Source organism: Haliotis rubra, unplaced genomic scaffold (assembly GCF_003918875.1).
Source record: "Haliotis rubra isolate DU_JTF1 unplaced genomic scaffold, ASM391887v1 Scf1034, whole genome shotgun sequence".
Lineage (NCBI taxonomy): Eukaryota > Metazoa > Mollusca > Gastropoda > Lepetellida > Haliotidae > Haliotis > Haliotis rubra.
In genome coordinates, this window is record NW_025764931.1 from 216619 (window position 1) to 288707 (window position 72089).

The following is a 72089-nucleotide window of genomic DNA, read 5'->3' on the forward strand; positions in this document are numbered from 1 at the left end:
AAATACAATCGGCCAAATCCACTAAATACATACTTTTATTGTGAGTTGTCAATCAAAGTTAAAACAACACGTAAAAAACACATATTGTTATTGGGATTTGTTCTGTGTATAGGTTTCAAACTGCTCCCTTCCAATGGGTCACATGTTCACACGATGCGATGGTCCCAAAGTGCACAACAATTTTCTGAAATAATTTTTAAAAACCCCGGCAGAACTGAAAAGTAGATTTTCTTGACATGGCAAGACAAAGACGTTCAGAAAATACCTGATGGCAAGTATTTGACATGCAAGACGCAAGGATGTCCTGTCACAGCATTGCTGGTGTCACACCTACATAACACATGAAATCACACCTACATAACACATGATATCACACCTACATAACACATGATATCACACCTACATCACACATGATATCACACCTATAACACAAGATATCACACCTATTTAACACAAGATATCACACCTACATAACACATGATATCACACCTACATATAACACATGATATCACACCTACATAACACATGATATCACACCTACATAACACATGATATCACACCTACATAACACATGATATCACACCTACATAACACAAGATATCACACCTATAACACAAGATATCACACCTATTTAACACAAGATATCACACCTACATAACACGTGGTATCACACCTACATAACACATGATATCACACCTATATAACACAAGATATCACACTTATTTAACACAAGATATCACACCTACATAACTCAAGATATCACACCTACATCACACATGATATCACGCCTATATAACACAAGATATAACACTTATATAACAATGATATCACACCTATATAACACATGATATCACCTCTACATAACACATAATATCCCACATATATAACACATACTATCACACCTATATTACACATGATGTCGCTCCTACTTAACACATGATATCACACCTACATAACACATAATATCCCACCTATATAACACATATTATTATATAGGTAGCATTGTTCCTGTACCACGATTGGTCAAAAGACCGGCACATGATTGACTACAAAACACGATATTGACTTGAGTTTTCTGATAAATTACGATATTGACTTGGGTTACTAAAAAATAGACAAGGAATCCCGTACGAAGGGGCTTCCCCCGCTTTTCAACCAATCAGATCACTCGGATAGATGGCACAGTGTGTGCATTAAAAGTTTATGTTAAAACCCGTTTCTCTTTCATTATATAATAAAACAATTATAGACTCTTGTAGAGGTCGATATCGGTTTTTATTGACCTGAGAAAAACAATATCGACCTCGCAAGCTCGGTCGATATTGTTTTACTCAGGTAAATAAAAAACGATATCGACCTCTGCAAGAGTCTATAATTGTATATTGTATAATATCACACCTATATAACACATGATATAACACCTACATAACAAGCGATATCACACCCACATATATAGCGATAACACACCTACATAACACATAGTATCACGCCTACGTGGTAAGTATGTAGGTATCACTCCTACATACAACATATCACACCTATAAAACATATAACATCTCACCTATATAACACTTGATATAACACCTATATAACTTACCTAAATATCACCTGTGATATCACACGTAATACGTGATATCACGTCACACAAGACGAACATGTTTGTTTTTATTAGGACGTGTTCAGCAGTGTCCAGACAATGTTGTGGTGGTCAGTGATTCCTGTGAGCGTTTGATCTATTTTTGTACTTTGTCTTTCCACACTTCATCTGAACCCCTCCATAGCATCGCCTCAAAGTGAAAACGCGATAACCATTTGGTTTTCTACTTTCCCACCGGAGGCTCGTAGAATACGAAGCAATGACGACAGTCCATCTACTTGTGCCACTAACACGTGAATATAACCACTATAATTAAAATGGAAAATGTGACGATCTTGTTACACATATGACATAGTAAACCGAAATTTACTTGTTTATTCGTTACTCGGCAAAGATATACTCGGTGATGTACACTACGGAGAATGAGCATATAGAAATGCGAAGACAGCTAAATGATTCACAAAGAAGACGAAGTCCATGTGATACTAAGATGCCCATGTATAAGAATCAAACAAGTTGCTGCTGAGTATCATACGAAACCAACACAAAGAAAATTAACCTTTGAAAAAAGGATATATATAAACATTTGTTTTAACAAATGTATTTATAACGTATTTTCGAATCAAATTTACGCAAATGTTGCACCTCGACAAAAGTTTTCTGTAATAAAACTTCATAATGTTTTTGGCCTCAAAGCCAGGATATATGTATATATATCTATATGTTTGTGTGTGTGTGTGTGTGTGTGTGTGTCGATGAGCATTTAAATTCCACAAAGAGTCGTCAGATAGTATCTATGCTAATTAACTTAGGTGTCAAACGTGCGTGCTGATTGCGAGATTCAGTGTACCCGTCAGTACTATCCTTAAAGATCGCTCCATGACCTGACAAGATGATGACATGATAACACTATTCTGTCATTTACTCGTGGTCAGATAGAACGGCTGTTGCACGACGTTCTTCTCTGAACCCTATAAATACCCGTGGCCATGCCTTCAATCATTGTCTCGCCGTGCTGCAGATATATACAAAGTACGTAAGTATAGATACATGAACATCCTTTTGGTTCACTGACAGGAATGTAATGTCCTTTAGTTTAATGCGCAAACTAAACGTTGTCTTACATATCGACATGATTCAAATATAGTTTAAAGTTTGTATAAATTCTAGCGTCGTAGGGTGGGTGCAATGTAGCTAGAAATGCCATAGAATATTATTTTGATAAAGACAAAACTACAAACATAGTACTCTACACTTTAATCATGAGGTCCCAGATGTTGAATAGAATCCTGGAGGGGATGATCACCTGTCCTTAATACATATGGTAAAAATACCCACATGTGAAAAACGTAAAACCCCGTTAATACTCACTCCATCATTTCAAGGGAAACGTTCAAATATTGGGATAAACGAATCTTAGCTCTGGGACCCTTTGCTGCCGACAGTGTTCTGAAAACAGTGTTCTGAAAACTACCGAAAGGTTTCCCCGAAACTCCGATCTGTTGACGGTTCACTGCATCTTCAGAAAGACGTCGTCGCTAATGTACACCAGCTAGTTTTCATATCATACATCGAAATTTTAGTATCAATATTCGTTCATACAATATTTTGAGTCACGAATGGCTCTGCTTTCGATGTGCAGAGTTGCGTCCCTTGTCTTCACCAGAAGCCTAAGAGGTTTCGAATTCCAGTTCCTCCCAGTTATGTTTCCAGGTTTGTTCATCTGTGTTTAAACATTTCAGATCATCGCTTTTATCTCACATTACCTGACACGTTCTGTAACCCAAATACTGTTGAAAGCGGCCGTAAATTCGCTCACTCAAAATACAACATTTGTCATAATGATGTGGATGGGTATAAGGTTTCAGAATGTCGCCTGTCATCCTTCTTGCTCTCGGTGCCCTGGTGGTCTCGACAAGTGCATTCGGTGTCAATAACGGCAACGGCATCAACGTTGGAGGTGGTTTACCTGGGATGAATAACGGTGGAGTTGGAAACGCCCTTGGAGGTGGCCTACCTGGAATGAATAACGGCATCAACGGCGTTGGAGGTGGCCTACCTGGAATGAATAACGGCATCAACGGCGTTGGAGGTGGTTTACCTGGAATGAATAACGGAATCGGTGGACCTGGAAATGGAATGAACAACGGAAACAGAAATGTAAGTGCATCAATATTTGAAACTAATATTTAAAATCTTGGTCTGTGTGATGGATTCTTATTTACTAGTTATTACTCCACCCAAACATCGCAGACCATCGAACAGATTACAAATGTTAAGCCGTATAAATATATATGAGACGTGCAGCACGTTTAGATGATACAGAAGGTAGTTTCTTAACAGTACACGTCAGACAATTGGGGAGACAAGAAGTTGGGAAGTAAAATATTGATAACAACAATAACTTTACAGATAACAACTTCTTTTCCTGTACAGAATCATTATCGAAACGTCCACTCACGAAATTGTTATCCATAAATTTTGTCAGGCATTGTTTTCACTTGCTTGGTTAACAGATCGTTTTACCGAAATCACAGGATCAGTGGCAGAAATACCAAAACACAGAGTAAAGATTTCACACAACCTCAAAGTGAAAGTAGTGCCTAGAAACGCTCAGCCTTGGCAGAGTGACTAACAGTCTGGGCTAGGAACCCAGAGGTCGATTGCATGACCCACAATTGCAGTCGGTGTGCGTTGACACACTAACTCACAGTGCGTTGACACACTAACTCACCAACCTACCAGTTTAGTCGACTGTGACCGACCGCTATGGGACGTTTACACTGAGAATACTTTGTAGTTTGTCAACGTGTACTGGGACAGGACAATATCTTCCTTTTCCACGAAGCCCATTTCTGGTGTCCCCCGCCGTGATATTGCTGGAATATTGCTAAAAGCGGCGTAAAACTAAATTCAGTCAGTCAGTCCTGTTCCACGTCTTGTTGTCTCTTGTTTGCAGTGTTTGTCCGCCAACCAAGCATGTGGTCAGAGCGGACGTTGCTGCACGGGCCTCGAGTGTATGGGCTACAACATCAGAACGTGCCAGCCGTTCAGGTTAGGATAAACAACATCCCCGCAGTTCAACGTGATGTCTTCACGAACAGCATTGCTCTGGGCAATTGTCATCGTGATGTACTAAATTGTGTAAAACAATGATGAAACACAAATATACGTATAATTTAATGACTTTAAAATAATACAACCATCTTAGCATCTGGTACATATTTTGACGTATTTGAAGCTTGTGACTGCCAGTTTCTCCTTGAATAAAATATGTCATTACCAACCCGCATGAAGGTTCTTCTCTATCAATATTTTCTTGCCGTCATATTTAAATGTTAGAGAGGAAAATATATCATATTGTGTTATAGGCGATATTTTACAGATTCATTCTGTCTCTAACATGATGTTAGTCTTAGACACTTTTCACGACAAAAAACACTTAAGATGTCTGGTTTCGCAAAATTGAAATCCTAGAAATCTGTTTGTCGTTAACCTGAAGTGGACTCTGGACTTGTATTACAGCCTGGCACGATGACACTCGGTGGCGTCCACACACACACACACACACATGTGTGTTGTTTTGAGCTGGCTACGTTCCTTATTGTTCTAAGCGGGAACTACATCAAAGCTCGTGTCGTGTATCGCAGTGTGGGAGCGCTTTTTGGACACGTTGTTGCCTTATGCCAGTGCATATACATACATACATACACATTAGAGTTACAAATTAATTTATGTTCCAAGAGATTAAACATCCTGTTTACAAATGCACCATGTGTCGTCTCTGCCATGTGCAACAGAAACAACATCGCAGATATCTGACGTAGCAGGCATTATACATGTGTGACACAAAACGCACACTACTCTGTTATTTGCTTTGTGGAATAAGGATCTGAGAAAAGATACAGACGCATGGGCGTCTTTATTAGTTCAATAAGATATAGAAAATGTGTGTCATTTATGTTTTATATTTTCTTGGTTAGTATTTATATATATTATACTTACTTGTTATTTCGTAAATACTTTATGCCAAGTGACGGTGGTGTGTCTTGACACAGAACAGGGCATACTCCGGTGTCATCAGTGATCTGTTCATATCATTGCCACCGTCTTTTCGCTTTTTCAAGTGGAAATTGTTCAATTTATAATCGAGACAAAATATTCGCAGTTTGTTTGTTTTGTATTTGATATTGATATCATTTTTTAAGATGCAGGACAAAGACATATCCGTCGTCCTCCTGTCTGTTTCTAAATACAGCTATCTTGTACAGCTGTACATCCTCTCTGGAGCCTACGGGTGATGATGTGTTTCTCAACATCATATCATTTGGGTTTACGCTCCACCAGACTGGTAAACGCTATGACGGGTGTTGCTACGATTAGGCTGCCTCCAATCAACTCATCTCTTGAACTTACTCATAATACAAATATCCAAGTGTTTGCACATCAGTTTTGTCCAAATTTTATCCCAGTTCAGTCAGCACCAAACTGTCAAATTTAAGTTTCTGGTGGTCATGAAAACTACAAATATTCGTCACTTCAGCGCGGTAGTGTCATATCTATATTATATTTTATATATATAAAGAAAATATATTTCCTGGCGCCAGTAAGGCCCGTTGATTCCGAAATCCACGATGATAGTTTTCAATAGCGGCGTTTGTTTTCGATTGTTGTTCATGCTCAGCCTTAACATGGCCCCGAATATATCCACTTTCAAACCGACTTTCGTTTCAACATGATACCTTTCTACGAACACCTGGTGTCATCACTGATTTTCGGTGATTCATTCCTGTTTTGCCTTTTGTCAGCTTGAATCGGCTGATAATTGACACATTATTCTCCAGTATTGGCTTTTTGTACGTATGTGCGTAGTTCGAACATATGTTATATTCTCATCATATTTCCTGGAGTTTCGATATGCAATTTGAAAATCTTATTAACCTTTAAGAACGGACGGTCGAAAAATGTCGATTGTTTTTTGCACTTTCCTGTTTTGGTAATAAAAGAGCAATTCTAAAAGGTTTAAATAATGTCCATTTAGTTTCCAATGTTCCGCTGTAAGAAAATGTCAACTTCGGCACCATACGGAAGAAGTTTTGTAATGTTATATTTTCATTTCATTATGAACCAGGTCTGAAACATTAACAGCGGAAGACGCATGGGACCGTTTACACTGTCGGTTCATGCATCTGCATTGTCTGAAGCGGGCTGGCACACGTGTGCATTTCTCACGTTTACTTTATTTTCCAAAATCTTGAAGCAATATCGTAACAGCGACCCCACTTAACGTCGTTTGGCCAATCACAGCTTGACTCTGTTCGTCCGAGGAAGGAAATAGTGCCTTGCGCGTAGGGATCAGGAGAGACGTGTGCTGCACGCGGAACGAGATTAGAAGACTTTATTACAGACATACATATGTCATAGCGGATAACAACTGACATGACTAGTTTAGCTGCATTCTTTCTGCTCATCTTCTTACATGGAGGGTGTGTGGGAAACAAGGCCCCTAACGTAAGTACGTCAATCTATTCTAGGGCAATAACGCATGTTAAACGTCAGTGGTTTTATTTAAGATGTTATTGCTTTTTAAGATTTTGTCATTGTTGCATCTTTTTGCTTCAACACAAAATGTGTTCAAAATCATTTACAGCATCTATATTTACCATTCTGACAGACAGGTACAGTTGGTACTGAAACCAGTTTTTACGTTTTACACCTTGTCGACTGTATATACGCGGTTTGTGTGACGCGGTTTCTGTTGGGACGTGGCACACTTAAGAAAGTGGCTGGCAGCATGTGATATGCATCATTGAAAGTTTTGCAGCCTATTGGCTGGGTAGAAACATTTCACTGCCTTACAAATTCACGAAATATGTTTAAATTAATTTTTTTAAATGTACGAATTTGACTCGATCACAATTGAAAAGTTTACGGAAGACAAAAGATGCATAATCTATCGATAATAACTTTTTAATTACACTCCAATGGCGATGTTTTGATAAAGATCCTCAATACGGACTGACTCAATTGATGGTTAAACGATTTTCTTCAAGTCGGGGAAAATGCATTTAGAAAGCTTTGTTTTCAAATACAGTTATTTTACAACATGACACCATTACAACAGGAGTATTGATGGAAATGCCGTGTTATGGTTGTAAATGGGAAACTGAACCACTTGCATTTGTCGGAAGTATGGTACCCATCTACAAGGCAGTAAACCGCAAATAAATTAATTCAACTTTCCATTCGTCATTAGAAATACTTCTCCAGAAATATATGCACTTCAACGTAAACACACCGCTGCTGAAGTACTTGCAAAAGTAAATGCTCGGTTCTTAATTTGTATAAGCGATTCCACAAATTTGGTGTTTCACAATCAATTGGCACGAAGTCTTTACTACTTGGAGGGGAAATAAATGCATCATTGAATACATGCAATGAGCTGCAGGGAGTATCGGAATGAATACATGTGACATAAGGCATCAGCAGAGTGTCGGGATGAAGACATGTGACATGGGATCAGAAGAGCATCGGGATGAAGACATGTGGCATATGGCATGGGCAGAGCATCGGGATGAAGACATGTGACATATGGCATCAGCAGAGTGTCGGGATGAAGACATGTGGCACATGGCATCAGCAGAGCATCGGGATGAATACATGTGACATGGGATCAGAAGAGTATCGGGATGAAGACATGTGGCATATGGCATCAGCACAGTGTCGGGATGAAGACATGTGACATATGGCATCAGCAGAGCATCGGGATGAAGACATGTGGCACATGGCATCAGCAGAGTGTCGGGATGAAGACATGTGACATGGGATCAGAAGAGTATCGGGATGAATACATGTGACATATGGCACCAGCAGAGTGTCGGGATGAATACATGTGACATGGGATCAGAAGAGTATCGGGATGAAAACATGTGACATATGGCATCAGCAGAGCATCGGGATGAAGACATGTGGCATATGACATCAGCAGAGCATCGGGATGAAGACATGTGACATATGGCATCAGCAGAGTATCGGGATGAAGACATGTGGCATATGCATCAGGCATCAGCAGAGTATCGGGATGAAGACATGTGACATATGGCATCAGCAGAGTATCGGGATGAAGACATGTGACATATGGCATCAGCAGAGTATCGGGATGAAGACATGTGACATATGGCATCAGCAGAGTATCGGGATGAAGACATGTGACATATGGCATCAGCAGAGTATCGGGATGAAGACATGTGACATATGGCATCAGCAGAGTATCGGGATGAAGACATGTGACATATGGCATCAGCAGAGTATCGGGATGAAGACATGTGACATATGGCATCAGCAGAGTATCAGGATGAAGACATGTGACATATGGCATCAGCAGAGTATCGGGATGAAGACATGTGACATATGGCATCAGCAGAGTATCGGGATGAAGACATGTGACATATGGCATCAGCAGAGCATCGGGATGAAGACATGTGGCATATGGCATCAGCAGAGCATCGGGATGAAGACATGTGACATATGGCATCAGCAGAGTATCAGGATGAAGACATGTGACATATGGCATCAGCAGAGTATCGGGATGAAGACATGTGACATATGGCATCAGCAGAGTATCGGGATGAAGACATGTGACATATGGCATCAGCAGAGTATCGGGATGAAGACATGTGACATATGGCATCAGCAGAGTATCGGGATGAAGACATGTGACATATGGCATCAGCAGAGCATCGGGATGAAGACATGTGACATATGGCATCAGCAGAGTATCGGGATGAAGACATGTGACATATGGCATCAGCAGAGTATCGGGATGAAGACATGTGACATATGGCATCAGCAGAGTATCGGGATGAAGACATGTGACATATGGCATCAGCAGAGTATCGGGATGAAGACATGTGACATATGGCATCAGCAGAGTATCAGGATGAAGACATGTGACATATGGCATCAGCAGAGTATCAGGATGAAGACATGTGACATATGGCATCAGCAGAGTATCAGGATGAAGACATGTGACATATGGCATCAGCAGAGTATCAGGATGAAGACATGTGACATATGGCATCAGCAGAGTATCGGGATGAAGACATGTGACATATGGCATCAGCAGAGTATCGGGATGAATACATGTGACATATGGCATCAGCAGAGTATCGGGATGAAGACATGTGACATATGGCATCAGCAGAGTATCGGGATGAAGACATGTGACATATGGCATCAGCAGAGCATCGGGATGAAGACATGTGGCATATGGCATCAGCAGAGTATCGGGATGAAGACATGTGACATATGGCATCAGCAGAGTATCGGGATGAATACATGTGACATATGGCATCAGCAGAGTATCGGGATGAAGACATGTGACATGGGATCAGCAGAGTATCAGGATGAAGACATGTGACATATGGCACCAGCAGAGACATCGGGATGAAGACATGGCATCAGCAGAGTATCAGGATGAATACATGTGACATATGGCATCAGCAGAGTATCAGGATGAATACATGTGACATATGGCATCAGCAGAGTATCGGGATGAATACATGTGACATATGGCATCAGCAGAGCATCGGGATGAAGACATGTGACATATGGCATCAGCAGAGTATCGGGATGAAGACATGTGACATATGGCATCAGCAGAGTATCGGGATGAAGACATGTGACATATGGCATCAGCAGAGTATCGGGATGAAGACATGTGACATATGGCATCAGCAGAGTATCGGGATGAATACATGTGACATTGGATCAGCAGAGTATCGGGATGAAGACATGTGACATATGGCATCAGCAGAGCATCGGGATGAAGACATGTGACATATGGCATCAGCAGAGTATCAGGATGAAGACATGTGACTTATGGCATCAGCAGAGTATCAGGATGAAGACATGTGACATGTGGCATCAGCGGAGTATCGGGATGAAGACATATGATTTATGGTACCAGCAGAGCATCGGGATGAAGACATGTGACATATGGCATCAGCAGAGTATCGGGATGAAGACATGTGACATATGGCATCAGCAGAGTATCGGGATGAAGACATGTGACATTGGATCAGCAGAGTATCGGGATGAAGACATGTGACATATGGCATCAGCAGAGCATCGGGATGAAGACATGTGACATATGGCATCAGCAGAGTATCGGGATGAAGACATGTGACATATGGCATCAGCAGAGTATCGGGATGAAGACATGTGACATATGGCATCAGCAGAGTATCGGGATGAAGACATGTGACATATGGCATCAGCAGATATCAGGATGATGGCATATGGCATCAGATCAGGATATCGGGATGAAGACATGTGACATATGGCATCAGCAGAGTATCGGGATGAATACATGTGACATTGGATCAGCAGAGTATCGGGATGAAGACATGTGACATATGGCATCAGCAGAGCATCGGGATGAAGACATGTGGCATATTGGATCAGCAGAGCATCGGGATGAAGACATGTGCCATATGGCATCAGCAAAGTATCAGCATGAAGACATGTGACTTATGGCATCAGCAGAGTATTAGGATGAAGACATGTGACATGTGGCATCAGCGGAGTATCGGGATGAAGACATATGATTTATGGTACCAGCAGAGCATCGGGATGAAGACATGTGACATATGGCATCAGCAGAGTATCGGGATGAAAACATGTGACATATCGCACCAGCAGAGTATCGGGATGAAGACATGTGACATTGGATCAGCAGAGTATCGGGATGAAGACATGTGACATATGGCACCAGCAGAGCATCGGGATGAAGACATGTGGCATATGGGATCAGCAGAGCATCGGGATGAAGACATGTGACTTATGGCATCAGCAGAGTATCAGGATGAAGACATGTGACATATGGCATCAGCAGAGTATCGGGATGAAGACATATGACTTATGGCACCAGCAGAGCATCGGGATGAAGACATATAACTTATGGCATCAGCAGAGCATCGGGATGAAGACATGTGACTTATGGCATCAGCAGAGTATCGGGATGAAGACATATGACTTATGGCTCCAGCAGAGCATCGGGATGAAGACATGTGACATATGGCATCAGCAGAGTATCGGGATGAAGACATATGACTTATGGCACCAGCAGAGTATCGGGATGAAGACATATGACTTATGGCACCAGCAGAGTATCGGGATGAAAACATGTGACATATGGCATCAGCAGAGTAACGCTGGAGCACCGGCACACCGGTACTGTGACATTTCAACCCCGGACGGAATCTAGAGGGTGGCAATGTGTGAATCATTATGTGGTATGAGGGAGCAATTAGGATATGGCCTGCTCTCACGCGTGTAGTACCACCACCGATCCTAATACACACTCGCAGTAACACTGGTAGACATACACATAACCTGTATGAACAGTTACACTAAGTGAACTTGCAATTGTGAAAGAGCATTTGCCAGCTACATTAGAGGTAATTCATTTACCAGCAATGGATTTACTTGCTACTTAAAACTGCTAACATATATGGAAAAATATTCATGTAATGTCTTACCGCCAGGCCGTAACATGAAACTGGATTCATGTTACATGTACGCATGTATAACGTTCTCTATTCACTGCATATAATTGTGTTTCTTCTAAATTTAAATATCCTATTACAAACAAAAGACGTTCTATGTTAGCTGACTGACATAAATATCCTAATGTTCATATAAATCATATTCACCAGGCGTGAGGCCCACCTCACTCACTCACTCACTCACTCACTCACTCACTCACTCATGTTGGGAGTGTCGCGTCAGATGCTCACACCCAAATACACGATTAAAATAATGCATATCACTTCTGACTGGACACGTTATTCTACTTGAACCCGATGTCTGGATGGTCGTCTGTGTTTCAATAGGTACCAACAATTTGCTTTTCGCAAAATACACATTGTCTGTGGACATTATATATATAGTTTCACGACAAAATCTATTACCGGTTGTTTGGTGTTAAATTCCTATATTTTCCTTTGATCACATGTCTTCATCCCGATACTTTGCTGGTGCCATAGGAAATCCGAGCGAATCAGAATTACCTCTGCATGTTCTGAGACGGAGGTCTAGCATTGCCTCTCACATGTACATACATACACACATGTCAATTATGTATTTGGCGGAAGTTGAGGGTGGTCAGTCTTGACCACCCGTACTTTTTATATATATCCCACATGGAGTCCAATGATTTGAACATAGAAATAACCACAGAACATCCGTGCCACAAGCTGGCATAAACAGACGGTTTGTGTGGTGCTTGTGTGAATGTAGGCATCATGGACGCGTCATCCGCATCATTCGCGTCACCCGGAAGACAGAACTAGTCGTGAAGTCCATTGAATCAATCTTTATTTCATGCTGTAAGCCCACAGGCCTATAGTACATTCATTGTGTGTCATGTGTGGGCAGTAGAACATTCCTGTGGGAATAAAAGATTGGTGAATATATGGACAATCTTTCTAAATATGTTTTACTGGAATTATTCATTAATGATATAAACGTATGACTTTCAGGATGTACATGAGTCATGTGTTGGTAGTTTGACATCGTTCTGTACATCACGGATAACAGTGATATAGGGAAGAGAGCATTGTCTTTACTATTTGTGTTCCAGGGTATATATATTTGGATGTACAGGAAGCCAGATATGTAAATTAAGTATGTACAAGTGCAAGAGAAGAAGGAGATATAATTAAGTGTGTCGCTGTTGTTTTGTAATGCTCGCAAACGCACCCCAAAAGGTGTATGAAAACATGCATACAACAAAATGTTTTCCACCTATTGCACGTGCAATGTGTCGGGCACATGAGTAGAGCCAAACCGAATTCATCATTCCATAACGAAATTTACGACGTAAATAGAAGATTAAAAAATGCCATTTTGAATGCTATTGACCGAAATATCGCCATTGGACGTTTGGAAGCAGGGGGAGTCCCAGTCTGCGGTTGCAAGACACTTCAACGTCCACCATAGCATCATATCTCGATTATGCCATCGATATACCCGCTTCAATTTGACCCAAGATCGTCCCAAAAGTGGAAGACAAATAAAAGACAACTCTTGCTCAGACCGATTGATCTGGGTGTTTCACCTACGTCACCGAGTATTACAGCAACAGACGCCTTGTTTTCGAAGGATTTCTGACCAAACCATCAGAAATCGTCTGAGAGAAGTGGGAATTCGAGCATATCGACCAAAAGTTGGGCCTGTCCTGACACGACTACACCGACAACGACGTATCCAGTGGTTAAACAGGGTACAGGCATGGAACCTGGGGAACTGGCGACGCGTTTGGTTCAACAAAGAATCGCGTTTCCTCCTGCAACGACGGGATGGGAGACAACGTGTCTATCGACGTCAGCACGAACGTTTTGCGCCGAACTGCGTTCGACAGGTGGACAGATTTGGTGGAGAAAGCTTCATGGTGTGGGAAACCATGTCTTACACGGGTAGATCAAAGCTAGTGGTGGTTCAAGGCAATCTTACAGCAAATCGCTACATCGACCAAATCCTGCGACCTCACCTCCTCCCACTTTTTAACCGCCAGAGGGAGCTCTTTCAACACGATGTCCAACGCTCGACCCCACACACCTCATGTAACAGGTGCCTATCTCGCCAATGCAAACGTCAATGTCATTCACTGTCCAAATCGCCTGATCGTAACCCGATCAAGCATCTATGGGACGAACTTGATCGGCGCGTTGAAACATCACCATTGTCCTCAAACACTTGCAGAACTTGGCAACGCGTTGCAGAAGGATTGGCGAAGAATTCCCCAAGCAAACATCCGACGGCTTGTGTAATCCCTTCCAAAGCGGTGTCGCGCAGTGACGGCTGCATGGGGTGGTGTCACCTGGTTTAAGAGCTAGCAGTTTGGATGTTTTTTTTACTCAAGAAATGTTTGTTTGATTGAAGATGTTTTTTATAGTTAGCAATTAATATGTACATTCAGTTGTTTCATCTTCTCAAGGCAGGATTAACTATTTAGTAGAGTTAACTCAATTATATGGAGAAAATACATCATTTACTATAAATGGCTGGGGATGACCATTGCACATTTTATATGTTTATCATTATTCACCTAATAAATATGTTTTTAAACATGGGTTGGTTCACAAAACAAAAAACACAATAACAATAACCATTTATTACACTACATCTATATTAAATTCCAAATCTCTATTACTCTTTACCTATTTCATATTTCCTTTTGCTTTTTGGGTAGTAACACCACTCTTTCAAAATTTCTATTTTTGTCCCCTCATTTCTTATTAAGTGTACTACTCCATCGCCGAAATACCTTAGTTGTGCTTGCGACGTTAAATAAAGCAAATAACAACAACAACAACCGTGTACATTAACCATGGCTGGTATACAAAGAGTAGAGTATGTCACATCGCAGCGAGGCAGATCACAAGTTCTTTTGGATGGATTCCTCTACAACAAGTATACAACACGACAGACATGTCAGCCCTGGCGATGCATTGTTAAGACCTGCAAGGGCGAATGCACAACATTGATCTGTGACCTTATGTGTATTGGGGTGTGTAACAACTGTCATGTGCAACAAATGGGAGGATACCGACCTGAACGCCCCCTTGTGTCCACACATGTGCAGTGAGTGAACTGAATTAATACTGACAATGACAACAATAATATGTTCATCCGTGTGTCGAATTTCCTTCATCTATGTTCAAGCTTAACCAACTTACGTTATTAAATACGTTTATAATACCTTTCCTTATTTTGGGCCTACGCTTTTCTTTTCTTTTTTGAAGAGTGTACTTATGAAAAGTAGCGAGTAGCGGGTGCCAACGGTGGGGCAGGTCATGCTTACTCTTTTTTGCAAACCCTGGTGTCATCTCGGATTTTCACTGATCAGTTCCAATAATCACCACAATATTGACTTTTACGGTTCAATGGAATCTAGATATGGATGAGACTGGATAATCTGTGGCAATGACGTTCTGTTATCTATGGAAATATATAGTTAACATGGCTAAATTATTTTAAATTGTTTTAAATTCACCTTCTGTAGAATCTGTTTTCACATCGCCTGTTGGACTGCTGCCGGAAGTTCTGAAAACTAATACGTCATTTTGTAAGTGCCTCGTGGTATTGATTCCTGTTAACCGAGTTTATGAAAACATTGTGTTCCAGTGAAATTATGATCCATGTGATTCGGTTTATGTTCCCATATAACTACTTGTGACCCGATCAGACATAATGGGGAGGCATTTGTCACAAATTGACATACGCCAATTCAAAGCAAGGGATACAAGGTGTGGAATATCCAGCACCCCGCGTTCATTTGATAACGTTCAGTCCCAGAACTCGGCTTCAGCGTCAACACTATCCATGCACATGTCATGTGTTGCAGACAATGCATTCATTGTTAGCTGTACGTGTATTGCAATGAAGTTCAGAGGTGAGACACTTAAGTATGTTGAACACGTCAACAATCCTGTATCGTAACCTATATTGTAAGAGTGTTTCCACTGTATGGGAGAATACAAACGGCAGTGCGTAGGTGACTGTAGATCTTGAATGACAATCACCTGTACCTCTCTTGTTCAGGGCCTGCTTTCAGCGAACTGTTGAAAACACTCTAATTGAGGTCACCTGAGGGCAATGTTCCATTATATCCGCCTGCTGCTGACTGAAAATAAATCTATTAACAATCCGTGTGAACCAGGAGTAAATTTAAAACAGGTATTGTCAATTTCTGTAAACGTTATCCGCCTTGAAATATAGATTATAAATACACAGCATTTCTAGAAACCAATGGTGCTTTGAAAAGATTGTAATTCACACACAATCCCTCATATGAAATATAAACATCATTATCTTTAATCTTAAATCCTGATGCCAAGGACAATTGTACATGTGTTCTGCAGGCTGAAGTCACAGTGTCTCGGTCATATTGTAGTCAATTCTTGGCGGTTCGTTTCAAGTTTCTTCTCCTTCAACTGTAACACAAACAGTCTAGAGTAGCCGGTCCCGACTTCAGCCCGAGTCTGGACATGTCGCCACATGGCCACCAGATGTCGCTACAGTCCATTCTAACCAATCAATGGCCGTCTGTGGTATGAATGATTTACAAGGAACAGTTCCGTCCAGGAACGTTACCGCATCCTGTAAACATTTATTTCAGGACAAGGCTCACTCAAGCCACAAATATGCCCACCACACGATGAAGTGGATTGAAAAACAGTATTGCACCGTTGTTCTCTCAGTTGTGGAGGTGGCATAGGCTAACGGCTTTAAAACGCTCACCCATAAAGTCAAAGGCCAGGGTTCGTTTCCTAGCATAGGCAAAACATGTGGTGTCTTTTTTATCCACCCCTACAATTTCAGGATATGCTGTGGGCACGTCTTGGGTGTGTAACATTCGTGAGCTACGGGTACTCAACAATTACATGAATATTTCCATATATGAGAGTACAGTTTCTGAGGTAACTACATACGATCCTGTACAGCTGATTATGACATATCCACTAACGCTGAAGGGGTCGTTGTCGGCACGGGTACTATAGATATGTACCCCAGGTACGTTTCTGTATACAGAAACGTACCCTGGCCATAATGAGAATACAGAAACGTACTCTAGGACGATTCCATTCCCATTGTGTCGTATTCTTGATCGGAACTGTCATGCTGTTGTATTAGATACATTTGATTGCTTTATGTAAGTAATGAGAATACACAGTAACGGATATTTCGCGATGATGAATACCACTTGCAGTCAGTTGAACCGGAACTACTACTTGCGGTTTCGGTTTTGGATTGCGGAATATGGACTCGTCCGCCTTTTAGGGTACCGGGTACGTCTCTGTATTGTGACTTTGTTTAGGGTACATATCTGTATACAGAAACGTACCTGGGGTACGTATCTGTAGTACCTGTGCAGACAACGACCCCTTTAGCTCCACTAACAGTAAGTAGGCAAAGTGTACCATCCTGTACAGCTGTTCTATGATATACAATGGCACCATGACAGATACCATACAGTATCACCTACAGATGCATATGCACATTGCCTCCACAGGTCATATATAGTATAGGGTATAGCGCACTTTTTACATATATACGCAAAAAGAAACGCATAGGCCAGAAATCTGTTGCGAAAATGTTGTATTTTCAAACATGTATAACTCGTCCACAAATAGACTTTAGTGCATGAATTTTTACATCAGTTTAGAAGATTGAAATGTCTTTACAACCAAGTTGATAATTGTATATAACGGAGACGTTTAGCGCGATGGTGACGACGTAGCACGGTCCCGACGTCGGGTCTCCTGGGTATAAGTCCAATCTCTCTCAGCCTGTTCGGTACAGTTTGACCGGATATCCTCCGAAGTCCAGGCACCCTGGCTGCTGTGCTCTCACCTGTGGCAGTACGATCACGCAAATGTAGTAACCGGATGTACCGATCTTGGGCTGCAGTGGTGACTCGAGGTCTCCCTGTACGGGGACGGTCATTTGTTGTACCTGTTTGGTTGTAACGAGCTGCAAGCAGTGATATCTTGCTCAGACTAACATTCAGACGCCTGGCAACAGACGATTGGTAATCTCCAGCGTGCATTCTTTCAATGACGATGTTCCGTGTCGCAGCGTCAAGACGTGGCGTAGTGATTTGACCTTGAAACTCCTTAAAAATGAATGCTGATTTCCGAAAGTAATCTGGATTTTTATAGCCAGACAGTACATGCTCTTTGCTGCACAATTTCAACTGGAAGGAGATTTTTGTTGCGTTGTGGTGTTACGTTTTTAATCCTCGTAAGAAATCTCATAAAAATCAACATTTTCAGTTAAATTCGATTTTTTACTTGTGCAATTGTGTCAAATCATGGTATGAATACTTTTGTTACATATTTTGACAATTGTTTGAACAGAAAAGGTAATTAATAGATTTTGAAAAATGCTGTTGCTGCGATATTTTAAGTGTTATATATTATGTCAGGTATCATTTATCGTCGCGAACAGTTACCATGGGAATTCCACTATTGTCATGTAGGCTAGCACAGTATGTACTGTATACTGCTATGGGTATGTCCTATGGGCAGATAGCATTACATCACCATACAGTTGTCATTAGATATTCACTATTACCAACACAGACAGTTTATAACATCGTCTACAGCTGCTATTAGATATCTGCTATTATTGCAGGTAGTATCTGGCATGATACAACTGCTGAAGGAATTATGATACTGCTATTAGATATCTGCTATTATTGCAGGTAGTATCTGGCATGATACAACTGCTGAAGGAATTATGATACTGCTATGAGATATACACTGTTATGATGAAAGATACACCATAGCATATGTACACTGTATGTACTACAACAATGACGATTTATATCATCATGACCTTTTTCTGTCGGGTATAATATAAAACATTGACATGCCATATATATACTATCATGACCAGCCTCTATGAGATATGCACCAATCAGTGTCAGGCAATATATACCATCAAGTACAGCTGATTGTGTTACAGCCTTCCCGTGTCAGGTCTCTGCATGACAGGCAATATATGACATCAAGTACAGCTGATTGTGTTACAGCCTTCCCGTGTCAGGTCTCTGCATGACAGGCAATATATGACATCAAGTACAGCTGATTGTGTTACAGCCTTCCCGCGTCAGGTCTCTGCATGACAGATGATATATAACATCAAGTACAGCTGGTTGTGTTACAGCCTTCCCGTGTCAGGTCTCTGCATGACAGGCAATATATGACATCAAGTACAGCTGATTGTGTTACAGCCTTCCCGCGTCAGGTCTCTGCTTGACAGGCGATATATAACATCAAGTACAGCTGATTGTGTTACAGCCTCCCCGCGTCAGGTCTCTGCATGACAGATGATATATAACATCAAGTACAGCTGATTGTGTTACAGCCTCCCCGCGTCAGGTCTCTGCACGTCACCTCGCAGATCAAATACCGGTTCGCCTCCACCCACATCAGCAGCCAGCTCGCCAACGACGGGGATCTTCCAAGCGAGGCTGTGTTTGATGTCATCATTCCTAGTGAGGCCTTCATCTCAAACTTCTCTCTGTAAGACTGGTACATACGTTCCTTTGTTTCCACGTGTCTATGAAATTCCAATCACACAACTGTATATATAACCTAAGCTCATCACGTGTCTATGTAAGCTCAAGTCACACAACTGTATATATAACCTAAGCTCATCACGTGTCTATGTAGCTCAATCACACAACTGTATATATAACCTAAGCTCATCACGTGTCTTTGTAGCTCAATCACACAACTGGATCTATTAGCTAACCTGGTCACGTGTCTATGTAGTTCTAATCACACAACTGTATACATAACCTAAGCTCATCGCGTGTCTGTGTAGCTCAATCACACAACTGTATATATAACCTAAGCTCATCACGTGTCTATGTAGCTCAATCACACAACTGTATATATAACCTAAGCTCATCACGTGTCTATGTAGCTCAATCACACAACTGTATATATAACCTAAGCTCATCACGTGTCTATGTAGCTCAATCACACAACTGTATATATAACCTAAGCTCATCGCATGTCTATATAGCTCAATCACACAACTGTATATATAACCTAAGCTCATCACGTGTCTATGTAGCTCAATCACACAACTGTATATATAACCTAAGCTCATCACGTGTCTATGTAAGCTCATCATCAATCACACAACTGTATGGCTAAGCTCATCATAGCTCAATCACACGCAGTGTAATATAAGGTAAGCTCATCAACGTGTCTATGTAGCTCAATCACACAACTGTATATATAACCTAAGCTCATCACGTGTCTATGTAGCTCAATCCAACAACTGTATATATAACCTAAGCTCATCACGTGTCTATGTAGCTCACACAAGCTCAACAACTGTATATGACGTAAATAAACCTAAGCTCATCACGTGTCTATGTAGCTCAATCACACAACTGTATATATAACCTAAGCTCATCGCGTGTCTATGTAGCTCAATCACACAACTGTATATATAACCTCAAGCTCATCACGTGTCTATATAACCTAAGCTCATCACGTGTCTATGTAGCTCAATCACACAACTGTATATATAACCTAAGCTCATCGCATGTCTATGTAGCTCAATCACACAACTGTATATATAACCTAAGCTCATCACGTGTCTATGTAGCTCAATCACACAACTGTATACTAAGCTCATCGCATGTCTATGCAGTTCCAATCACACAAGTGTACGTATCTATCTGCTAAGGTGGATGCGTGTCTATGTAGTTCTATTCACACAACTGTATAAATAACCTTGGGTGGCCACGAGTATATGCAATTCCAATCACACATCTGTATATACTTATAATCTAACCTGGCCACGTGTATATGTAGTTCTAATCACACAACTGTATTTACATGTATAAATTAGGGTGGACACGAGTCTATGCAATTCCAATCACACCACTGTACAACCACACTTTACTTATGTACATCAGTAACATCTAATACTACACGATAACCCCACATGAACACAGTCAGATAGGGAACTACTGCTACTCTGGTGGTGTTTCAGAGAGGTAGACGGCAAGACGTACACGGGAGTTGTCCGGGAAAAGACTTCATCCAGCAGTGTACGCATTAAGACCAGGAGACGTGGTCAGTCTGTAGACAGCCAACACAAGATCAGGTAGGTCGACTTGTACCCCCTTGTAACCTCACTTCTTCTTTGTTCCATGTGAAATCTCTTTTGTAAGTATATATCTCTCTCTGATATATACCTGATCGTCATCAGACTGAGTGGTGAGTAGATACGTCCTTTGTGTACCGATATTCTAGCAATATCCAGACAGGCGGGTGCGGTGAGATATGGACGATAGCCCCTATCACCATCTTACTGTTGATAACTTTGATATTCACTTATAGTCTATCAGATGACAGGTTGTTAACGTCAGATACAGGTGGTATTAGATGTATGACAGTATTCAATTGCTAACAGAATTATGATTTCAATCAAAGATGATAGCATAAGACATAAGCCCTTAGCTACTGTAAGGCATAGACTGTTAACATGTATCAAATATATATATCACATTATATCATTTATAGCTGTTAAGTGATACACACTATTACTCTGACAGGTGATTTGACATATACAACATAGCAATGACATGTGATACAATACATACTGTGCACCTGCTATGAGATATACACTTTTACTTTGACAGTTGATGTATATTATAACTGATACCCAATGTGTTGTAAAGCAAATGTACTTCCCAAAAGTTCTTGTTTACTTATAATTATGTTTATATTTGTATAGCGCCAATATCCAGCTCATCTGCTCAAAGCCGCTTTTTTTTCCCTCGATCACTGGATGTCAGTCTCAAACGGTACATTGTAATAGTATCATCAATCTCAACTCCCTGGGGATCATACAAATCTTGCAGTCACAAGGCGCACTGAGTTAAATTGTGGCTTTCCCATCATGCTAAAAAGCTTCGGAATCTTTTCTACACAGCAATAATAATTCAACATATCTAAGCTGGATTTTCCTTTTCATCGAGCACTTGATTGGCTGGTTTAAGCCACTGTCGCATAGCAGGAAAACTGCCATGGCGCGTCAGACAAACAATAGTTTTGTGAATGGCGGGTGCCACAGTCAGGGCAGGACATGCTTTCCCTTTTCGCGAACACCTGGTGTCATCACTGATTTTCAGTGCTCCATTCATATAGTTTTCACAGTTGTTTTCCCTTTATACAAAAATTAATTTGTTACTGAGGATAGTCAAGATTGGGTAATATTTTGCCCAGATGTTTTATATTATCGTCTATCAGACGGCTTCGACCAAGTGGTGAGATTACCTGATGACGTCATATCATGTTTACTAATCAACAGCTAATGTTTGCAGACCACGGAATACTAACCGTTTCACAATTGGCGTGGACATTGCACCAAGGTCCGTGGCCACCTTCCATCTGACCTACCAAGAGGTACTTCAACGCCGGCTGGGTACATACAAGCAGGTGACGTACCTCAACCTGGCCGAACCCGTACCTGACCTCAGGGTAGATGTTGCCATCCAGGAGTCACGTGACCTCACTTACCTCAAGGTTCTACCCATCAAAAACAGAAACCTGGTGACCGACGTCGACATAACTGGTTAGTTCTTTAGTTGGGTCATGTATGTACATTTAAACAGGGATGTAGTGCACACCGATATCTCTCCCTCCCTCTCTCCCTCCCCCCCTCTCTCTCTCTCTCTCTCCCTCTCTCTCCCCCCTCTCTCTCTCTCTCTCTCTCTCTCTCTCTCTCTCTCTCTCTCTCCCTCTCTCTCTCTCTCTCTCTCTCTCTCTCTCTCTCTCTCTCTCTCTCTCTCTCTCTCTCTCTCTCTCTCTCTCTCTCTCTCTCTCTCTCTCTCTCTCTCTCTCTCTCTCTCTCTCTGTGTGAGAGTGTGTGTGTGTAGACCTGAGAAAGGCATGCCTCATTTCATAAACCACTAATGAAATCATGTTAGTGGTTCACACGGTTTTCCACGATAAGCTCATATCAGCATGAAATATCCTGCATGAACATGAATAAAGTCTTACCCCAACCAAAAACAAACAACAGACAAACATACTGTCTGGCGACGGGACTTCTTAATAAATTGTTTTGCAATGTACAACCAGCGGAATGCAAGTAACGCAGAAACCCGATGGTTGATATTGTGAGTGACTATTCCACTGTCAGGGGCCTAGTTGTTCAACTAGATACACCATGAAAAACATTATCTTAGCTCTCTTGTATATACGAAGAAACGTTGCGATCTGCATGCCCGGCAGTTAATACTTTAGAATAAATGCAGTTCATCGCTGGCAAAGATACAGTATGATGTTCGGAAATAAGACAAAGGCTGTTGTTGCATATACAGAGATCAGCGCCGAGTCTATGGTAACCATGCCGACGAAGAACACAGCATATATCCGCTACCAGCCTTCCACAGCAACTCAACAGAACGCCAGCGCCGGAGGTCTCCCGACATCCGTTGTTGTGGAGTATGACGTCAGTCGGGGCAAGGACGCCGGGGATGTACTTGTATGTAGAAATGTAGAATGTGGATAATAATGCTTTTTCTGCACTTTATCTAATAATCCTGCATTATCACGACAGGAAATTCTTGCAACACAAGCAAACACTTATACCCTTACATTATTACTTTTCTTGTTGATTGCACTTACTACAAAACAGAACACCTAGTATAAGTTCATACTTCTATTGTTGCGAATTATCTCACAGTGTCCTAAATATTTATGTACATGTTATTAATCTGCACGAAATCTCGTATCACCTAAACTGAAAGACAGATAGTATTTTCACTTGTTTATCATTTCCTTTCAGGTTGTAAACGGATATTTTGTTCACTTTTTTGGCCCCAAGATCGACAATGCTGTGTCGAAAGACATTCTATTCATTCTCGATACCAGCTCTTCCATGGCCATTCGGAAGATGCTACAGCTTAAACTCGCCATGACAGCCATTCTGAAGGATCTTCGCGCCGGCGACCGCTTCAACATACTGGAGTTCAACACGGAGGCGGACCTCTGGCAGGACAACCAGCTGCTGTCAGTGTCCGATGAGAATGTGAAGATAGCTGTTGACTACGTGTCAAATCTGTACTCCAATGGAGGTAGGACCACGCTCCAGTATGGAGCCTACTTTTAAATACTTTTGTACCCGAACGTGTGCCTCGGGTACATATTCCAGTTAAAGACACGCTGCCATTGTCAGCGTCCGTGGTCTATCTCGGCGTAACAGGTGAAATAATGAGGACAATCCGATGTAATGAGAACGTTGTCCACAAATGGGATTCGAATCCAGAATTGTGGCAACTTGGAAGATAACATATCTCTATTAATGTGATCTATTTCATATAATATGTAAACATTGCATCTGTCTGTATTTGTTTTGCCAAAACATTGTTTCCTTTGTATATTCAGCTACTAACATCTACGAAGCTTTAATCAACGGTTTGGAGTTCATGAATCAGTACGCTAGTGAAAATAGGTCACTGTTAATTTTCTTGACCGACGGACAAGCTTCAACAGGAGTTACTGGAAACGAAGCCATCTTGTCGAACGTTAGATCTCGTAACATCTACGAGATTCCGATTTACAGTCTCGCTTTTGGGGACGACGCTGATTGGTCATTCGTAAAAACAGTCGCCATTCAGAACAATGGCGTGGGAAGAAGAATCTACGAGGAGGCGGACGCTGCTCTTCAAATTACTGATTTCTATAAAGAAATAGCGACACCTATTCTAAGTGGAGTAGAATTTACATATTTAGAAGATGCAGCAAATGAGACAACTGTGACGAAATCGTCCTTCAAAAACCTCTTCAATGGTTCAGAGGTTGTGGTTGCTGGGAAACTAGCTAAAGATGATGTTGGAGTTCTCTCCCTTGTTGTCAGTGGCAACAATGACGGCGAAATTGTCGACTTGAAACTCAAAGCCGGTGTAGATGAACTCATTCCAGCTGATGAAACTGAAAGGCAAATTGCATTTACACCATTCGAAGAGGTAACGGAAAAAAATTTGGGCATATCTGACCATTAAAGATCTCATCAGGCAGTACGAAGGAGCAATGGACCCAGGCCAAAAAGCAAGTTTGAAGAGAAAGGCCGTTGAAATGTCTCTAAAGGTAATTTTTATAATGTTTATACGAAACTGAAGTGTTCTAGCTGTTAATATGTTATTGGTGTTTGTTTTGGACGATGATTCGTAAACACAATCTGGTAAAAACGTTACACGTGAAGGTCCGGATTAGAATATTGATTTTCAGTAACCCATGCTTGTCGTAAGAAGCGACTAACGGGATCGGGTGGACAGGCTCGCTGACTTGTTTGACACATGTCATCGGTTCCCAGTTGCGCAGATCGATGCTCATGCTGTTGATCACTGGATTGTCTGGTCCAGATTCGATTATTTACAGACCGCCGCCATAAAGCTGGAATATTGCTGAGTGCGGCGTAAAAAATTAAACTCACTCACTCACTGGTGAAAACGTCGTACATTGAGCCCTTCAAATTTCTTATTTTTATGAATACGATTACAGAATTATGTCCCTGTGTTGCCAGTTCAGTTAGAGATCGCCATGATATTAAATATTTCTAACTGATTTCAGTTACATAACAATATTACGATGTTACAATATTACAGTATTACAATGTTACAACATTACTATGTTACAATATTACTCTGTTACAATATTACTATTTTACAATATTACTATGTTACAATATTACTATGTTACAACATTACTATGTTACAATATTACTATGTTACAACATTACTATTTTACAATATTACTATGTTACAATATTACTATGTTACAATATTACTCTGTTACAATATTACTATTTTACAATATTACTATGTTACAATATTACTATGTTACAATATTACTATGTTACAACATTACTATGTTACAATATTACTATGTTACAACATTACTATGTTACAATATTACTATGTTACAACATTATTATGTTAAATATTACTATGTTGCAATATTACAGCGTTACAGTTAAAGTGTTCTGTTTTCAGTATAACCTCGTGACCCCACTGACGTCAATGGTCTTGATCCAGTTTGATGGTGACGTTTTTGAGGAGCGCCCCCTACAGGAGGAAAGCGATGCTACTGAGGGTCAGCATACATATGGTCTACAGATAGCAAACACATCTCCTGTTTCCGATACTTTGCAATACCAGTCACTACATTTACGTAACAGCTTTAAAACTATACAGACCAGTCTATATGATGGATTTGACGTTTTATCGATGCTTTGTGTCATGAAATGAACAACATTTGTTTGATTGCTCAATTTCTGTATGCATGGCATAATGATAATAATGTTTCTTGAGAACATATACCTTATTTAAATATAAGCATACATTGCAGATTCGTACGGTCGTGGCGGATGGAGCAGTCGAGGTAGGCGTACATGAAGTTATTGGAATATATCGATTTTCAATTTCAATATCTCATTCCAAATCACCTGAAGCTTTCAGTATATGAAAGTACTTAGATACGCACGGTAGGCTCGCTGTTCAAACATTTGACTTTCACGTATATGACCAAGGATGATTTCATCTTTTCTCTGGATGTGTATCGCTGGATTTATAGAAGTTCAACCGACTACTGTGGTTTGGGTGGTCATTATAATGCTATCACTTTTTAACTTTTAAGACGTTTGCGTTGTACTTGTGGCATGAGCGGTAGACATGACCACATCACTCCCTCTATGTGACACCAGGTGTTTCTCTACAGGTGGTCGGGATCCACACTTCATGCTGAAGACAGCATGGCTGGATGATCAGCTGTGTTTCGACGTCACTGGCAAGCCACATGATGTGTTCCAAATCATTAAGGATCCATTGCTCGGTACTTCAATTTGGTTTGATGTTACTTACATATTTTCAACTGTGGTTTTGTATTTTGTGACTAATGAATATCGAAGAAGATTTGTGAATGTAACGTTGACGATTGCAGGTTGTCATATTTCGATAACTAAAGTCTACATGTAAGTGATGATAGCAGATAATTAATCTTAGTCGATAATTGATTGATAGAAAAAAAATACGTCATGGTGAATGAAGGTTTGTTTAAATATGAAAGACTAATATCGTACTTCTTTGATAATAGAATTAAACACTAAACATGCAGGCCGTTCACGGTGTTGCTACCTTCACTTCTGAGGTCCAGAACGGTTTCGAAAATTGTGGTGTGGTATGGACATCAATTACAGGTGTCAGTGTACCTATCATGATATCTTTTCGAAGAAGCCGAGATCCTCAATACCCCGTGAGAGTTTAAATTTTGAGTTTTCTTGCTACAAAATACAAGTATGACCTCTCCCCAGGCTTGACCATCAACATCCAGGTGAACCGTGACCACAGCCCAGGAAGGACATACATTGTGAAGGTCGCCGTCATGCTGGACGGTCTGGCGCTGACGGCGACGCGAGGCGACATCAGGGTAAACAAGTGGAGGTATGAGTGGACTGATGACATCATGCACAAGATGCCACAAGCAAATATCACCAGTCAGCACAATGTGAGGTCGGTGAGGGTCGGGCTGAAGGGAGGATTCACTGCGACCATATTCAAGCATGTTCCCAGGAACTCAGGGGCTGGGGAGGAGTTTCTCAACATAGAGCTAGATAAAGAAGGGAAACTTTCCAGAAACACCACGGGGCTGCTTGGTACGTCACGTTCACACATAGCTACAATATGAGTATGTGCAATAACATACGTCATGCATATATGGCACTATGTACAATAGCTAGTAATACTTGTTGGCAAACCTAAATTTTGTAGTTATATGTGCCCGGTAACACCTAACCGAAGTAGCTATTGCCACCCCGTGAACACCTAAATAGCGTCGCAATATCTACCTGAATATTCTAGCTATATGGAACCTGTGACCACCTTAATAATGTAACTACATGCACTTCGTGTTCTCCTGTAATAATGTTGCTATCTGTATCACTTTATACTGTAGCTATGTGTTCTCCGTCACCACTCTGATACTGTAGCTATGTGTTCCCAGTCACCACTCTGATAATGTAGCTATGTGTTCCTTGTCACCACGTTGATAATGTAGCTATGTGTTCCCCGTCATCACTTTGATACTGTAGCTATGTGTTCCCCGTCATCACTTTGATACTGTAGCTATGTGTTCCCCGTCATCACTTTGATAATGTAGCTATATGTTCCCCGTCACCACTTTGATAATGTAGCTATGTGTTGCCCGTCAACACTTTGATAATGTAGCTACGTGTTCCCCGTCACCACTTTGATAATGTAGCTATGTGTTCCCCGTCACCACTTTGATACTGTCGCTATGTGTTCCCAGTCACCACTCTGATAATGTAGCTACGTGTTCCCCGTCACCACTTTGATAATGTAGCTACGTGTTCCCCGTCACCACTTTGATAATGTAGCTACGTGTTCCCCGTCACCACTTTGATACTGTAGCTATGTGTTCCCCGTCACCACTTTGATACTGTAGTTATGTGTTCCCCGTCACCACTTTGATACTGTAGCTATGTGTTCCCCGTCACCGTTTTGATAATGTAGCTATGTGTTCCCCGTCACCACTTTGATACTGTAGCTGTGTTCCCCGTCACCACTTTGATAATGTAGCTATGTGTTCCCAGTCACCACTTTGATAATGTAGCTATGTGTTCCCCGTCACCACTCTGATACTGTAGCTATGTGTTCCTTGTCACCACGTTGATAATGTAGCTACGTGTTCCCCGTCACCACTTTGATAATGTAGCTATGTGTTCCCCGTCATTACTTTACACTGTAGCTATGTATTCACCGTCACCGCTCTGATACTGTAGCTATGTGTTCCCAGTCACCACTCTGATACTGTAGCTATGTGTTCCCCGTCATCACTTTGATAATGTAGCTACGTGTTCCCCGTCATCACTTTGATAATGTAGCTATGTGTTCCCCGTCATCACTTTGATAATGTAGCTACGTGTTCCCCGTCATCACTTTGATAATGTAGCTACGTGTTCCCCGTCACCACTTTGATAATGTAGCTATGTGTTCCCCGTCATCACTTTGATAATGTAGCTACGTGTTCCCCGTCATCACTTTATACTGTAGCTATGTGTTCTCCGTCATCACTCTGATACTGTAGCTATGTGTTCCTTGTCACCACTCTGATAATGTAGCTATGTGTTCCCCGTCATCACTTTGATAATGTAGCTATGTGTTCCCCGTCATCACTTTGATACTGTAGCTATGTGTTCCCCGTCATCACTTTGATACTGTAGCTATGTGTTCCCCGTCACCACTTTGATAATGTAGCTATGTGTTCCCCGTCATCACTTTGATAATGTAGCTACGTGTTCCCCGTCATCACTTTATTCTGTAGCTATGTGTTCTCCGTCATCACTTTGATAATGTAGCTATGTGTTCCCCGTCACCACTTTGATAATGTGTTCCCCGCTCATGTGTGTGTTCCCCGTCATCACTTTGATACTGTAGCTATGTGTTTCCGTCACCACTTTGATACTGTAGCTATGTGTTCCCCGTCACCACTTTGATAGCTATGTGTTCCCCGTCACCACTTTGCTATGTGTTCCCCGTCACCACTTTGATACTGTAGCTATGTGTTCCCCGTCACCACTTTGATAATGTAGCTATGTGTTCCCCGTCATCACTTTGATACTGTAGCTATGTGTGTAGCTATGTGTTCCCCGTCACCACTTTGATACTGTAGCTATGTGTTTCCCGTCACCACTTTGATACTGTAGCTATGTGTTCCCCGTCACCACTTTGATACTGTAGCTATGTGTTCCCCGTCACCACTTTGATACTGTAGCTATGTGTTCCCCGTCACCACTCTGATACTGTAGCTATGTGTTCCCCGTCACCACTTTGATACTGTAGCTATGTGTTCCCCGTCACCACTTTGATACTGTAGCTATGTGTTCCCCGTCACCACTTTGATACTGTAGCTATGTGTTCCCCGTCACCACTTTGATACTGTAGCTATGTGTTTCCCCGTCATCACTTTATACTGTAGCTATGTGTTCCCCGTCATCACTTTGATACTGTAGCTATGTGTTCCCCGTCACCACTTTGATACTGTAGCTATGTGTTCCCCGTCACCACTTTGATACTGTAGCTATGTGTTCCCCGTCACCACTTTGATACTGTAGCTATGTGTTCCCCGTCACCACTTTGATACTGTAGCTATGTGTTCCCCGTCACCACTTTGATACTGTAGCTATGTGTTCCCCGTCACCACTTTGATACTGTAGCTATGTGTTCCCCCGTCACCACTTTGATACTGTAGCTATGTGTTCCCCGTCACCACTTTGATACTGTAGCTATGTGTTCCCCGTCACCACTTTGATACTGTAGCTATGTGTTCCCCGTCATCACTTTGATACTGTAGCTATGTGTTCCCCGTCACCACTTTGATACTGTAGCTATGTGTTCCCCGTCACCACTTTGATACTGTAGCTATGTGTTCCCCGTCACCACTTTGATACTGTAGCTATGTGGTACTTGCAGGACAGTTCATCCATAAGAGGCTGAAGATGAAGCGCCCGAGAAGAGTTGGGGACAAGATTGTGTCGAAGCTAGAACTCCATACACGGAAAGGCGTGGCTCGGGGTCTCGCTGAATTGCAGATGCGACGAGATCCAGTCTTTGAGACAATGTCTCGGTGTTGGGAGGTGCACCCTGGGAAGGAGGGCTTTGCACTGTCACAAAAACATTTCTTAGTAAAAAGTATCAAATCTAAATGACGCTCAACAAGACAAGATTTGTGTGTAAAACATATTCAGAGAGATTAGTGGTGGTAGTGCTGGTGGTATTTAGTCATGACGACGTGACGCGTCACGCCTTGGTCCATGTATCTGTGATTCATTTGTAGGCACACTTCAATCTCGGGCCAGTAACATATTCACAAATTATGGCCACATCGTTATCACAATATTTACAACTGTACATAGTTACAAGCCGCAGGGAGACAATATGGCGCTGGTCAGAACCACCGGACGACGTGGTGCACCAGTACTGATAACAACTCCCATCCTATAGTCACCATTGCTCATGTGATATTACAGTTGTCACTCCTGTGGTGTGGATTACATACCCCCTTCTGTGCAGCGACATATAGGGTTCCAGTATATACAGAATAGTATAATATATACGTGTACAAGCCGGACAAAATTGAAAAAAGAACAATCTTCTGTACTTTTATGCAATGCTCTGACCATTTAATTTCCTTGTCATTATGTGTTGCCAAACAGACGTGTATTTGAAGGATATATTGTGAGATGTCGTACTGGCAAGGTATTGCATGTAATATTATGTTAACATATGTGAAACAACACTGACTTGTTTTGATAAATAAATCAAGTTCTTCATCTACCATTCATTATATGATATAATACCAGTCTGCCGAGCAAAGAAATTCTATACACATGTTTGACGGTTGTTCGGTGGTGATGTATGTGATGCGAGTATAGTTGGGGTTTAGACCTAAAGTTTGTTTATTCAAGGAATGCGAGGAGGTCAGTTACACACATGTGTTGATGGTATGCCATGTTCATATCTGCAATGCTTTGGCGACCGTTTTCACCCCAGGAACAGTTTGCTAAGGTTGTAATTTTCTGGTAAAAGCCAATTATCAAGTTTCTTTTGCCTGGCAGGTAGTAAAACTCCTATTAAGACGACGATCCTCCTACATATATGGCATTGAGTCCATGCAGCTTCCTTCTTTCTGCTCTGTTGGACAATCTTCCCGAGGCAAGGGAGTAAACTCACTTTAAAAAAGACAGTTATCTCCCTTGCCGAACATGACTATAGTCTGTTTGCAGTGAAAACGTACCGATGAATTTCACTTTAAACCAAAAAGTAAATCAAATAAAGTGAAATTAAGATTGCGAATCCTCACAAGTTTACCTTGCCAACTGAGCATTTAAATCTCAGAATTTTATTCAACTTAGGATAAAAGTTGTTTAACAAACCATCATAGATTCTAATTGCAGTTATCGGTTTGTATTACAAGGGGGTAAGCTCAGTAGTTGGAACAATGAAACAAGTGCACGTGCGGTACGTGATGAGCGTTAACTTAGACCAACCCAACTTTTTCTCGGTGTTTCATTTAATGTGCATACCCCCTTGTAATATAAACCAATAATAGCGATTTGAATCTATGATCATTTGTTAAACAACTTTTATCCTAAGTTGAATACAATTCTGAGATTTAAATGTTCAATTGGCAAGATCATGAGAATTCGCAATCTTAATTAAACATCATCGTCATGATGATGATGATGATGATGATTATTTGGAGTTGTAACGTGCACTTTCCGACATAATGCATATTTGGCACACATAGTCTTGCAGGTGATATGAGAGATGGAATCTCATTGGCCAGTAAAAGGGACGTAACTCACGAATACACAACACAGACAGTCACATGTAACATAAGTGACATAACTCATATAACCACTGGGGCGCTACGATCGAGGCACGAAATTCCACCAAAACCCGGCAAGGGAGGAAACTGGACTTTTTACACAGTTAACTCCCTTGCGTTGGGGAGTCGTACTCCACCTGAGAAAGTCATAAGCAGATACCAAAGCTAATAAGGGCCCTACAAACAAGTTACTTGAGCCACAAGAAACAGAAGACATTAATACTTAGATCTGTTGCGTCTAAAAAATGACTATTCACAAATGCTAATAAATCTGTTGTCGCGAATACCTGCACCCTCGTTGACGCGGTGTTATGCTATACTTACATACTGAATGTTTCATCTGGATGTACTGTTTAAGCTCATAGACTCACCATCCCAATGTAAGAGCAAACTTTTGCTTTGGTTTTTAAGGATACTACATACATGTAATAAATACTGCTGCATGAACAAGTGAAAATATACATTTATCGATGCATAAAACACATTTACAAATTACATTCATTTGTACGTAGAATACACAGCATTTTCTTATAAATGTATCCAACATTTCGCCCAACATTTTATATTTTTAAAGTTGAAAATCATATTGTTGGGTAGGCACATGTTATTTTCGACAACAGAACAGAACGTACAATGCACTAGTTTCGTAACTACACTTAAACATAAACTCAGGGGCAAAAGAAACGCTGGATTTATAAACGTTGACACAATTTTAATCCACACCTAAAACCATGGTTAGAGACATTATAAGAACATTCTCCAAAACGCAACAGTCATTGCTTTGGCCTCGGGTTAAATCTGCATCACGATTTTTCTATGAAATATGGGTTATTCGGGGTTTTCGAGAAAATGCATAAGGAAAATTCGGTGCAAGGATGGTGTATAAATCATGCTCAGAATCCTTCCTTAGCATTGAATCGTTTAGATTTCACCAACAAAATTGCCAACGTTTGACGTCTGAGCAGCGAGAGAGAGCGATAGGGATGTTGCAGATTGGGGCAACTGACGTCCCAGCCATTTTTGTTTGAGAGCTTACCGGCCCCTTAGAGGAATGACCTTGACCCGGCAACATCGACTCAAACAGATTGAGGTGGGCTCGTATTGTGCAACGCTGGCAAAGACGACATTGGGGCAAAGTGCGGTTTTCGGATGAAAGCAGGTTCCAGCTTTACAGTGCTGACGGCCGAGTGCGAGTTTACCGGCGTAGAGGAGAACGAACGTCACGTTGCTGCGTCCAAGAAGTGCATCCTCCCGGCGGCGGTGGTGTGATGATCTGGGGTGGTACTTGTTGTGACACTCAGACCGACCTGGTGGTTATTAATGGTACCCTCAACGCTGACCGCTACATCAACCAGGTATTGACACCAGTCGTGCTTCCATTCCTGCAGAATAACCCCAAAACGCTGTTCCAACAGGATAACGCCACTCCACACACTGCACGTGTTACCAGAGAATATTTCAATGTCAACAACATACAAGTTCTTCCGTGGCCAGCCAGATCCCATGACATGAATCCCATAGAACTATAACGACGTCGTGTCAGGGACCTCATACTTGCTAGAGGTGGACACACTCCCTATTGATGACGGAATGTGACTTTTAACTGATTTGTGTAGTGATAACATGAAATGGAATGTGAACGAATTATGGACAATTCAACACCTGTTACAAGAATGCTCACTATTCTTTACAATGTCATCATGTGGTTGTTAAAGTCGGTCAACCTGATGTTAATTGTTGTGTCTGCGAAATACAATGATATCTGTTGCCAAACCTTGTCCTATGTTTGTATTGGAAGAGAAAGTTAGAAGCCCGCGTTTCTTTTGCCCCTCAGTTTATATATACGTCAAATTCAATACATTGGAATGGCGCCATGTGATCTATAGGCCGTGATACGAAATAGGACATGTTTTAACACTTGAGACTATAACCTGAGTTGTAGGCAGCCGGAAAATCAATATGAATTCATCTAAAAGTATTCCAGTTCACATCACTTGAGCAATAAGTAAAGAGTGAGTGAGTATGGTTTTACGCCGCTTTTAGCAACATTCCAGCAATATCACGGCGGAGGACACCAGAAATGGGCTTCACACATTGCACCCATGTGGAGAATCGAACCCGGGTCTTCGGCGTGAAGAGCAACGTTTTAACCAGTAGGCTAACCCACCACCCTTGATTCCAGACACTATGTTAGTTGAGACAATGGGAAGGAATGTGTTATTGTGTTCACGTCATTGGTCATTTTTGTCTGTATTGTTGCAGTCATGAAATAGTGGTGCTCTGTAATAACCACAGGCTACGGGTTGTGAGGTTAATATATTTTTTTCCGTAGTGGAAGAAGGAGAAGTAGTAGAAGTAGACACTCTGTAACGATCATAATTATACAATGTATATGTAGATGCTAAAACCACATCCGATGAACATATGCCTTCATATATATGTAGGTATAAATATCTCATAAATGCATGTCTTCATATATACACATCGGAATAACATAGACGTAAGTAAACAATGTACCTGTCTTACATAATCTCACGCAGGTTATGAAAAATGGCATATACTATTGTTACTATTACAAGTGACATTTCATGTGGCATATCATGAAACAGACTATAAAAACAGACAATGAAACCTACCCTGTGGGTGACACGGGAGTGTGCTCAAGCACCCAGCAGCCGGGCATCTAACACATGCAATAGTCTTACATAACATAGGATACACTGATGAGAGGTATTGTCCATGATGTGGGACAACACTTCGGCGTGAAAATAATAACCATTATACCAACATATATACATACTTGAAACTACCACTATGGAGTTACAAACAAGATACAGAATTGATGAAATAGATCAATCTTACATCATATACAGCATTTGTAAAACAAGAACTACAAGCCAACACAAACCAACCATACGCACATTCATACAGGTAAAATAGCATACTGTGTAAATATATACATGTGCTTTATCTTGAACATATTTGTGCCTATGTTATACAATTATTTATATTAGGGTTTAATTAGCTATGTATATATTACAAACAGTATAATTAGTAACCTTAGATCAAAATACAATCTTTTAAACAGTCCTCATGTAGAGACAGTGTGGTGCAAAACTGATTAGTAACATGGCGGCGAGAAGTATACTTGAACTTACACCAATCAACTGAGAAGCTGAGCCTGGGCTATTGTTAAAACAACTAAAGACAATGACATAAAAGTAGATCGACCCAGATACCCTTAAATACACAATGAACCAGCCCTGTAACACAGAACTGAACAGTTAAGGCCAAGACAAGATGCAACTGGATTGACAACATATAATATATATATAATGTATAGAGAAGTCGTCTGTCGGATCACCTGAAATAAGAATAAAAATGAAAATGATTAATTAAAAATGTCCGACACAATATACAATTCCTGGATTTATCCCTGTTACAGTATATTACCAGCAGAATAGAAAGAAGAGATTGTTTGTTTTTCCTGTTTAACCTGTGGCAACTACAATGAGTAATAAATCATGCAGTTGGAGTAAACCGTTATGGGGACTGGTATGAAGACGAATCTTTGGACATGCGTCCGTTTGCTGTTTCTGGAATGTATACCAAGAACCCAAGAGCAATGTTCATGACATATTCATACCTTAACAATTCCAAATAACAACTGTGACAACGATATGAACATAGAGGAGGGTGTGAGGGATGGCTAGTATCCACAACCCAGGTCAGCAACCACGTAATATAACCCGGGGGACGTCACTGTAGTTGTGCAACGGGTGTTTTGCTTGGATATATATATAGTGTAACAAGGATACAACCGTTAATAAAAATACCGATTGTTAAATTAGACTATATAACCTATGATTATTTATCTTTGAAAGGTGAACTTTTTGCTAATATAGACCCATATACACCATCAAGTAATTGAGCCAGGACCAGGTGATTGACATCGTTCTATGCAAGTGGAATGTAAAGACAACCAGTGAAGCGACCACCCAGCATCGATAGTTGCCTCCTGCAAGCATGGTTTGCTGAAGATCCATTCTAGGGAGTTCTAGGTGTTCGGTTACATATAAACGTTATTGTAACGTCGACTATATATGGGCGGTTGCACCTTCAAAACATGTACATCGTGTCTTCTGTACTTTTGAAAGCCATTACGTGAAGTCGTGGCTGAAGAAAGAGTACAAATCGATAGCCATAAAATCTGTTTCACAACGATTTCAAAACATAATATTCACAATGAGGTTACAATTTCCACTTCCGTTAAATCGTCCAAATAGATACGCCACAGCCAAATGTTCATGTACCTTGCCAGTTCTCGTGGGTTTACATACGTGGAAGGTGGTAAGGTTAATGTTATGTCAGTGGCGTTCCTTTCACATCAGGGGCGATGGGGTAGCCTAGTGGTTAAAGCGTTGACTCGTCACGCTGATGACCCTGGTTCGATTCCCCACATTGGTAGAATGTGTGAAGCCCATTTTCTGGTGTCCTCCGCCGTGATATTGCTGGAATATTGCTTAAAGCGGCGTAAAACCATATTCACTCACTCCTTTCACATCAAGGCGGTGTTAACTTATTCAGCTAAGCACTCCCTGTGGTTCTTGTTAAATCAGAATCTGCTAAAGCTACTAGAACATTAGAGTCATGGTCATTACGACTACCTGAGCTTCAGGTCGAGTTGTGGTTGATCCGTGCTGTACCAATAATCTTAACACAGTATTACCATCATCAAAATGTCTAGTATTTACATTTTGCCCGTGATTGGGAGATGTATGTACCCTTGTTGATGGCAATGAAGTGCTTGTCAATATCAACATCTGTTTGTATTTCACTTGGGGGGATAAAGTTATCTTGAGAGTACAATTCAGGGAGTGTATCATGAACATCATGGCGTGTATCATGAACATATGCATCTTGATTAATGTAAGTACCGCCTTCCTGGACACCGCGATTCCGCAGCAACGTCTTGGCGTCTTTTGGGCTTTCAGCGGTGACTATACTCAGGGGAATTATGTCATCCTGGTGTGCCATGGCGTACTCTGTGTTATAAGTAACAGCACTTCTAAGTTCGCCATCAACATCTATCACTGGGTTAACACCAACAGTTTGTGCTTTCAATGACACTGAATCTCCCACTTCCAGATCTTCCTGTGATCTGTATGCTGAATGTTGTCGACGGAACCTCCTGTCAAACCACAATGGGTCTGATTTCTGGAAATGTCTTGCTTTTTCAATGGCTTTCTGGAAAGCTTGACCACTTTTATTGGATCGTAGGTTCTCCATAGTGTCTATCTTTAAATGTCTGCGAGTCTGGTCGAAGACATCAACTTCATGTATGTGACACAATAAGTCCTTGAAATGTTGGGGCAGCTTATAATGGACACCAGGACTCACTTCCTTCAAGACAAAATCCTCACTGGTGTAGTCAAAGTATACAAGGATGGTTTTCCTGTAGAAATCAGGCTCGAGGGACTTCGTCCTAACATGGGTTATGGCTGGGGAGAAGATGTCACCCTCTGGACCTTCATCTTCTGTCTTCAAAGAAGTGTTTGTGTTCCGCGCTTCCAGGAGTTTGAACGCTGCTTCTGAGCTGATGACAATCACGTAGTCTGCCTCGTCAATGTGTGCTATGATCCACTGGTAGGTGCCTATGGCTTGGACTGCACCCTTGAACCAGGGTAAATAGAAAACATCACAGTAACACTGGTCCTTCAGATACACGGCCAAACTTGTGATGACATTCAGATGATCCTTATGGTCCTCAGCATACAGCAAATACACCTTCTTCCTTGGAAGAACTGAAACAAAGTTCAAGTGAAATGCATTGAACAAATAAAACTATGGTGTTATCAAACATATGAGGTGTTGCATTAGTTGCTTATTAAAGTCACTGAAAAAACGAATCTCCAACAGTTGAGGAGAGATTATATGTACGATTCTGTGTGCGTTTACAATCAGTAGTGCAGTTGAGGAGAGATTATATGTACGATTCTGTGTGCGTTTACAATCAGTAGTGCAGTTGAGGAGAGATTATATGTACGATTCTGTGTGCGTTTACAATCAGTAGTGCAGTTGAGGAGAGATTATATGTACGATTCTGTGTGCGTTTACAATCAGTAGTGCAGTTGAGGAGAGATTATATGTACGATTCTGTGTGCGTTTACAATCAGTAGTGCAGTTGAGGAGATTATATGTACGATTCTGTGTGCGTTTACAATCAGTAGTGCAGTTGAGGAGAGATTATATGTACGATTCTGTGTGCGTTTACAATCAGTAGTGCAGTTGAGGAGAGATTATATGTACGATTCTGTGTGCGTTTACAATCAGTAGTGCAGTTGAGGGAGATTATATGTACGATTCTGTGTGCGTTTACAATCAGTAGTGCAGTTGAGGAGAGATTATATGTACGATTCTGTGTGCGTTTACAATCAGTAGTGCAGTTGAGGAGAGATTATATGTACGATTCTGTGTGCGTTTACAATCAGTAGTGCAGTTGAGGAGATTATATGTACGATTCTGTGTGCGTTTACAATCAGTAGTGCAGTTGAGGAGAGATTATATGTACGATTCTGTGTGCGTTTACAATCAGTAGTGCAGTTGAGGAGATTATATGTACGATTCTGTGTGCGTTTACAATCAGTAGTGCAGTTGAGGAGAGATTATATGTACGATTCTGTGTGCGTTTACAATCAGTAGTGCAGTTGAGGAGAATATTATATGAGTGATTCTGTGTGCGTTTACAATCAGTAGTGCAGTTGAGGAGAATATTATATGAGTGATTCTGTGTGCGTTTACAATCAGTAGTGCAGTTGAGGAGAGATTATATGTACGATTCTGTGTGCGTTTACAATCAGTAGTGCAGTTGAGGAGAGATTATATGTACGATTCTGTGTGCGTTTACAATCAGTAGTGCAGTTGAGGAGAATATTATATGTACGATTCTGTGTGCGTTTACAATCAGTAGTGCAGTTGAGGAGAGATTATATGTACGATTCTGTGTGCGTTTACAATCAGTAGTGCAGTTGAGGAGAGATTATATGTACGATTCTGTGTGCGTTTACAATCAGTAGTGCAGTTGAGGAGAGATTATATGTACGATTCTGTGTGCGTTTACAATCAGTAGTGCAGTTGAGGAGAGATTATATGTACGATTCTGTGTGCGTTTACAATCAGTAGTGCAGTTGAGGAGAGATTATATGTACGATTCTGTGTGCGTTTACAATCAGTAGTGCAGTTGAGGAGATTATATGTACGATTCTGTGTGCGTTTACAATCAGGAGTGCAGTTGAGGAGAGATTATATGTACGATTCTGTGTGCGTTTACAATCAGTAGTGCAGTTGAGGGAGATTATATGTACGATTCTGTGTGCGTTTACAATCAGTAGTGCAGTTGAGGAGAGATTATATGTACGATTCTGTGTGCGTTTACAATCAGGAGTGCAGTTGAGGAGAGATTATATGTACGATTCTGTGTGCGTTTACAATCAGTAGTGCAGTTGAGGAGAGATTATATGTACGATTCTGTGTGCGTTTACAATCAGTAGTGCAGTTGAGGAGAGATTATATGTACGATTCTGTGTGCGTTTACAATCAGTAGTGCAGTTGAGGAGAGATTATATGTACGATTCTGTGTGCGTTTACAATCAGTAGTGCAGTTGAGGAGAGATTATATGTACGATTCTGTGTGCGTTTACAATCAGTAGTGCAGTTGAGGAGAATATTATATGAGTGATTCTGTGTGCGTTTACAATCAGTAGTGCAGTTGAGGAGAATATTATATGTACGATTCTGTGTGCGTTTACAATCAGTAGTGCAGTTGAGGAGAGATTATATGTACGATTCTGTGTGCGTTTACAATCAGTAGTGCAGTTGAGGAGAGATTATATGTACGATTCTGTGTGCGTTTACAATCAGTAGTGCAGTTGAGGAGAATATTATATGTACGATTCTGTGTGCGTTTACAATCAGTAGTGCAGTTGAGGAGAGATTATATGTACGATTCTGTGTGCGTTTACAATCAGTAGTGCAGTTGAGGAGAGATTATATGTACGATTCTGTGTGCGTTTACAATCAGTAGTGCAGTTGAGGAGAGATTATATGTACGATTCTGTGTGCGTTTACAATCAGTAGTGCAGTTGAGGAGAATATTATATGAGTGATTCTGTGTGCGTTTACAATCAGTAGTGCATGCGCAGTTGAGGAGAGACTATAGTATGACCAGAAATTATTGAGAATTTTAGGAATATGTTTAATTGGATTTCTAGTATAAACAACCTCAACCAGCTATCAAGTGCTTGGTTTCATTCAAGAGAGACAACCCCGTTAATCCTTTTTCATTAGTTTGTGAAGAGTTATCCCCCCTTGTTTACTTGCTAGTAGACGACATTTTCAGTGATCCTCCAAATGGATGATTTAGAGAGTTGATTTTAGAGTATTATAACAAGGACATCAGATCAGCTAAAGTGATTTCAAGTAGAACAGGCATCCCTTTGTTCACTGTTTATTGTGTTTTGAAAAATATTGCAAATGGATATGGCATTGAGCACCAGGGAGGCGCAGGTAGGCCCAGAAAATTGACTGTCGTTGACAGGAGGCGGCTTGGTATTCTTGTTTCTAAAAACAAACGAAGGAGCTTAGAAAACTTAAGGCTGGATATGATTGATAGAGGAACTTATGGCTGTCTGTAAGGAGACAATTAGAACTGAGCTGCATGCAATGGGTTTGCAGAAAAGTCGAGGAATTCCATCACCGATCATGAAACCTGAACAAGAGGAGCGAAGGTTGAACTGGTGCTTACAGCATAGAAATTTTAACTGGGACAATGTGATTTTCTCAGATGAAAGTTCTGTGTGGCTGTTTCCTAATATACTGAAATTCTGGACCAAACAAACTGAAAACCTTTGTATCAGCGCCCAAAGTGCAGTCTGAAATTTAACGTGTAGGGTAGCATATCTGTGTTAGGGGCAACGCCCCTCTGTGTATTTGAAGGGAATATGAAAAGTGAGCGGTACACAGATATTCTCGAGGGACATTTACTTTCACCTGCTCACGTGTTCTATGGAAATGTTTGGATTTTCAAGCAGGACAACGACCCAAAACATCGTTCAAAGCATTCACAGACCTGGTTTCGGACCCAAAATATGACATTATTAGATTGGCCAAGCTATAGCCCTGACCAATAGAAAATGTTTGGGGACTTATGAAGGAAAGTGTCAATAAGAAAAATCTGACAAATAATGCTGAAATGAAAGAAGAGGTGGTCCGATATTGGGACAGCATGGACCATGACTTTCTCACTTCTTTGATCAGGGTATGCCCCGACGCATTGAAGCCTGCATTGCTGCCCATGGTGACTTGACAAAATACTAACTATTCACCTGTCTTTGAATCTGGAGTTATGTTCTGCTAATATTCGCATGTAATACGTGAGTAATGAGTGAAAAAATATAAAAAATTCCAATCTTTAAATTCTCAATAATTTCTGGTTGTACTGTATATGAGCGATTCAGTATGCGTTAGCAAGCAGACGCAACACCAGTGTGCTGCTCGTTTGCTTTTTGGTGTACACAGTTTAAAAAATACAGTTCGCCCTACCACCATGTTTAGTGTAATAAAGCACACTTTCGCCTTGAACTATTACAGTTAAAGCCCGTGGGCGCTTGCGTCCGAGTCTGACTTTGACGAGTCAGACTTTCCCATGTGAGAGATATCCACCATTGTTGATCAAAAAGTACCACGACGTGTAAGCTTCTTTACAAGCGGCATTCACTCATGGGAAAAGCTTCACCAGTTTCAAATGCAATAGTCTTTGGTATGGAGCTAACTGCATACTCATATTTGAACCATCAACGTAACTGGTGTCTAAAGTAGTGCCGAAAAATAGAAAAAACTGTTTTCATGTTTTTATGTTACTCTGTATCCCTAAAATTACACAATTGCAAACAGCATACATTGTATGTCGAAATAACCCACATCGGCCTAACTGGGCGTTCAGTTGGATGCGTAATAGGATATCCAGAAAAGCATGTTTACTCATAAAATCTGGCAAAATTTAGAAAAAATATATGTATAGCTGGTGAAAACAATAGATCAGACTATAGATGGCGATTAGGTCGTTCAGCCAGGTATGACCTGGCATTGAATGCATGGGCTGCCTACGGGCACAAGGGGTCCTCTCAAAGATATTTCATGTGTGATGATCGACAGGACTAGATATTATTTGTAAATTGTTATGACATGCCGTTTACTACCCTAGTTTAATTCCCCTTAAGGATTATCTGATCTGATTATCTATCCTCCAGCCCGACCCCAACCGCCGTCTGTGACACCCGTCTTGACACACCGTTTGAGACGATAATGAGACTCCATGGTCCATATTATAAGATTTTTTAAAACTCTCCTTCACTCGACAAATACTAACTGCTATCAGAAAATATATGGAAACCTATTTTATATTTTAAAACTTCTAACCATAAATTGCCAATAGAAATTTGGAGATGGACAAATCTCTCAAGAAATGAAAGAGTATGTAACCTTTGTAACTCGCAGTTAACTGGGGATGAATATTTATGTCAAGTACTAAAATTTCAACAATCAAACACCTATCTAAATTTATCAAATGTATATGTTCTAGTTTTCAGTAATCATTGCGTATATTCCCTGTCATCTTCTTGCATACTTTGTATATTCTGCATTCCATCTTATGTACTTATGAACCACCGGAGGTGGTTCCATTTTGAGTAATAAACTCTGAGTGAAGAAGGTAACTACATTCTTACTAGTTTCAGTATTAAAGTTATCATTTTTTACGTCAGCTATCGTTTATAATGAAGCTAAGTTTAATTTTAAAATAAGCACTTAAAATATGTCCTTTGTAATACAATATCATCGCACACTCATTTGCATAAAGTCATGGTCTGTTCCAAATAAGTAGTTTTTGACATAGAAAAACCCCGCATTGCTCATTTCTACACTAATTTCTCCTCATTAAAGTCATTTTTCAACGTTTCCTATCTCCCTACCACTGAGACTTAGATTAACAGATATTTCACACTTTCACATATTAACTTAATAAATTGTAGATATAAATGCGACAAAAAAGTTTTTCTTCTATTTCTGACAGTACTTTAATACCAGATTACACTATTGGTGTGGTTGACAAGCATCCACTTGGTTGCAGGTTTTCTACGTGTAAACATCTACGTTATTACATTGCTTCAAGAGTCTGTATGCATGGTTAGTGCATGACTGTAGGTATGGATAGTGTAGGTATGGATAGTGTATGACAGTAGGTATGGATAGTGTCTTACTGTTGGTATGGATAGTGTATGGCTGTAGGTATGGATAGTGTAGGTATGGATAGTGTATGACAGTAGGTAAGGATAGTGTATGACTGTAGGACTGGATAGTGTATGAATGTAGGTATGGATAGTGTAGGTATGGATAGTGTATGACAGTAGGTATGGATAGTGTATGAATGTAGGTATGGATAGTGTAGGTATGGATAGTGTATGACAGTAGGTAAGGATAGTGTATGACTGTAGGAACGGATAGTGTATGAATGTAGGTATGGATAGTGTAGTTATGGATAGTGTATGACTGTAGGTATGGATAGTGTAGGTATGGTTAGTGCATGACAGTAGGTATGGATAGTGTATGACTGTAGGTATGGATAGTGTATGACTATGAGTATGGATAGTGTATGACTGTAGGCATGGATAGTGTATGACTGTAGGTATGGACAGTGTATGACTGTAGGTATGGATAGTGTAGGCATGAAAAGTGTATGACAGTAGGTATGGATAGTGTAGGTATGGATAGTGTATGACTGTAGGTATGGAGAGTGTATGAATGTAGGTCTGGATAGTGTTGGTACGGATAGTGGATGACAGTAGGTATGGATAGTGTATGATAGTAGGTATGGATAGTGTATGATTTTAGGTATGGATAGTGTATGACAGTAGGTATGGATAGTGTATGACTGTAGGTATGGAAAGTGTATGACTTAAGGTATGGATAGTTTATGACAGTAGGTATGGATAGTGTATGACTATGAGTATGGAAAATGTATGACTACAAGTCTGGGTAGTGTATGACTGTAGGTATGGACAGTGTATGACTGTTTGTATTAATAGTGTATGACTAGATATGGATAGTGTAGGTAGGGATAGTGTATGAATGTAGGTATGGATAGTGTTGGTATGGATAGTGCATGACAGTATGTTTGGATAGTGTATGACTCTAGGTATGGATAGTGCATGACAGTATGTTTGGATAGTGTATGACTCTAGGTGTTGATAGTATATGACTTTAGGTATGGATAGTGTATGACAGTAGGTATGGATCGTGTATTACCATAAGTATGGAGAGTGTATGACTATAGGTCTGGGTAGTGTATGACTGTAGGTATGGAAAGTGTATGACTTTAGGTATGGATAGTGTAAGACTGTGGGTATGAAAAGTGAATGACTGTAGGTATAGATAGTATTTGACTGTAGGTGTGGATAGTGTATGACTTTAGGTATGGATAGTGTAAGACTGTGGGTATGAAAAGTGAATGACTGTAGGTATGGATAGTCTATGACTGTAGGTATGGATAGTGTATGACTGTAGGTATGGATAGTGTATGACTGTAGGTATGGATAGTGTAAGACTGTGGGTATGAAAAGTGAATGTCTGTAGGTATGGATAGTGTATGACTGTAGGTCTGGGTAGTGTATGACGGTAGGTATGGATAGTGTATGATGTCGGTAGGTATGGATAGTGTATGACTGTAGGTCTGGGTAGTGTATGACGGTAGGTATGGATAGTGTATGACGGTAGGTATGGATAGTGTATAACTGTAGGTATGGAGAGTGTGAATTGGGTATGGAGAGTGTGAATTAGGTACAGAAATTGTAGGTATGGATAGTGTATAAGTGTAGGTATGGATCGTGTATGAGTGTAGGTTTTGATAGTGTATGGCAGTAGGTATGGATAGTGTATGACTGTAGGTATGGATAGTGTATGACTGTAGGTATGTATAGTGTATGACTGTTGGTATGGATAGTGTATGACTGTAGGTATGGATAGCGTAGGTAGGGATAGTGTATGAATGTAGGTATGGATAGTGTTGGTATGGATAGTGCATGCCAGTAGGTATGGATAGTGTATGACTTTAGGTATGGATAGTGTATGACAGTAGGTATGGATAGTGTATGACTGTAGATATGGATAGTGTAGGTTGGGATAGTGTATGAATGTACGTATGGATAGTGTTGGTATGGATAGTGCATGACAGTAGGTTTGGATAGTGTATGACTGTAGGTATGGATAGTGTATGACTTTAGGTATGGATAGTGTATGACAGTAGGTATGGATAGTGTATGACTGTAGGTATGGATAGTGTATGAGTATAAGTATGGATAGTGTATGACTGTAGGTATGGATAGTGTATGACTTTAGGTATGCATAGTGTATGACTGTAGGTATGGATAGTGTATAACTGTAGGTATGGAGAGTGTGTGAATTAGGTATGGAGAGTGTGTGAATTAGGTATAGAAATTGTAGGTATGGATAGTGTATAACTGTAGGTATGGATCATGTATGAGTGTAGGTTTTGATAGTGTATGACCGTAGGTATGGATAGTGTATGACTTCAGGTCTGGGTAGTGTATGACTTTAGGTATGGATAGTGTATGACAGTAGGTATGGATAGTGTATGACTGTAGGTATGGATAGTGTATATCTGTAGGTATGGATAGTGTATGAATTTAGGTATGGATATTGTACTGACTGACTGACTGAGTTTGGTTTTACGCTGCTTTTAGCAATATTCCAGGAACATCACGGCGGGGGACACCAGAAATGGGCTTCACACATTGTGCCCATGTGGGGATTCGAACCCGGGTCTTCGGCGTGACGAGCCAACGCTTTAATCACTAGGTTACCCCACCGCCCCATGGATATTGTAGGTATGGATAGTGGATGACTGTAGGTTTTGATAGTGTATGACTGTAGGTTTTGATAGTGTATGACTGTAGGTATGGATAGTGTATGACTGTAGGTATGGATAGTGTATGACTGTAGGTATCGATATTGTATGACTGTAGGTATGGATAGTGTATGGAGAGTGTATGACTAGGTATGGATAGTGTATTAGTGTAAGTTTGGATATGGTAGGTATGGATATTTAATGGATGGTGTTCGACTGTAGGTATGGATATTGTAGGTCTGGATATTTAATGGATAGTGTTCGACTGTAGGTATGGATAGTGTAGGCATGGATAGTGTATAACAGTAGGTGTGGATAGTGTATGACTGTAGGTATGGATAGTGTATGACTAGGTATGGATAGCGTAGGTAGGGATGGTTTATGAATGTAGGTATGGATAGTGTTGGTATGGATAGTGCATGCCAGTAGGTATGGTTAGTGTCTGACAGTAGCTTTGGATAGTGTATGACTGTAGGTATGGATAGTGTATGACTGTAGGTATGGATAGTGTATGACTATGGATAGGTATAAGTATGGATAGCGTATGACTATAGGTCTGGGTAGTGTATGACTGTAGGTATGGATAGTGTATGACCGTAGGTATGGATAGTGTATGACTGTAGGTATGGATAGTGTATGACTGTAGGTATGGATAGTGTATGACTGTAGATATGGATAGTGTATGACTGTAGGTATGGATAGTGTATGACTGTAGGTATGGATAGTGTATGACTGTAGGTATGGATAGTGTATGACCGTAGGTATGGATACATGGAGACTCGAGAAGGTTCTGTACAGCTGGTGTACTTGAACAGTTTTTAACTGTCGACCTATACTACTACCACCACAGCTAAATATTCCCGTTATTGTGGCAGCTGTACACTGCTCATAAATTAATGTTGGAAATCGGATGCACATGAAACATATGGGTTTATTCTGTACCATTGTTTTTGTAAGTAAACGGTATGAGAAACTGATATTTTATACGTGACGATTCTCGCGAGTAGAAATCGCTTGTTTACACTGATGATATTCCTCCTTAGGGTACGTCAGATTTCTTATGTATATTCTTGTATGGTTTTGGGGACAGTATACTGTGAAATCGAACAGCCATTGAAGGTTGCAATAAAGACTCAATAACGTTAATTCTCAAGTATTTGTTTAGAAAATGTGCTCATATCCTGAACTTATTTTGAGGCATGGTCCGGAATATATTGGAAGATATTGAGGAATTAATACTTAAAATTAGGGTACAAAAATACAGTTCAGCTTGTTTCGAAAGAAGGATAAAATTATGCAAAATCGCTGAAACTATGTCACTCGGTACACTCGTGGAATGAAGAAGGTGGCAAAACTGCAAAATACTTTTGTAGTTTGGAAAAAAGAAATTTTACATGTAAAATAATCAGTTCAGCTTCACTGCTGTTGAGAATGTTATAACTGACGGTATAATTATATACACAAAACATTTATTTTTAGATTAAGGCTTTATTTCGATGGAATCAATATGTTTGAAGCTGTCTATACCCAATTATAGCCAAATTCAAATATGGACAGTTCGAAAATATAATATATAGCATAACATCAAAAGGTAATATCATCAATGAAACCAACAAAAACCCAAGCATAGACGGACTTCCCATTATCTTTTAACGTTGTCAGTTTCAACGATAAGAGCAAATCGTTATTTACAAACACAAAATAATCCAATTGACAATGACGAACAAAAATTAAGCGCAAACAGTGGCGTTGTAACTTGTAGCTCAAAACCAGGTTAAAGCAGAAATCTATATTATCTACTTTTTAAAGCCGATGTTCGGGTTATCTCATAAACTCTATATGTAACACAATATTATGCTGCACAACAAATGGGTTGAAACGCGCCATATTTTCTTTAAGGCATGAAAGACAGAAGCAGATTATTCCCTTAGGAATACTTCATGATTTTAAATTCGAAACTAAAAAAGACAGACTATTGATCAGTATGAATTTTGAAAACGCTTTCGACACTGTCGGAAAACAATTGATATGTCTAGTGTTAAACAAGAATTGCTTCCGGCCCATATATTTACTATGGCTAACCTTTCAAACGGAAAACACTTCCTGGGTTATATAGAAAGATGTGTTAGTTTTTCATGAGAGAGGTTGTTGACAAGGAGATCAAATACCATCATATGGTTGTCGTTGAGATGTTTCGAGAATAAACTGATATAGAAGGAAGGAAATAGATGAAGTAGAAAATAACGGGACGATATACCGATACCCTTACAAGTCACCGACCACAGCCTTTAACGGGCAAGTATACAAGAAAATGAGCCTTTGTGTCGTGCAGTTTTTCAACACAAAAAGTATTTATCTAGTAGGAAAACACTACCGATTTCACAAGTAACTAAATTATCTTTTGCATTATATCGATTCATATTTTTCACTTTTACTAAGAGTTCTATTTCCAAATACACACAACGTGGCTCAGCTCCCTTGCAATATGACGTCACTGGCGTCAATTATACGAATGACGTCAGCAGACCTTATTAGCCTCATTTCACCTGATCCGCCGTGATATTGCTGAAATATTGCTAAAAGCGGCGTAAAACTAAACTCACTCACTCATTTCATCTGATGCAGGTACAGGTGTGTGTGCTTCTTGTGTCTCGATACGTGGCCTATAACCGTTGAAAGAGTCATGGTGCCTAGCCGTCAGCTGGCTAAATCTAATGTGCCGCTCAGTGGCACACTGTGATGACGTCGCTATTTAAAAAAAAGTCTCCTTTGTACAAAATGTTTTACAACTGTCTTATCTCTGCATATATTGTAGCCAAATTGTAAAACATTCAACTTGTGTTAACTGGCTAATAACAGTATATTTTGTATGAGAATCCAACACAAATTAATACGCACTATATCTACCGAGCCATCGTTGAATGGCTACATATATGTCCCTCCTCTTCCCGCCTCACTTTAACATGTATTAAAATCAGTATCACGAAATATACAATACATGGCAAATCCCCTCTTCTAATGTGTTTTGACACATAAATATAGAATATTCACTCGCAGAACTGAATTTCTAAACGGCATAGTGATCACGGGTACCTTGCTTTCATCAAATCATCAAAGGACATTCTGAAAGGTTTTCGACCAAGGAATCGTTAAGGATGTTTTGGGAAATACAAAAAAAACCACCAAAAACAACAACAAAAACACTAACACGGAGGCGAATTTTCCGCCAGATTTCAGTGTTCATAAACTCACGTTACATGTATGTCCGTTTGTACGCCAGTTATATAACGTATAATTCAAACTCAGCTTCTATTACACGAGTCCTTGAATTACTCATACATTGTATGATATAACTAGTCTTTGTCACCAATACCAAGCGTCTCGGTAAAATCAACGAAATACATCAGGCGTGAAATCGAACGCCGTGCACGGAAAACAGCGCTTGCGTGAAGTGTAAACAAAACAAATTACAGAATTTACCTTGTGTATCATTTTCTCATATTGTGAGAGAGCCTTGCGTCTACATTTGTTCATGTGTTCTGGAGTATGCATGGGAAGAGTATCGGAGCAAGAATTGCGGAAATTAAAACATTCAACATGTTCCTTTATGAAACACATGTTAATGTTGAGGAATGGTTACCGAAGAATTACTATGCTTAACGCATCATATTTCACAGACGCATCATGTATTTCTGTCTGCATGTTGGTTGACACATGTCATCATATCACAATTGCGTAGATGGATGATCATGCTGGGCTTTATTTAACTGGAATAATGCTGAGTACGGCGTTAAACAACAAACCAAACCAAACAGACCCTAGTACTTTTGCTATGGTAAGCCCCATCCTGGATTCGAACCCACTCTGAGAGTGAGGGACCTACTCGCCTTCACTCGATCTAGCCAACTCAGCCATCGATACAAACTGTACATGTCGTCAAGATCACGTACTTTGGGTACCCCTGTGATAAATGTAAATTGGAACGGCTCCGAAAGCAACGAATACTAATGTTCTGTGTTCCGTTTTCATTTTAGATTTACTCATAATATCAAACATAATTTACCCAACAGCGGGCACTGTCCGTTCCTGGGAGAAGTGAGATTTCTGGACCCCGACCAATGCATGTTGGTTAGGTGCCTCGCTGAAATCATAGAAAGAAACAGTTACTTATGATATTGGGCTTACATCAAGGGGTATTTAAATCAGTTGAACCTGACGTGGAAAAACATGTTGAAAATATCAGTATAGGCAAAACTATTAAAACTATTCATTCACGAACGACTGTAAAACAGTGACCTCAACCTTCGTTCACTGCCGGATCCATTCGTAACTACTCGTGTCACGGAAAGAGGCGAGTAGTTACGAATGTGCCGGAACTGTAGGACACGCTTGTACGTTTCACAAATTGTTATGTTCCTTGATTGAAGGTCAAATATAAAAGCCATTATTTGGGTGACCCCCGGCCTATTGGACTTACAAACTGATTCATCACTGAACACAAACTGCTGTCTTGAGGAGCTAAGAGATGACTACTGGGATAACCACCTGCTGCTTTTCTGACGTTTTACTGACCTGCGTTATGCTGTCTCCTGCTGATGATTACAATTATGACAAAGAGGACCAAGATGAAGACAAAAACAGACCCAAACACTGCCGCCAAGGTTGTCCCTGTGTCGTCGCGAGTCGATTCTCCTGCAACCGAGAGGAACATAAGGTTGTATCTAGCTGAAGACCTTACTGTGTTGCCGATACTATTAAATAACCGTGAAGATCCGGGTTAGAATTGATCTTCAGTAACCCATGTTGTCGTATGAGGCGACTAACGGGATCGGGTGGTCAGGCTCGCGGACTTGGTTGACACATGTCATCGTATGCCAATCGTGTAGATCGATGCTTATGTTGTTGATCACTGGATTGTCTGGTCCAGACTCGAGTATTTACAGACCGTCGTCATATAGCTGGAATATTGCTGAGTGAGGCGTTAAGCAACAAACAAACTGGAGTAACACACAAAACGCAAAACAATACCATTTAACTTCAATAATCACCTGGAATTACAGTGCTTGAGTTGCCCGTGACTCCACGTTTAGTTTGTCTTGGTCTAACTTAAAGGACTACCCCGTCTCGGAAAATGATGACAGCCGACCTATCGCACTATGTTGGTAGGATTGATAAGCAAGAGAGTATTCCTCCCTACAATGACGCCTACGCTAATCCAAACGACTTCGTGCGTAACGACACTGCCATGACTTCCACTGACACTGTTGTGACACTGTTTCATATAAGTATTTCCATTCAGTCTATGAAGAGTTTGAGCAGCTTACTGAAACACTGTGATCGCAAATGAGAATAAATCATCAGTGTGTCATCCGGGCCCTCTCGTGACTGGTGCCAGTGGGACAGGAGACGCTCACCTTTTCGCGAACACCTGGTATCATCACTATTTAAACCGACATTGGTTTTTTTTTTACGCACAGACTTCTTATCCGCAGTTATATGCACTAAAATCATAACGGTTAGGTCCGTTTGTAACAGCGCGTAAACGACGTAATAAAGGGCGAAGCCTGGGGTACGGGTTAATGTCCCTATATATAAATATCCTAACCATTCAGTCAATCAATATATTTATTTCTCGAAGCACCACCAACGGTGGTACATGAGAATACAAAATTAGAATATTCATATAAATTTGCATGTCAAGATGGCAGATAAAAACCAGAAGTTAATGTATTACAAAAGTACCAAAGTAGCTTTGATGTAAGTTCTTAGAGTTATACGGTGGGAGGCGAACAGTGACATATAGTTACGAGCCAAAAAAATGCGACTTTTCACAGACGTAGTTTCAAAATTTATTTACTGATAAATTCAGTTATATTTTCCATACATCCACTATGGATACTGAAGTTTACATTTATGCAAGTCAGTAGTCTCGATGCACTGCTGAATACGGCGTCCCATGCTGTCAATCAAATTGTCTATGTAGTCCTGGGGTAGGCCCACCCATACTTGACTGATGAGATTAGACCACTCAACGACACTCTTCGGTTCCAAATTTTCTAATTTGTCCTTCATAATCTGCCACACATTTTCAATTGGGTTCAGGTCTGGTGATGCCGCTGGAAATTTCTGTAAGGTCACGTGACTCGTTTCAAACCAGTTACAGATGTGTCTTGATTTGTGTACAGGTGCATTGTCCTGTAAAAGTTTGAAAGGTATTCCACTCTGTCCTATATGGGATTCCACTATGCCTTCTTGTATAAGTTGACAGTACTTGCGTGAATCCATCCTTCCTGTAATAGTTAGCAGCGGCGTTACCCCGAGTTTGCCTATACCACCCCAAACCATGACACTGGGTGAGAACTTCGGAACCATTTTGCAGCTACATCCACCTCTTGACCACCTCTTTCTTGTGATCCTGTAAAACTGAAACTTTGATTCGTCCGTAAAAAATCACATTTGAAAGTCTGTACCCTGCATTTCCCTGCACCACTCGAGCCTTTTCTCCATATGTGCTGTTGTCATCAATGGAAATTTCTTCGGCACTCGCTTGACATATCCAGATTGCTTTAAAGATCTTCTGATTGTCCATTCTGATACCTTAGGGGTTCCTTGACTTGACGCCTTCACGGCAAGCTGTTTTGCAGACCAGTTTGGGTACGCCGCCGCGAGACGCGCGATACGTCGTTTGTCATTTGCCCCAAGAGTAGCACGACGTCCCGATCCAGCCTGTCGCTCTGTCCCTAACCCTGCGTCAAATTGCTTCAAATTTCGGTAAACAGACGCCCGATGCAGTCCCGTCAGTTTCACAAGTCTAGTTACGGATGTAATACCTGCTTCATAATATGCCAAGAGTCGATGTCTGTTGTTTTGTAACGTCATGGCAAAGCTTCGGTATCGTCTGGTAGCAACGAGGTCACGTGATCAAGCCATCCCTAACCCAAGGGAGATAATTCCATACCAACGAGGCAAGCTACTGGCGGCGAAAAACAATGTATTTCGGCTCTTTTGATAGTAGGATTGAATCTACAGAAAACAGTTTTTTGACCCATTTTATCTGCTCGTTACTATATACCGTCCCATTGACTGCGTGTGAAAAATGGCGGGTCTGTAGATCAATCGTAATAGAACAAACGGGAACACATACAGTCCCAGTTCAAGGCGTGTGAATGAAAAAGGTGCGAGTGAAAGGGTTTTTTAACTTCTATTTCCACTATATTTCAGTAATGTCGGGGCTTGTAGACTTAGTGTCGCAATAAGACTCACCAAGTATTGTGATCAAGACGAATTTTGGATTCAAACTCATGTAAATCATGGCTGACAGGGGGAATCTCGGCTGCGAATTGTGCGACTGACACAACATAGCCACCTGAGCCCCGAAACAGAATGCGTAAGTCTGTGGTTACCGGCATCTCAGAGTGCTGGTGAAAGGAAGTTGGACATTGAAGGCTTACTAAGGCAGGCAATGTAGGAAATGAAAGATGAGAAGTACCAGTGCCTCCATCCCCCTCTGTGGTAGTGGTCTCTGTCGTACGTTGACGATGAGGAGGCAGTACCGGGCTGACGTCATCTGTTGAATAACTGATATGCTATAGAACACTCCAAACAGCACTCTTTCAAAGAATAACATTTGTATGACACTGTTATTACGTTTGTGGATTCCACTTATCGGCCAGGGCCCCGTTTCACGAAGCTCTCGTAGTACTACGACTATCGTAAGTCAATGTTATAGTATAGGAAATACGAATGCTACGAGAGCTTTGTGAAACAGGGCCCAGGACACTTTCATATATTTTAATACTAGCATTTTACAATGACCGATTTCCATGTGGTTCCGCGATAATGAATGTATCATCAGAAGGTATTTGTCATAAAATCAGTGGAAATTGGGTCAGCTGAGGCGAGGTGGAATGTGGTGTACAGTCACGTTCAAGATTTTTGCACTCGCATAGCGACATGCAAGGACAAGTGTCTGTGACTTATTTATCCTTTTCATGTCGATCGCCAGCCAGATAACAACAAAGTGCATATTTTATGATCGTTTGGTATGAAGCTACCGGGGATCAAAGTACCGACTCTACGTTTTATCAGCTATGAGTGATCAACACAACGTAATGACCCACTGTCTACAAACAGCCAGTGGCATCACACAGACCAGGGCCCTGAGCAACGTAAAGTTATTACAAACCAGCCGCAATATTAATGATGGTAAATTGTTGAAGCGGAACGAAGTACGGCCACAATCATCAATTATGGTTCAAGTTCCACTGAATGATGCCGCATTTCCAGTCAAATCAACATCAGTGAAATGTTCTAAGCAGTACTCACCGGTGACGACGATGTTTCTGGTTCCAGTGGTAAGGCAGGATTTACAGTTGGTGTGGTTGTAGGACGTCCTCTCAAAGCACAAACACCGGTCTGGGTTATGTGTATGTAGATCAACTGGTTCGATCTAAAACATTAAAATATTTCATATTGATACTCATTACTTCTACCGTTAAAACGCTCTAATATGTCCCATAGAGCATATTGTTTCACGTCCATCTGGCCATAAGCTTTGGCCATTACGTCATCGTGACCTTTCACAGGACATGCTGCTGTCTGTTTCTACTTTGAAGACGGCAAATCATTTCGTTAGGCGGCTACACGTTCATGTTCTCCTGATAATGGGTCCTCATGAATATAAATTTGCCATGATGGGATCGCTCTTTAGTACAACTTTCTGAAAGCTTTATAGAACACATGGGAAGGACATGACCAAATCTGACGCATCTGTGACCAAATTGATGCCATTCCCTTTTTGGACATGTAGACTATTCCCGTGTTTGTTCAGTTGACAAAATAACGGATGGCACCATTGCAACAGGATAAGGTCACCTTTTCACAAACACCTTATATCATCACGATTGAAATAACTCTTAAGCATAAAATTAATGTGAAACAATCGGAATTGTGTGATGAAATGTTATTATCTGTGAAGGCTATGGAGACGGTTGCTCTGTTGACCCTTCACCCACCAACACTTTATAGGTAGCCGGAGCTAGATTGTAGAATGTGTGGGTCACTGTCCGGGCATCTTCAGGTACTCTCTGGTAATACTGGAAAACAAACAGTGTTGGTAACTAAAACCTTTCCCGAACATATTTCTTCTTTAATTCTATACTGAACATGCATCTGTACAAACAGGTGTGGGTAGACGCCGCTCTTTATACACTGTTTCCATGCAGTAATGCTCGACACTCTGATTCACTGTGGTAAATTGAACCCCATCATGTCAGCTGATATGAACATCTGTGACTCTCTTATCAAATGCCAATAATGTCAAGGTATCAGGGTATTTTGAAATAGAAAACAACAGTTTTCTTATAGACGATGAAATATCTATTGGTGTGTTAAGATCCCGTATGTTTCTTCCGGAAAGTTTCAAGTCGTCATTGCTAACGTTTCGACTTACTCTACCGAGACAAGTATAATCATTCAGGGTGTCAATCACGCAAGTCTTGAGTATGTTGTCCTCGCTGACTAGCTCAACCTTGTACTTCTTGAAGTGGTACTCCGTCGGTGCCAAGCTGAACTGCACTGTAATGTTGGCTGGGGCGGTCAGGCTTTCCGTGTAATTGTACAAGGATGGGGACCAGGTGTTCGTAGATCCACCATCTGCAACAGGTGCCACGTCATTCATGAACTAAGTAGCGGTCTGGGGTACACCAGGTATAGGCAGTATATAGACCTTGGACAGATGTTGAGAGAGGAGGAGGGGGTGGGGGGAGGGTGATAGAGAGAGAGGAGGAGGACAGAGTGATGCGAATAGAGAAGGGAGGAAAGAAAGCGAGGAAAGAAGAGGGAGACAGAGAGAGCTGAGGGACTGAGAGAGTGAGTGAGTGAGTTTAGTTTTACGCCGCTTTTAGCAATGTCCCAGCAATATCACGACGATGGACGGCAGAAATGGGCTTCACACATTGTATCCATGTGGGGAATCGAACCCGGGTCTTCGGCGTGACGAACGAACGCTTTAACCTCTAGGCTAACCTACCGTTCTTGATTTCAGACATCATGTTTGTTGAGGCAATGGGAAGGAATATCTTATTGTCTTCACTTCATTAATCATTCTTGCCTGTCTATTATCAGCTGATAGAAAGAAGAGATTGTTTGTTTTTCTTGTTTAATCCCGCCCCAGGCGTAGAGAGATGAGAGGGAGAGAGAATGAATCTTTATCTGTTCCATAAGTCTCCACCTCTACGACAGGGGATGGTGTGTCCATAAATATTATCCCGCATCTGTTGTATCGAACATTAACGCTTTATTCCAAAATAACTTTTCACACATAAAAATAGTTGCAAGAATAAGTTTTAGCCATGTCTTTACACTTGCAACTGGGTGATGGTCATTGCTTAGATAAGTTAGAGAAAAACACATATTTTGTGTAGAAAATGCAATAATGTTAGGATGTCTTTACATAACAGTTACTGGTGGAGTGTAAACGGCCGTATGTCGTGGGGTCGCCAGTAGCAATGTTGCAGCCTTATATATCTCTAGGCTAAAACAACAATCTACTCGTCAACGAATTCTATGTGACAATATTTGCTAGCACTCCACACCCAACCACAATACAGTCGACATTCATATGTACTGTATAACGAATAGTAAATGCCATGCTGATACTTGGGGTTGTCACATAGCCTGACTCACGAATGTCATTATCACACAGAAAATGACCAATTCATAGATATACATATTTATTTTGCAAAATCCAACACATGAATAAGATGTCATGATGTAGATCAGACCTATACCGTCACAACAGTGCGTTCAACAAACAATTCTATCCACCGGCTTGTTTGACGAAACTATTATTTTCAATGTGTTACAAATAGGTATCTAGTTAATACTACGTATAATACCTTGTATGGCCGGCAGTGTGAAAAGTTTTGTCTTTGGCTTCGACGCTGGTCCCATTGGCAACGTGTACACCTGGATCTGATACAAGAAGTCAGATCCACCCGGTAAATCAAGACTCTTCCTTTGGAACACCAACTGAAACAACGATGAGTGAGTGAGTTTAGTGTTACGCCGCTTTTAGCGATATTATGGCAATATCGCTACGGGTGACACCAGAAATGGGCTTCACACATTGTACCCATGTGGGGAATCGAACCCAGGTCTTCGGCGTGACGAGCGAACGCTTTAACCTCTAGGTTACCGCACAGCCCTGAAACAACGATGAACATATTTTCTACGAACTCTTGCTGTCATCAACGATTTCCAGTAACCTATTCTTATTTTGCCTCTTACACCTAACTGAATGTGTTTTAGCAGCTAATCAACTCTGCTCGTTCTCGGGTTATTCTAAATAACACTAGATGGATCACAATGCTCTTTGCAGAAGAACACTTGGGAGACGTAAGGCAGAACATATATATTTACATGCATGGTCAAATGCTCCGTATGTTACCATGCTGAACGTGTTGACACAACACCATGTACAAACATATGTATATGTGTCCCTGCCTCCCACTACCTACCCCGTGGTCCTGTGATGTAAAGTTGTTCTGAGAGAAGTCAAACACAAGGCAATAGTCCAGCGGCTGCGGAGAGCTTCCGCTTAGTCTACGTATGTCCACATAAAACCCTTTGAGGTTATGAAATCCTGCAGCTGAAGGAAACGTGAATAACATGCATAATATGTGTATATAACAGTTACATAGCTTCAAGTTACATAGCTTCAAGTGTATACTCAACGTCCACATGCATATAATTGGATCTGTCCAACCTCCAGCATGACTAACCAGATCTAATCATTGTAGTCAGTCGCCTGCTCAGCTCCACCCAAGATCTAACCATTGTAGTCAGTCGTCTGCTCTGTCTGCAAAGCTCCACCCAAGATCTAACCATTGTAGTCAGTCGTCTGCCAAGCTCCACCCAAGATCTAACCATTGCAGTCAGTCGTCTGCCAAGCTCCACCCAACATCTAACCATTGTAGTCGGTCGTCTGCTCTGCTCATCCCAAGATCTACCCATTGTAGTCGGTCGTCTGCCCAACCACCACCAAGATCTAACCATTGTAGCCAAGTCAATACTCTACCATTGTACTCTGCCCAGTTCCACCCTAGATCTAGCCACTGTAGTCAGTCGTCTGTGGGGATCAAACCAAGATTTAACGACTGTAGTCTGTAATCATGTTATCTCTAGGCCTAACGGTTTTTGTGACTATCTATAGTGTAGATGGGCCCCTCCTAAATGACAAGTTCCAGTCGATCCTGAGCGTGTACCTGCACTAGGGGGCGTCCAGGTGAAAACCACCGGAGGGTTGAGGCTTCCAGTTCGACCTTTGACAGACTCTGGCTCCACGGTGAGAGAGTCTGGTGACCCCATGAATGGACCTTCTAGGTGAGGCGGGATGACGCGATGGATGCAGTCTGAAGACATGAAGCGTACTGTTTCTTCCTAGGACATTACGTGGTTATATGGACAGTGATATAGAATACAAGAGTCAGTGAAACAGCCTGTTTAAGGTATGGATATTCTAGCACAAATCAAATGTTTATAGTTACCTCTGAAACATATATCCAAGACCAAGAGCAACATTTCGAAGTCTTTCCACGGAGATAACAGAAATTAACAGAAGTGGGAATAAACAGGAACATCCAGATCTCTTACAAAGATATACTAACGTCATCCTCGTGTGCTCCAGTGGAGCATGATCCTGTAATTTTGGGACTCGTCATGGTGTGTTTCGATCCAAAAATATTACATTTCCTTGTGAAATTACAACTTAGGAATTTGGAAGTGAAGTCACATCTATGCAGAAGGCCATACCACATCTAGTTACACACAGACAATATACCGTCTATTGCAGACATATACGTTCTTGGAAATATCTGTGTAGCCATGGAGGTGTATGCAAGTGTATTAGAGCAGATGATCCCTATCTCTAAGTACATACTACATTGCTCCTACGTAGATGGTACTTCAGAATGTATAACATGCATTTATCTAATCAGATGACGCTTAAGTTTACATGTACATGTACTTGTATATTATTATCTACATGAGACAAGGTGTCGAATTATCGTTTTTTTAACTATATTTCCTTGAATAATCGACAAAGGTTCAGGATATGTTTTGTATAACGTCTGTTTTGAATAATAGTGACCAATTTGTTTGATCCTAGTTTTGTTAAATGATTCTATTTCAGTTTTTCCCCTTTCTTTGTTTAGATGTAATGACATTCGTGAACCCTTTGAGTAACTTATACAGGTCATGTTTGGACTGTATTGTAATTCCAAAGGGCCTTCAAAATATTTGACCGACATATAGTTAGAATATTGCTGGGTAAAACTAAACTAACCAAAAGACCTCAACATATTTGATAGTGGTATCGTTCCAATCTGGTGTTGCGAAAGGATTAAGAAAGATTACATTGAATGTGTTTCAGCATCCTGTGAACGACATATTCGTCTCTCCAATAATACACCTAATGCTACCTGTATTTATCATGTTTTGCAGACTCCCTCTGCCGTCTATGCATATGCCATGGAACATCCAATATTGGTATGGATGCAGATGTCTTCGTTGCATCTCTTAACGATTAACTCTGTGTTACAATCACTTGATGATGTTGTTTTGGGTTGTTGTTTTTTTACTTTTTTTTATTTATTTTTTTATTTTTTTTATTTGTTGATGATGTTTGCAGAATGTCTCAGCCAGTGTCACCTAATGCTATAAACATATTCTTATGTAACGATGTTTGAAAATATATATACCTTGTGATGAAAATGTCTTATTACGTGACTCTAACTGATATTCTCTTCACAAGGGACACACACTGGAGGATGTCCACGTTTGAACCAATTTTCACCGGTATACGGTGAGAATCTGGACTGACTGCCGATGTAGATGTAACTGGCAGTTGCTTTAATGCCACGTAATCTGTTATATAATTTTATCTCTCATTTCTTGCTTTAGATCTTTGATTCAACATCTAAGCATGTTTCTACTCACTGTTTTGGAGTGACTTTAACGCCTCGTTGAAAAGTATCACAGTTATATCAAGACGTGTATGATTAATGGAAGTGGAAACCCAAGGTAATGCAGGTCTCATACTTTTATCACATTGTGGAACTCATGCACATGAATACGATGCTGACAAACATTTTCGACACGGATCGGGATTCGAACACACGACCATATGTTCCCGCTGTACCCAAGGGACAGAACTCTGCACAGCAATTTGCGCGGCATTGTTTGCCAGTGATTCTTACATGACTGCGGTTCAAGTATCATGAATTACTCGTGTTCATCTGTCTTTTATGGGCGATGATATCGATTACAGAATTGCGGTAGTCGTATTTAATCACTTTGTCACATCAAAACGGCGAATGATGTAACGTTGGATTATAATGCATGTTAATGCACGTGATTGCATTTCACTGGAAGTCGAACCCTAATGTAATATTACGGTTAACGAAGTGACGTATTGCAGCTTTCAAAAAGCTCTCTCCTTCACTATGAGTATCACGGCTATTATTATCATACGGAACAGGTTGGGTTCCGGCTTCTGGTGTTTATCCGGTGATACACAGGGCAACCTTGGCGACTCATCTTCCCGTACTCAGTGTCAGTGACTGGCTAGTAACCGGTCTGAACGAGTGAACATTCTGTAAAATGTCATTTTATACACATTTCGGAGGCCTTATAGCCTGGTAGTTTAGCGAGCTATTGCAAATGTGCAGAGTTGTGTGCCTTGGGCGTGACAGGAATCGCTTGTCGTGGTTACTAGACACATACCTGTTTTGTTTTGTGAGCACCGTCATGCCGTATGTTTCACGAACATGTACTCTATGGCCCACGTCACGTCCTGCATGTACCTATCGTGTTGTGACAAACTAGTAACGGTTGTTAGTCCCAGTCTTTGTTCAAGGATACTAGTATTCATAGATGTTATAGTTTGGCATGAAATGCACGTGGACCCGGTGTTTTGTAAATATCTCTTCATCCAATGACCCAATCGACCTCAAACTGTGCAAGTGGATGTTTTGTCAGACAACCTAATCACATTGTAAATCAGCGATTTTATGCATTTGTATTAAAGAATCTGTCTATGTAACTGTCAACAAAATAAACAGCAGAACGCAGACTGCTTGCAGAGGGAGGGAGCCAATGACCTGTAACAGCGGCAGTGTTGGGTCATAAAGGTCAACGTTCGTCAATGTAGGTGAGCTATGCCCGTGACAGGTATGAAGAGGTGTTCATTTCTAGCAAATAGCCGGCGTATGACATCATCTGTGGATGCCTACCTTTTTGTACAAGGTTTTGTTTATTGGTTGTTGGTTTATTTTCACAGTTTTTAGCACTACGTTCTTTTACAAAAGTTGTACTTTTCATGTAATCCGACACCTTATAAATCGGTTTGCTACGTTTGCTCTCTTTTTTCAAAAAATTAAACACATTTCTAATTAAACGTTTAGCATCATCTGAATAAGCTTTCATGATGACAGCTAGAAGTAGTCAATGTGAATGATCCAAACGGTCTATCACTGTGCAGTGCACAGGTAACTATCATGAACTGCACGTGCATTTACCTTTATGACCCAACACTGCTGCTGTTACAGGCCATTGGCTCCCTCCCTCTGCAAGCAGTCTGCGTTCTGCTGTTTATTTTGTTGACAGTTACATAGACAGATTATTTTATACAAATGCATTAAATCGGTGATTTACAATGTGATTAGGTTGTCTTACAAAACATCCACTTGCACAGTTTGAGATCGATTGGGTCATTGGATGAAGAGATATTTACAAAAAAACGGGTCCACGTGCATTTCATGCCAAACTATAGAACAAAGTGGTTCCGCATGTAGAATTCGAGGCAGTGTTCTCCCATGTCTGGCTTTTGAAACGCGTCTTCTATTGCCCTTAATTAAACAGTTCATTCAGTTCGATATTGTACGCACTGATACGTTTTCTGCAGAAGGTGCTAACGACTTTTATACAGTTCCAGAAGGCAAGTGCGTAAGGTTATGAGCGAGTGAGTATGGTTTTAGCAATATTCCAGCAATATCACGGCGGTCAACGCCAGAAAAAGGCTTAACACATTGTACCCATGTGGGGAATTGAACCCTGGTCTTCGGCGTGACGAGCGAACGCTTTAACCTCTAGGCTACCCACGGTACCACTGATCAAACACTGATCAAACTGACGCCTCCGTCTCAGCGAGATGACACAGGTAGAAAGGTGAATAAACAGTTCATTATTTACATCAGCCAGGGTTATTTGCCCTGGATTATTGCAAAATGGGCGTAAAACATTCACACACGTCTCAAACTTACTGATATGTTTAAAAAACATTTGTACTCACTGACTGCCTTGAACAGTGTGCAAGTCAGTGCACCCCTCTGAAACACAAATACAGTAAAGATACAGATTGTATTCTACCTGTTACATGTACGTATGTTTTTTATCATGGTTCTGGTCGTTGAGGGGAATGTTGTTACAAGGAGCAGGTGACGATACACGAGTACAGAGCTGTGGAATGTTAGTCATTTATTGGTGCTTTTGTATGTGTGACAAGACCAGATGACAGTGACAATGCAGGTGCTGGGGGTGTATGAGGAGGAACAAGAATAGGCCCGACTCACAGCATCTATATCCGGAATAGAAGCCAGACCTTCGATCTGAACAGCCAACTATATATAAGCTATGCCACCTCGCTTAGAGCCTTGTGCATGTTAACAGAGGAGTTATAGAAGTATGTATGATCTAGTGCTATGTTGATCTGAGCCTTGTGCATGTTAACAGATGAGTTCAGAAGAGTATATAGTGCTGTATGAACTGCGCAGCTAGCTGTATACTAGGCTATGCCACCTCGCTTAGAGAGTTGTGCATGTTAACAGATAAGTTCAGAAGAGTATATAGTGCTGTATGATCTGAGCAGCTAGCTGTATACTAGGCTATGCCACCTCGCTTAGAGAGTTGTGCATGTTAACAGATAAATTCAGAAGAGTATATAGTGCTGTATGATCTGAGCAGCTAGCTGTATACTAGGCTATGCCACCTCGCTTAGAGAGTTGTGCATGTTAACAGATAAGTTCAGAAGAGTATATAGTGCTGTTTGATCTGAGCAGCTAGCTGTATACTAGGCTATGCCACCTCGCTTAGAGAATTGTGCATGTTAACAGATAAGTTCATAGGAGTACATGGCGTTGTTCTCAATATTCTCAACAGTCATATCGAGTCATACATGCATGTCTGTGAGCGATTAATAATTCAGTGAATTTAATGGCTTGTAATGGACAAGTGTTTGCATGAATGAATCGCCTCGTTTAGAATTTCTGAAATTGGCAGTAAAATATAGAAGCTGAATCTAATAGTATTTTGAGGCGCAAGTGTGTGACGAAGTACGTTCTCCACTAGGTTTAGACAACTTAATACACGACGTGGTCAGCATCTACAACGTTTTACCAGAAGTCATGCACGATCATGTGAGCAAGATGTTTATAAAATAACAATATTATTTAAATGTAAATGAAATAACATTGGTATTTCATCCTATTAGAATTGTGGTGAAACCGTTCTAGCATCAAACCGTGTGTGTGTGTGTGTGTGAGAGAGAGAGAGAGAGAGAGAGAGAGAGAGAGAGAGAGAGGGGTAGAGAGAGGGTTGAGAGAGAGAGAGGTGAGAGAGAGAGAGAGAGAGAGAGAGAGAGAGAGAGAGAGAGAGAGAGAGAGAGAGAGAGAGAGAGAGAGAGAGAGAGAGAGAGAGAGAGAGAGATTGATTTGAAGAGTGCGTGTGTTTGGTGTGTGCTTTTGTGTGTACTTGAACTAGTGCGGATCCATGTCGGTCATATTTTGCAATCCCACATACCATATCCTCAATAACAGTACACCGTCTCCGGGCTCGCCTGCCCTTGTCTGACTTCCTGTATAAATAGGTTAGGGTAACAACACAGGGTAACAACACGTCATGCCTGTCTTTTGACGCACTTTGGGTTGATTCGACCGGGTATCGAACCATGGACCTTCCGCTCCCGTAGCAGACGCTTCATCCACTCAACTACTGAAAGGGTTGCGATGAGCTTGTGTACAGGAACTAAACATAACGTTTTTACTACACGAACTGAATCTGTATGACCGTTCAGAATACCACGCTGTGTATTGAAACTATGTATTCCCTTGGTGATAGTATCAGTGGCGAGCAGTGTACATTAACGTGAAGTTGTAGCCTGGTATAGTATAGTATAGTCTAATTACGTTGTCTAGTATATTGTGGTCGGGTTGACTTAACGTTTATATCTATCAAACAGTTCAAGAAAAAATTATGTAATCTCATCCATAAGGTTTTCTAAGCATTTCACCATCTGAAGCAACTTGTGTAAAAGTAATTGACATATTTGGAATCGTTTGAACCTAGCTGCAATAAACATGTGTTCAAACAACTTAAACAAACAACATTTCACTAGAAGGAAATTGCTAGTTTGTCTGGATATTCAGTATCCGCTAATAAACAGCTTGGTTTTCTCATCAACACCTCACAATTATTAAGCTGGATTATTTTATCAGGAAAGAGTAAACGCCTGTATGTATATGCTTGTAATTTCCTGAGATTTGAATAGGGTCTGGTTACAAATTTTCTCATTTAATAGAATTAAAACATGGTTTTGTTTGTTTATTTTTTCCAAACATTCACATCACTGTTTAAAAACATCAAAATCCGACAATTCGAGTTCAAATTTCCAGCAATTTAAGGTTTTAACTAGGCACACTTCGCTGAAGATAAAGTAACAGAGTGCAAGATCAATACGTGAGAGACTTTAACAGATAATGTCATTAACGAGTACACAATTCTTTTTAAAAATACTGCGCATAATGTTTTAGGTTGTGGGACACGTGCAAGTTATTATCGTTCTGAGTTAAACTGATACACCATTAGTTTCTTAGGCGTCATGCTTTGGTGATACTGTAAGTATCTAACATCGGTTCGTGTTTCATAACTGTAACAGTCAATACAGATAAGATGAAAATGCCGCAGGGAGGGTTCGGGTGATCCTGGCACAGTCAGGCTGGTAAGGTGCAGCATCAGCTCAGGGCCCTCGTCCCCACTACATGCAGCCCAGACAGCGAAAGGGGCTTCTCTCAGGAAACGCTGCCTAGTCGAACCCACCAAGAACCAGCTCAGGGCCCTCGCCCCTACTACATGCAGCCCAGACAGCGAATGGGGCTTCCCTCAGGAAACGCTGCCTAGTCGAACCCACCAAGAACCAGCTCAGGGCCCTCGCCCCCACTACATGCAGCCCAGACAGCGAATGGGGCTTCCCTCAGGAAACGCTGCCTAGTCGAACCCACCAAGAACCAGCTCAGGGCCCTTGCCCCTACTACATGCAGCCCAGACAGCGAATGGGGCTTCTCTCAGGAAACGCTGCCTAGTCAAACCCACCAAGAATCAGCTCAGGGCCCTTGCCCCCACTACATGCAGCCCAGACAGCGAATGCCTAGTCGAACCCACCAAGAACCTTCCGGAGAATATGTAGGCTCCCCAACACTGCAGCCGTCTGCATTACCCAGAGTGTCAGAAGGGCTGTGCTCCCGGTGGAGAACCCGGGCACTCTCCTGATCTGCTCCAAGAGATCAGGAGGTACCAAACCAAGGGTACCAAGAACAATAGGGAGCCTGACGACAGTGTATGTGGGATGCAAGCGAGACATTTCAAAGGCGAGGTCCGCATATTTAAGATGCTTTTCCTGAATCTTGCCAATCAGGTTGCTGTCAAAAGGGACAGAAAATCCAATGGTATAAATAAATTCATTGGCTTTAAGAATAGGAAAAGATCAGGTTTGTTGGCTGGAATTCTTCTGAGATTGTATATGGGCCTATTCCAAAGAATTCATTTTCCCTGGCGCCGTGGACAAGTTCAGGGTCGAACACTAGATGGACCTCAAAACCACAGGTATGGCGAAGACGGTAGTAGAAGCAACGAGCCATGCCATCGTGTCTTTTAAGCTATGATGAAGGGCATCCGCTGACAAGGTGTTGAAAGTTACATTTATGTACAGTGATGCACATTTATGACCAGACAATCAAGTGATCAATAGCATGAACATTGATCTGCGCAATTGGGATATCATGACATGTGTCAATTAAGTCAGTGAGCCTGATCACTCGATCCAGTTAGTCAATCTTACGACAAGCATTGGTTGCTTAAACATCCCAAATGACTGGTGATCCTCTCTGTGTTTTGGTGAATAAAGATTGCCCGCCTTCCTCCTAGCCTGACCACCCACCCTCCCTTCCGTCCGTCCGTGCATTTCTGTTTGTGTGTCTGCCTGCCTGTTTGTCTGCCTTTCTATCTGTACGTCTGTCTGTCAACGTGTTTGTCTGCCTATCTCTGTATCTGTACGTCTCTCCTACCTTTCAGCCTATCTGTACGTCTGTCTGTCTGTACGTCTGTCTGTCAGCCTGTTTGCCTTTCTATTTGTACGTCTGTCTGCTGTTTGTCTGCCTTTCTATCTGTACGTCTGTCTGTCAGCCTGTTTGTCTGCCTTTCTATCTGTACGTCTGTCTGTCAGCCTGTTTGTCTGCCTTTCTATCTGTACGTCTGTCTGTCAGCCTGTTTGTCTGCCTTTCTATCTGTACGTCTGTCTGTCAGCCTGTTTGTCTGCCTTTCAATCTGTACGTCTGTCTGTCGGCCTGTTTGTCTGCCTGTTTGTCTGCCTTTCTATTCTATCTGTACGTCTGTCTGTCAGCCTGTTTGTCTGCCTTTGTATCTGTACGTCTGTCTGTCAGCCTGTTTGTCTGCCTTTCTATCTGTACGTCTGTCTGTCTGCCTGTTTGTCTGCCTTTCTATCTGCCTGTTTGTCTGCCTTTCTATCTGCACGTCTGCCTGTTTGCCTGCTTTTCTATCTGTGTCTGTCTGCCTGTATATACATATATGTATTGGGGATGATTATTTTGAAACTTTAAGATAATGGAACAAACATTTCCATTACGTCACTGAGTCCAATGGTCAATATTCACTGTTCACCGCCTACATCAAAGGCCTGCAGCCTTCAACCTTCCGCAGCTCTGTGCGTCTGTACGTGAAGTGTCGACTGTCCGTGCGGCCTGTGGTTTGTTTTACATTCCATTAAATAGAAAATATTTGAATTGTTTCCTTTCAAACAACGTGTGAAAGGTATCGTTCCTAAGTGGCGCTTGTCATTCACTAGGAATGGCCGGAAATCACATTCCTTGGGATCGACTGTTCTGAGAGTAATTAACTCGCGTTGTGAAAATGTCCTAGTGCACTAAAGTTTTGTTAGGCGTTAGTGTACGGAACGGATGCAGTATGGTGCTTGTGGTGGCTTGTCCTCTAGCTTATCCTGCGCATTTTTTGAGAGTGAATGAATGCTGTTCAACGCCGCAGTCCACGAATGCCTCTAAAAAAGCGAAGAAGAACTGATTTCGTGACATAACTATGGAATACTGTAAGGGACATTCTCAAAATCACGCGTTCTCACGATCTCGCATTCTCGGGAGCGGAAGGCGTGAGCGGAAGAAAATCTATTAATTAATATTTTATGTCCTAAACTAGCGAATATGTTGTCGAGTAAAGCATCAGACATGCTCATTTAGCCGACTGCTACAAATTGGTCGGTTAGAATTTTGTTTGAATGAATATGCTAGCCGTATATGATATCGCATCATGGAGAAACTCACTGGTGTGTGATTATTTCTATAACTGACGGTGTAGCTGCGAATTGTTGCGGCTTTAAGCACTATTTTATCACTCACTGACGTTAATATTTTGTCCAGCTTCCGGACACTTTCATGTTTTCACTTTTATTGGACATTCATATTCACAATTTCGTTTGTTAAATAAAATTTAACACGTTGAGGATTTGTAAGTACATAGGAAATTGTAACAACGGAGCGGACATATATACACTACACTACACATCGTGTATGTAAATTACATAGCATTTTCAAGCAAAGTGATAATTTTGCTAAATGCTACTTGGGAAATGAAAAGCATGAAAGAAGCATGTCCATAGCACTACTAAGATGCGCATGCGCCTTGACCTTATGATATTACGCATGCGCAACGACGGCGTTTAAAACGCGAGATCGCGAGATCGCGAGAAAATGAAATGTCGCATTCTCGCGTTCTCGCGATTTCGTGCTTTTGTGACCCTTATTGCGAGATTGCGAGATTTGAGATTGCGAGATCGCGAGAATGTCCCTTACAGTATTCCACGAGAATAACACATGAACATCAATCGCACTTATAGCATTAGCTAGTTTCCAAAGGTACATCGCGAAAATCAAACAGCTCAACAGACCCGAAAATCAAACAACCCTGTAAGTTCGATTTTCTCTTAATGGGTATTATTCTGATATCCAATTGTAACTAAAATACTTTCAAAGCCGCTCAAAACCCAACTTAGTCACCTTTTTACTGATGAATGGTTGTATCACTAACATGATGTGTTCTATCAACACGTTGTCCTAGTTGGAACAGAATTTCAAACGTGAATCACATTGATTGTTTCAACACTGGTGTAGGTCTCTACCAAGATTGAAGATCCTGTTTCCTTCCACGAGTATTTCCAAACACTACAAGAACACGTTCATCCTCGGACGTCACTGAAACAACATAAAACTCAGACCCTTGCTTTTGACCATAAAACAGTGGAAAAACTGATGGTTGACCCGTGTGCGTCTATAGACAAGAAACCATTATGTTGTTACTTTGTTGTTTAACGCCGCATTCAGCAAAATTGTAAATATATCACGGAGGTATGTAAATATATCACGGAGGTATGTAAATAATCCAGTCTGAACTAAACAATCCAGAAACAAGACGAAAATAAGACGAAGCTCTAATAATTCCAAAGATACACTTATTGGACTGTTAAATTCTACCATGTGTATTTTACATTGCAGAAACGGTGCCAAAGACGACTCAACGTCTGTTTTTACACATGGTGAAGCTGTGGTAGATTACTGCTACACACACGGATCTTAAGGATTATTCAGACGGAACTCCAGAACTTGCTAGCGACTTAATTACATGTGTGCGGCCTCCAGGCATAAACCTCCCTAGTCTGTCTCACAGTCCCTGAACCGCATCATTTCCCCTTCCGCCCAGCCCTTTCTGTAATACTAAACCCCCTGCATGAAACAAGCCTAGATTTCCTCAGGTTCTGTATGGGGCCCATTTCAACATAAAAGGAATTGCTTGTTAGCCTATAATCTCCCTGGTATTTCTCATAAACATGGAAGCTTCAAATGAATTCATTCTTACATTATTACCAGACGACATATTCGAATCAAGCTCTTATTGACTGAGTCTGTGTAGATCTGTGTCACCCTGCCTCATGAATGGCTGTTAATGAGCCAGACTTGCACATTAAGGTGAATTCCATTTACGGCGGAGTCTGTGAAACAGTGAAGAATGAAATGCGTGTGAAAGTATCTCACATGATAGTTCATATTACTCCAGGGCAGAAGGAAAACAAACGACAAAATGCCACAAGTCTTGGTGGAACAGAGAGTTGACAGAGCTCTGGATCGCTCTCTGTGAGGCAGAGAAAGTGTTTTAAAGCATGAGAGTGATGAGAAGAATGACCTGAGAGATAGGGATATACCTTTAAAGGTCATCCGTAAGATGCGTTCTCAGCTCAGGCCTCCAAAGCAAGAGAGCGGTCGGACGAAACAGTACAAATAATGTAAAAATATGTTCACTTACTGAGTAACCTATATTGTGACCTTTTAGAAATTTTATCAGGTAGAATTACTCCTTAAATTAATTTATGATATCAGCAAAGTTGAAAATATTTCTACCCTCCTCCTTTCACCCGGAGTTACTTTTACCCCCGACCCACAACCTCCATCCCTCCTCCTTTCACCTCTATCCCCGACCCACAGTCTCCCTCCCTCCTCCTTTCACCTAGAGTTACCTCTATCCCTGACCCACAGCCTCCCTCCCTCCTCCCTTCACCCGGAGTTACCTATACCCCCGACCCACAACCTCCCTCCCTCCTCCTTTCACCCGGAGTTACCTCTACCCCCAACCCACAACCTCCCTCCCTCCTCCTTTCACCCGAAGTTACCAATAGCCCAGACCCCCAACCTCCCTCCCTCCTCCTTTCACGCGAAGTTACCTATAGCTCCGACCCACAACCTCCCTCCCTCCTCCTTTCACCCGGAGTTACCTCTACCCCGGACCCACAACCTCCCTCCCTCCTCCTTTCACCCGGAGTTACCTATACCCCGACCCGACCCCACAACCTCCCTCCCTCCTCCCAACAACCTCTTTCACCCGGAGTTACCTATACCCCCGACCCACAACCTCCCTTCCTCTAGCCCCGACCCACAACCTCCCTCCCTCCTCCTTTCACCCGAGAGTTACCAATAGCCCCCGACCCACAACCTCCCTCCCTCCTCCTTTCACCCGGAGTTACCTATACCCCCAACCTCCCTCCCTCCTCCTTTCACCCGGAGTTACCTATACCCCCGACCCACAACCTCCCTCCCTCCTCCTTTCACCCGGAGTTACCTCTATCCCCGACCCACAACCTCCCTCCCTCCTCCTTTCACCCGGTGTTACCTATACCCCCGACCCACAACCTCCCTTCCTCCTCCTTTCACCCGAAGTTACCAATAGCCCCGACCCACAACCTCCCTCCCTCCTCCTTTCACCCAGAGTTACCTATACCCCACCAACAACCTCCCCCTCCTCCTTTCACCAAGAGTTACCTATACCCCACCCTCAACCTCCCCCCTCCTCCTTTCACCCGGAGTTACCTATACCCCCTGACCCACAACCTCCCTCCCTCCTCCTTTCACCCGGAGTTACCTATACCCCTGACCCACAACCCTCCCTCCTCCTCCTTTCACCCGGAGTTACCTCTAGCCCCGACCAACAACCTCCCTCCCTCCTCCTTTCACCCGGAGTTACCTATACCCCCGACCCACAACCTCCCTTCCTCCTCCTTTCACCCAGAGTTACCTCTACCCCGGACCCACAACCTCCCCCTCCTCCTTTCACCCAGAGTTACCTATACCCCACCCACAACCTCCCCCTCCTCCTTTCACCCAGAGTTACCTATACCCCAACCACTAACTCCCCCCTCCTCCTTTCACCCAGAGTTGCGTATACCCCTGACCCGCTCCTCGCACCTGCACCGGCAGGTTTAAGATTTTCTAGTCCGGTATTGTAACACGTTGACTAAAATCAGCCGAAGTTCGCTGTATTCTCCTACAGCGGGCCATTTCACTGTTACAGTCAAACACACACCAGTCTACCGAACAACGTCCTCCCACTCAGCACACTTTCATTTCACAACCAACTGATGTTAGATGTAGTCTCTTACCTGCACTCCTGATATGTACAAAGGTTCAGACAAACTTTCCTGGGAACAGTTTCCAGTCAGCCTCACTCCCTGTGAGAGTACTTTCGGCAGTACCAACACACAAAATGTCCAAACACAGATCGATCCCGCCATGGTGCAAACTTTACTAGTTGGCTTGTCAAG

The 72089-nt window shown here is 41.4% G+C and overlaps 1 protein-coding gene across 1 annotated transcript; it reads left to right on the forward strand.

Annotated features, from left to right (window-relative positions):
* Positions 1-3466: 3466 nt before the first annotated feature.
* On the forward strand, positions 3467-31514 carry LOC124273525 (inter-alpha-trypsin inhibitor heavy chain H3-like). Its single transcript, XM_046708812.1, has 13 exons — positions 3467-3757; positions 19535-19692; positions 21185-21298; positions 22521-22771; positions 23523-23686; positions 23990-24278; positions 24589-25169; positions 25222-25290; positions 26196-26295; positions 26551-26583; positions 26920-27033; positions 27512-27853; positions 30690-31514. The coding sequence occupies exons 1-13, from the start codon at positions 3467-3469 to the stop codon at positions 30923-30925; spliced, it is 2742 nt and encodes a 913-aa protein (XP_046564768.1). The 3' UTR covers positions 30926-31514.
* The last annotated feature ends 40575 nt before the right edge of the window (positions 31515-72089 follow it).

Bases quoted from the DNA above. Each gene is read 5' to 3' on its own strand.
- LOC124273525 (XM_046708812.1), top strand. From the start codon at position 3,467: ATGTCGCCTGTCATCCTTCTTGCTCTCGGTGCCCTGGTGGTCTCGACA. The intron at 25,291-26,195 runs GTAATTTTTATA...TTCTGTTTTCAG, and splicing joins CCGTTGAAATGTCTCTAAAG to TATAACCTCGTGACCCCACT. The intron at 26,296-26,550 runs GTCAGCATACAT...CATACATTGCAG, and splicing joins GGAAAGCGATGCTACTGAGG to ATTCGTACGGTCGTGGCGGA.